This window comes from Melitaea cinxia, chromosome 16, assembly GCF_905220565.1.
Source record: "Melitaea cinxia chromosome 16, ilMelCinx1.1, whole genome shotgun sequence".
NCBI classification, from domain to species: domain Eukaryota; kingdom Metazoa; phylum Arthropoda; class Insecta; order Lepidoptera; family Nymphalidae; genus Melitaea; species Melitaea cinxia.
Window position 1 is genome coordinate 11,807,419 of NC_059409.1, and position 72,089 is coordinate 11,879,507.

General features: G+C 34.7%; 5 protein-coding genes across 5 annotated transcripts in view; 2 read left to right on the forward strand and 3 right to left on the reverse strand.

Moving 5' to 3' along the window:
- The window catches only part of LOC123660946, a 2,400-nt gene extending 1,641 nt beyond the window's left edge, over positions 1 to 759 (reverse strand). Inside the window, exons 1-2 of the mRNA XM_045595965.1 lie at positions 605 to 759; positions 142 to 300 (exon numbers count right to left, since the gene is read on the reverse strand). Coding sequence (XP_045451921.1) covers positions 142 to 300; positions 605 to 727 — 282 coding nt within the window. The 5' untranslated portion in view covers positions 728 to 759. The remainder of the gene's footprint in view (positions 1 to 141; positions 301 to 604) is intronic.
- A 985-nt stretch (positions 760 to 1,744) lies between these two features.
- On the reverse strand, positions 1,745 to 16,125 carry LOC123660871 (signal recognition particle receptor subunit alpha homolog). The gene is made up of 10 exons (XM_045595897.1): positions 15,946 to 16,125; positions 14,950 to 15,202; positions 14,284 to 14,400; positions 13,158 to 13,290; positions 12,485 to 12,635; positions 10,325 to 10,451; positions 8,883 to 9,025; positions 7,504 to 7,659; positions 6,513 to 6,699; positions 1,745 to 3,053 (listed from the first exon to the last, which is right to left on the reverse strand). Exons 1-10 carry the CDS (start codon positions 16,060 to 16,062, stop codon positions 2,623 to 2,625), a joined length of 1,815 nt encoding a protein of 604 aa, XP_045451853.1. The 5' UTR covers positions 16,063 to 16,125; the 3' UTR covers positions 1,745 to 2,622.
- Positions 16,126 to 23,627: 7,502 nt separating this feature from the next.
- On the forward strand, positions 23,628 to 27,911 carry LOC123661133 (26S proteasome non-ATPase regulatory subunit 1). Its single transcript, XM_045596128.1, has 2 exons — positions 23,628 to 24,263; positions 25,331 to 27,911. The coding sequence occupies exons 1-2, from the start codon at positions 23,744 to 23,746 to the stop codon at positions 27,814 to 27,816; spliced, it is 3,006 nt and encodes a 1,001-aa protein (XP_045452084.1). The 5' UTR covers positions 23,628 to 23,743; the 3' UTR covers positions 27,817 to 27,911.
- Positions 27,912 to 29,032: 1,121 nt separating this feature from the next.
- Positions 29,033 to 29,852, forward strand: LOC123661032 (nuclear nucleic acid-binding protein C1D-like). The gene has a single exon (XM_045596046.1). It carries the CDS (start codon positions 29,217 to 29,219, stop codon positions 29,649 to 29,651), a length of 435 nt encoding a protein of 144 aa, XP_045452002.1. The 5' UTR covers positions 29,033 to 29,216; the 3' UTR covers positions 29,652 to 29,852.
- A 2,737-nt stretch (positions 29,853 to 32,589) lies between these two features.
- Positions 32,590 to 35,499, reverse strand: LOC123660800 (ADP-dependent glucokinase). The gene is made up of 3 exons (XM_045595836.1): positions 35,012 to 35,499; positions 34,439 to 34,881; positions 32,590 to 33,508 (listed from the first exon to the last, which is right to left on the reverse strand). Exons 1-3 carry the CDS (start codon positions 35,344 to 35,346, stop codon positions 32,820 to 32,822), a joined length of 1,467 nt encoding a protein of 488 aa, XP_045451792.1. The 5' UTR covers positions 35,347 to 35,499; the 3' UTR covers positions 32,590 to 32,819.
- Between the last annotated feature and the right edge of the window lie 36,590 nt (positions 35,500 to 72,089).

Sequence of the window (72,089 nt, forward strand, 5' to 3'; positions counted from 1 at the left end):
AACGATCTATTTAAAATTTTGTATATATTTTTATGTAAAGATCTTATATGTTAAAAATCGTCTTGTGTGTGTACTTACTACTGTAGGTTTACCTGCCTATCAATTTTATTTAAAAATATTTCAAAATTAATTTTTACTCACACGGTACATTCCACAAAGCAACAATACACTGAATCCTAGCTCAACCGAATACGCAATGATTCCGATGGCCTTAGATGCATTGTCCTCTAAGAACACTTCTTGTACCTCCATCAAAGGGGGTGTTATGCCACCATCTGATGTGCCTACTAAAGATAAAATCTGAAAATATTAATTTTAATTCATGATGGATGTTGATAAAGTAGGAGGCATTTTTAAATAAATTATTTATTATTTAATGTTATATGAACAAACAAAAACTATTTATTTGATTAGAAAAATATATCTTAACTTTTGTTGAAACAATTAAGAATTCTACCTGTTTTCAAATACCTAATATTTCTTTAGCAATTTTACAACCTCAATTCTGCGTACACTTTACAAAAGCACTTAAAAAGTGTAAAGATTAAAAAAATATTTTAAGCCTGACAATAATTCTAAGTAAATGTAACGAAAAACTACTTACCGCTATAAAAACGTTTAAATATCCTATAACAAGAACGCCTACTTTTACAGGTGCTAAGCAACAACACCTGTCTAATTTAAAATTTATAATAGCGGATTTCGCGTATTCGTATGCCTTATCCATTATGACACAACGTTCGTCCACCGCTCTTACCGTAATGTGTCCGAAAATACACGCAAAAACATTCGCCATAATTAGGAAACGCTTATTGAAAAGGTCAATTATAAATTTATTGGGCGCCTGTAATAATAATTAAGGCACGTTGTCCAGTACTATTTCAAATTTACAAGGGTCTGAAAATCGTCTTTTTTATTTACTGGTTGTAGTATCTACAAGTTAAAAGAAATATTCTCGAAAAATATGAAGTCTTTAGGACTAAAACTTTCCTAGTTATAGACACTTGTATGTCTACAAAAATTATTATTTTAGCACTATTATGTACGTATGTATAATACAACCGTAGGTCGACGAAAAAATATTCAAGTAAACACATTATTAGATATAACATAAAAAGTACTAGTTAGATTTCAATTAAATTTAAATGGGACCATAAGACACACCATCCTTCGATTAAAAAAAATATTAAATCGGTCCACCCAGTCAAAAGTTACATACAAGTGTGTAAATAAAAAAAAAATCAAATTGAGAGAGGTTCTTTTTTGGAAGTTGATTAAAAATGTGTATCTAACATGATTTCGCCTAAGCTTTGCATACATTTACTCGTACGTACTGATTTTTCGTTTTCTGAATGAAGAACTCTCAATTACAAATTAGTTTTTCATTAAACATGAGCAAATTTTTGACTGAACCTTTGCCAAAATTGCTTTTTAATTGCACGTTAAGCAATTATGGTTTTCCCGACTACCGCATGTAAACTTATTCTAAAGTGAGTTTGTTTTAACCACTACCACTGGTTACCATTGATATCTCGGACTCTTGTCCCTCTTCAAAATATTTCGTAGTGGAGAAATTTCCCATTTTAATAAACGAAAAATAATATTTACTATTTCCTTGCAGATATACGATTAGGTTATTATTATTACTTTCAAATTACTCATTCATGAGTTGTAAACTCATAGTGTAAACAACTTATTTAAAATTTATTAATGATTGTATTTTGAGTAAAAATAAAACAAAAACTTGAATTTCAATACCTTATATTTCCTGGTTTACTGTTAACTGTTGTAGGATAAAATAACAAAAATACTAGAATATTGTAAACCAATTCATTTCATTGTAGTATTAATTTGAAAAAAAAAAATTTATATTAATCGACTTGTGATATCATAAAATATATACATTAAACAAATAATGGCGATTTACTTTAAAAAAAAAAAAACATTTTATTTATAAATATAATACAATAATACAACCGAACACCTCAATGTGCAATACAATAATTCACAAGACAAAATATGAAATTTCAAAGACAAAATATGAAGTAATATATTATTTTACCTATTAATTATATAAATGTGTTCTCCTTAAAACGAATAACAAGGCAGTGTCTTTTACAAAATTGCATTCGTTTTTTATTCGATATTGGGACAAGGCACTGAAAAATTAATCCTACGCATTTAAAATGTATATTTTTGCTAACCTTTGGGTCCGTTTAATATTTACCAGCACCTTTATAACGGAAGAGAAAACTAAACAGCTAATAAAAATGTAGACATAGACATATTTATTTTTAATTAAAGTAAGGTAACCACAGACAATAGTATTTTTAAGAAATATACAACAAGAGTTAAGGTATCTATTAACTAACATAGATGAAAAGGTAAGCGATTTTAAGATGTCACTTCTAAATTAAACTTTTTTTATTGTTTGACAAAATAAACGATATACACCTACTATTTTTTTTTCAATATTTGAAAATCATATTGGCAACATGATAAAGGTTTAATTTACAAGAAATATTTTTAATATTCTTTTCAATTGGCAATAACTTTGTGACTTCATAATTTGTAATAATTTTTGTAAATCTTGATTTTTAAGATATAAATAGAACTATGTGATCACTTCATAAGAGCATGAACAACAGCATTTGCGTTCAACGCTTTCAAATCTGTATATGTCTGTCCTGTACCGACAAATACTATGGGCTGTCCCGTTATATACGTCATGGAAATGGCCGCTCCCACTTTATCATCAATGGTATCAAACTTGGTCAGCACAATCCCATCAATCACATGAGGGTTGGAAGATGAACTGTGATCAGCTAGAGCTTGGTTGAACTTGACTAGCTGATCGACTGCTTCATTGCCAACTAATGCTTCACCAACAAATAGTACCAGATCAGGTTCGTTGACTTTAATAAGTTTAGCCAGAGCTCTCATGAGTGGTTCATTATCTTGCATCCGACCAGCCGTATCTATCAGAACGACATCTATCTTCGAATCCGCTGCGTATTTTATAGCTTCCATTGCTATGCCGGCTGCGTCTTTACCTGTTGATAAATAATATAAAGTATTAGAATTAATACTAATAATAAACAGCCAACCAGCTCCCAATTTATGCTCATTATCGCCTTCATATCTAGTAAAGCTAGGCATATGAAATGTAGCAAATGAAGCTTTTTTTGCAATTTAAATATGAGATTCATCCTTCTTGGAAATTTTAAGGACATATAGGATATATAAACTTTTTGATTAAAAACAAATAAATACAATAAACATTTTTGAAATTTTTTATTCCAAATCAACGGCAACCATTAATGAATAAACTCATTATTCTGTACGTTGGGTTTATTCTTTCACTTTATTGCAATTATTTAGTAATATTTGGTGTATAAATCTCTTGTCTTTTAAGGAAGTAGCTACTAAAATTAAAATACTAAAAAAGGATATTTTTGAAACTAAAACCACATTCAATGTAGTTTTCGTGTCGTAGACACTAGATCACGAGATTTTTTGTGTAAAGAAGGCCAAATCCTAACGCAGCGCGTCTATGTGCATGCGAACACACAACACATAATACGCTTGTACACGCTCGCGGTGAGCACTCACCGTATCCCTTCTCGTACAGGTGCACGGCGCCGGGGTGCAGCGCGTCCAGTCTCAACACACGACACACGGTCCGCTGTGCACGCTCGCGGTGAGCACTCACCGTATCCCTTCTCGTACAGGTGCACGGCGCCGGGGTGCAGCGCGTCCAGTCTCAACACCCGACACACGGTCCGCTGTGCACGCTCGCGGTGAGCACTCACCGTATCCCTTCTCGTACAGGTGCACGGCGCCGGGGTGCAGCGCGTCCAGTCTCAACACACGACACACAGTCCGCTGTGCACGCTCGCGGTGAGCACTCACCGTATCCCTTCTCGTACAGGTGCACGGCGCCGGGGTGCAGCGCGTCCAGTCTCAACACACGACACACGGTCCGCTGTGCACGCTCGCGGTGAGCACTCACCGTATCCCTTCTCGTACAGGTGCACGGCGCCGGGGTGCAGCGCGTCCAGTCTCAACACACGACACACGGTCCGCTGTGCACGCTCGCGGTGAGCACTCACCGTATCCCTTCTCGTACAGGTGCACGGCGCCGGGGTGCAGCGCGTCCAGTCTCAACACACGACACACGGTCCGCTGTGCACGCTCGCGGTGAGCACTCACCGTATCCCTTCTCGTACAGGTGCACGGCGCCGGGGTGCAGCGCGTCCAGTCTCAACACACGACACACGGTCCGCTGTGCACGCTCGCGGTGAGCACTCACCGTATCCCTTCTCGTACAGGTGCACGGCGCCGGGGTGCAGCGCGTCCAGTCTCAACACACGACACACGTCCGCTGTGCACGCTCGCGGTGAGCACTCACCGTATCCCTTCTCGTACAGGTGCACGGCGCCGGGGTGCAGCGCGTCCAGTCTCAACACACGACACACGGTCCGCTGTGCACGCTCGCGGTGAGCACTCACCGTATCCCTTCTCGTACAGGTGCACGGCGCCGGGGTGCAGCGCGTCCAGTCTCAACACACGACACACGGTCCGCTGTGCACGCTCGCGGTGAGCACTCACCGTATCCCTTCTCGTACAGGTGCACGGCGCCGGGGTGCAGCGCGTCCAGTCTCAACACACGACACACGGTCCGCTGTGCACGCTCGCGGTGAGCACTCACCGTATCCCTTCTCGTACAGGTGCACGGCGCCGGGGTGCAGCGCGTCCAGTCTCAACACACGACACACGGTCCGCTGTGCACGCTCGCGGTGAGCACTCACCGTATCCCTTCTCGTACAGGTGCACGGCGCCGGGGTGCAGCGCGTCCAGTCTCAACACACGACACACGGTCCGCTGTGCACGCTCGCGGTGAGCACTCACCGTATCCCTTCTCGTACAGGTGCACGGCGCCGGGGTGCAAGCGCGTCCAGTCTCAACACACGACACACGGTCCGCTGTGCACGCTCGCGGTGAGCACTCACCGTATCCCTTCTCGTACAGGTGCACGGCGCCGGGGTGCAGCGCGTCCAGTCTCAACACACGACACACGGTCCGCTGTGCACGCTCGCGGTGAGCACTCACCGTATCCCTTCTCGTACAGGTGCACGGCGCCGGGGTGCAGCGCGTCCAGTCTCAACACACGACACACGGTCCGCTGTGCACGCTCGCGGTGAGCACTCACCGTATCCCTTCTCGTACAGGTGCACGGCGCCGGGGTGCAGCGCGTCCAGTCTCAACACACGACACACGGTCCGCTGTGCACGCTCGCGGTGAGCACTCACCGTATCCCTTCTCGTACAGGTGCACGGCGCCGGGGTGCAGCGCGTCCAGTCTCAACACACGACACACGGTCCGCTGTGCACGCTCGCGGTGAGCACTCACCGTATCCCTTCTCGTACAGGTGCACGGCGCCGGGGTGCAGCGCGTCCAGTCTCAACACACGACACACGGTCCGCTGTGCACGCTCGCGGTGAGCACTCACCGTATCCCTTCTCGTACAAGTGCACGGCGCCGGGGTGCAGCGCGTCCAGTCTCAACACACGACACACGGTCCGCTGTGCACGCTCGCGGTGAGCACTCACCGTATCCCTTCTCGTACAGGTGCACGGCGCCGGGGTGCAGCGCGTCCAGTCTCAACACACGACACACGGTCCGCTGTGCACGCTCGCGGTGAGCACTCACCGTATCCCTTCTCGTACAGGTGCACGGCGCCGGGGTGCAGCGCGTCCAGTCTCAACACACGACACACGGTCCGCTGTGCACGCTCGCGGTGAGCACTCACCGTATCCCTTCTCGTACAGGTGCACGGCGCCGGGGTGCAGCGCGTCCAGTCTCAACACACGACACACGGTCCGCTGTGCACGCTCGCGGTGAGCACTCACCGTATCCCTTCTCGTACAGGTGCACGGCGCCGGGGTGCAGCGCGTCCAGTCTCAACACACGACACACGGTCCGCTGTGCACGCTCGCGGTGAGCACTCACCGTATCCCTTCTCGTACAGGTGCACGGCGCCGGGGTGCAGCGCGTCCAGTCTCAACACACGACACACGGTCCGCTGTGCACGCTCGCGGTGAGCACTCACCGTATCCCTTCTCGTACAGGTGCACGGCGCCGGGGTGCAGCGCGTCCAGTCTCAACACACGACACACGGTCCGCTGTGCACGCTCGCGGTGAGCACTCACCGTATCCCTTCTCGTACAGGTGCACGGCGCCGGGGTGCAGCGCGTCCAGTCTCAACACACGACACACGGTCCGCTGTGCACGCTCGCGGTGAGCACTCACCGTATCCCTTCTCGTACAGGTGCACGGCGCCGGGGTGCAGCGCGTCCAGTCTCAACACACGACACACGGTCCGCTGTGCACGCTCGCGGTGAGCACTCACCGTATCCCTTCTCGTACAGGTGCACGGCGCCGGGGTGCAGCGCGTCCAGTCTCAACACACGACACACGGTCCGCTGTGCACGCTCGCGGTGAGCACTCACCGTATCCCTTCTCGTACAGGTGCACGGCGCCGGGGTGCAGCGCGTCCAGCCTCCGCACGTGTGTACGCAGCTGCTCCACGGCGCCAGCACGGAACGTGTCGCACGCCGCGATCAGCACGGACAGGTTGTTCTCGATCAGCCAGAAGCAGATCTTGGCCAGGTTAGTCGATTTACCTACGCCGTTCACCTTAGGACAAAATTTGATGGTGAGACGAAGTTTAAATAGTTTGTATAGACCATAATTAATAGCATTGTCGTTTTAACTCAGCGGTTACAATGCCACGCTTTGTCGTGTTATAGATCTCTTAATTAGTTTAGCCGATAATGTGAAAACAAAATGTTGCTATAATTTTATGATTACAGTTGCAGAATATATCACTAAACCTTTTTTATTAAACTTTTATTTATATTATAATACCATTTATTTGGTTTGTACAAGTTGTAGTATGGTTGTAGTTCAAGTTCAAGGGCGCAAGCGCCGTTGCGGACCTCCCCCCCCCTCACATTCACACCCGCAAGTGGTAACTGTTTACTTAATCTTTGGGATGCGCGTAGAGTTTATAACATTCAAACGGAAAATTAATTAATATTTTTTTGTATGAAAGTAAAATCTAACAAACTATCAAAAGTCGTTACTTATGATGTTAGCTATCTTGTCCTGCAAGAATGCTGATGTTATACAAGTAACTCTGTATATACTCAAAATAATCTTAATAAACTTAGTGTTAGATCGACTTCATTGGGTTTGGTTTTACCTAATGAACTTCCCTTACATGTCATCTCTCGCTGAACCTTAGACTGTACCATACAGCTTTTTGGTCCTTCGAGCCAGATGAACCAGCGACCTATGGATACAGTCCACCAGTCCATCAGTCCAGTGTTAAATCGACTTTCATTGGGTTTGGTTTCCCTCATGACTTACGGTCACATGTCATCTCTCACTCAACCGTGGACTGTACCATACACGTACTATTAGTAAAACGGCACTCACCCCACAAAACGCCATCACATAGGGACGTCCCTGCTGTTTCGCATGCAGACAGTCACGCAAGATATCCACTCTACGCTTCGGGGATAATATCTGAACTAGAGCCTCTGTCAGGGTCGCCTTCACAGTTCGAGCTACACTGTCGAATGTTCCAAGCACCTAGGCCGATAGAAAATAATTGAATGGATATAATATACTTTATTATACATAAATAAATAAATGTCTTATAAAATACACTCGGTCGTCCCTTCCGATGGTAAGCTTGTGTTATAGGTAACAGCCAGCTGATATAGCTAAATAGTTTTTATTTATAAATATACACATATAAATAAATAACTACAAATATTACATCAAGACTTAGGCTGGAATCGAACCCGCAACCCGCGGCGCAGAAAGCAGGGCCTCTATAAACTGCGCCAACGGGCTAGATATATTTGCCAAGCCGCAGTAGAGCAGCGTGGTGGTATAAGCTCTAATCCTACTATTACACGGAGAAAGAGACATACCCAACAGTGGAATGTTAGAGGTTGAATCATTATAATATACTATATTGACACCAAAAGTTTATATAAACAATAAAAACACATCCACACACAAACAACACTTATTACAAAGCATCCATAAATTACGTCACACGTTAAGGGGGGTACGGGGCGAAGAAGTGTGACATTTTGTGACAAGGACAACGTTTCAAAATATAATATATCTAATTGTTAGTATTAAGCATGATATCTGAAGCACATAATATATAAAGGATTAACTTAAAAAATAAAAGCTTAAATTGTTTTGTTGGCAAATTCTAGTACACTCACTGTACCAGTTTATAGATCTTTGTTTGATAGATATTAATTTTATTTAAAAAATAAAAAAAATGGTAATAGAAATATCCTCAGCCTCTCACACTCAACGGCCTCCACTAGGATTAACTCCTATGTGTGGCAAACATCTAGCTATAGCATATAAGCATTGCACCCGCAACACCCAACGCAACAGTTAATAACCAGTGCTGTTAGTGGATCGAAACAAAAGCAGCAGTTGCAAAATATGTGATGTCACAATAGGTAGTGAGGGGGTGACGTAAATGTGACCAATTTAACCCAATACTATATTTAGCTTTATTTATTAATACAAGAATATAAGAAACATACGCTAAATAAGAATTAAATAAAAAAAGAAACAATATAATAGAAAGATTCAATTAAAATTTGAAATGCAAAAGTAATTAATTATTTTAACATTTCAATATATTTGGGCTCAATTTATCACTATTGAAAAAATAAAATAAAAAAATAGACAAGAAAAAATTACAAGGCAAAATACAAGCAAATTACAGGAAATCTATTGTCTTGTATAGACAATTATTAGATAAATATGTATGGTACCTTGCCATCAAGCTTGGTAGCAACGGAGTCACAGAGTTTATTAGCAATATCTGCAGCTACGTTTTTTCCAATCAGATGATCGCGCATTTTGTCCAATACTGGACGCATGGTTTCCTCGGATAACGCCTTAGAACCAACCAGACCTAAGAAAAAAAAGTAGATGTCAGATCAGACGCGCGACTGGAGTGTACTCCTTAAGAACGATGACAATGATATTAAACATTAAAATATGTTTATATTATTATGTGAAGCAAAAACTTTGTATCTCTTTTTACGAAAATTGCGACGACAGAGGAGTATGAAATTTCGCACACTTATAGTTTATATAGAAAAGGAGTGCAGAAAGCTAATATATATATTTTTTTAATTATCCATAAAAATACATTTAATCAAAAAAAAGAAAACATTACACACACTACCATGTATATGATACACACAAGCATATTTGCTCTTTTGTGTACTATTATAGAAGTATATATAGTCTTTGACATAGAACCTTAATAATGTCCAAACTTTTAATTATTGTCAAATTTCGACCAATGGGCGATCATTAGTTCTATTAATTAAATTATAATTAATTAACACAATAAAACTCTAAAATCAAAACATGAATTGACGCACGAATAGCAATATTCGTATCGGTACAGTAAATGCTGGTAGGTATACCATAAACAAATATGCGTATAACTTGCTACAGCTAAAACCAGTAGGTAACTCTCAGCGTCACTGCTGTTTCTTTGTTTCAAATTCAATATTTTTTTTCCACCATGCTACTTAAATAGGGAGTATACTCCAAGAAGATTTTTATGGATACCAGTATCTATACACATAAACATTATTGTAAACATGAGAAATATTTAGGAAAAACTAATTATAGGTCGAGTAGTCCGTAGTCAAAACGTTTTTTTTTTGTATAATTCCTTTTACGTTTTTCGGTCTGTCGATAATAGACCAAACTTTAAAATGAGATACTTTGTGTCCTTAATCAACATCACATTAAAAATTGATAATTTATATATAAAAAATGTAAAAGTAGCTCGAACAGAAAATCTTTTAAATTTCACTGTTCTTTGAATTGAATACCTGTGACATACTGGTTCGTTAAAAAATTAATATTTGTAATTGAACAAAAACATAATTGTGTTTGCTCACAAACGAAAAAAAAAAAAAATCGAATTCAATTACATAAACAATACAATGTATGTCCACGAAAAAGTCAAGTAAATTCGCGTTTTCAAAGGTTACTTAAAATCAACCAGATCAGATCTGGATCAAATTTAAATAACCTCCACCTCCACCTCCACCTCCTTTCGATTAAAAAAAGAATCATCGAAATCAGTCCACCCAGTAAAAAGTTCTGAGGTAACACACATAAAAAATATAGTTGAATTGATAATCTACTCCTTTTTTGAAGTCAGTTAAATACTAGATATGGTTCATACCTTTAAATATACTAAACATGCCAGCACTCTTCTTGGGACTGGTCTGTGTTTGCTCGATTTCTTCATCACTACTGCTCTCTGAATCCACTTCCAAATCGCGGATAGCGCCTGCCATTTGTCCCAGCAGCTAATGATAAAATTAGTCATCACCATCAATTAGGTACATAATTTATCTATTTACTGAGGTAGGGCACAGCAGTAAATTTCCTGCTTAAATATGGAGCAGCCCGACTGGGGTAGTACCTCGACCTTACAGAAGATCACAGCTAAATAATACTGCTTTCAAGCAGTGTTGTGTTCATACTGTTGAGTAAGGTGACCAGTAGTGATGTTCCGGATATCCGTATCTGGATCCGCGGATATCCGCTGAAAAAATTATATCCGTCGTCTTTTCTCGCGGATCTTTTACGGATCTTTTATTAATTTTTAAATTTATTTGACAGGATCAAATGCTGCATAAAAACTTAGATTACGTCATTAAGTGGTATAATTAAAAATATTTAAGAACTTTAATTGCAAACATATATTCTAGTAAGTTATTACCATACTAATAGTATGTAACTTAGACATACTAAATCAATTTTCTTGTGATATCACTATTACACATAGAAAGTGACATTACTTTTATCAATATAAGAAAATGAAAAACAAATAACTTTTCATTGAAGCAACTTTTTCCGATTTTATCGCGGTTTATTAAGTTTTTTAGATACCTGACGTTTCCTGGGCCTTGTTTCTTACAAAAGTAATACGCGCGCAATGCAAGTCAAAACCTGTCCTACCTAGGGTTGCCAGATGGACGGGATTTAGCGGGATTCTCCGGAATTTTTGTAGACCCACCCGACTCCCGACAAAGAAAAAAATCTCCCCAAAAAAACTAAAAAATTTCGTCAAGCGAAACGTAGCCGCTCGGCGCTCCGGCAGTATTGGCATGTTATTATGTAATTGAGGTAGAGCCAAGCAGGAAATATCCTGCTCAAAATCTGTAGCAGCCTGACTGGGGAAGTACCTCGACATTAATAATACCGATCAACGAACTGAGCTTTTCAAACGAGCTATTAAGTACTTAGAAGAACGATTTGATTTCGGTTAGAACTCCTTATATAAAAGACTCAAATTTTTTATTTAAAAGAGACTTTGTTCTTATGGAATGAGCTCTTGGATCAAAAATGATGAATTGTATAGTGATTATTGTTCTTTAAAAGAAATATTTAATTTAAATCACCTCTCAGAAGGAAAAATGAAAATGTCCAATGACAAAATATGGGCCTATTTTATTAGTAGGTAAAAAAAAATTGTGTCTAGTGCTAGTGCTAGTATCCAGTAAGCAATACTTATTTTGAAAGAGTGTTTAGTTTACTGAACAATCTATTGATTTAACAATAGCAGAGGTTATAATTTCACTCAACTATGAGGTAAATTATTTGAATTAAAAGTTAAATAGTGAAAAAGCACAGAAAATGGTAAAATCTATGAAAGGTAACACAAAACACATGTGGCAAGCTAAAAATAAATTACTTTATCAAATTTCATTGATTATTACTTATTAATAATATGATAATATAAGTAATGAGAGAACCATTTACTGCGTTTTTTTTTTTTTTTTTGTTAGTATTTATTCGGCAGGGGATGATGTTACAATAACGTTAAATGTTGTTGTTTTAAAAATATATTTATGAACTTTTATTTTATTTTATTTTTGTTTTTCCCGAGCAAAGTCCCAATACCCCAAAAAATTGTTTTTTTCTCCCGATAATAGAGTCATTCGATCTGGCAACCCTATTCCTGGTCGTCGTTGCGGCAGGCGTGACTACAACATCTATACAACTATCGTTTCAAGTTCACGCGCCAACAACGATTGATTGAGTAAATAAAGATCCGTATCCGTATCCGCGGATCTTGACACTAAATATCGGTATCCGGATCCGTATCCGCGGATATGCATTTTTGACGATCCGGCACATCACTAGTGACCAGAGCTCCTGAGGGGGAATCGGGGATAGGGTCGTAAACGCGCTTGCAATGCTTCTGGTCTTGCAGACGTCTATAAGTTACAGTAATCTCTTATCGACAGGTTAGTCACTTGCTTATTTGCCAACAAAATTATATACAAAAATAATAATAATAATAACAAGAAATGTTTATACAGATCGAAGTTACCTGGGTGTCAGTCGCTACCTCGACGTGTTCGTAGGCATCCTTGTCGCTGCTGAAGTCCAGCGAAGGCAGGTCCCGAGAGCCTCCCCCCAACTCCCACACCCGCGGTTTCTTCACACGCTCTTGACTCGCTTTAGGACTCTTCGGGGACTTCCTAGTACATCAATCACTTTATAATAAAATATATATATATATATATATATGATGTTGTTCTGCCAACCCACAGTAGAGTAGTGTTGTGGATTTAGCTCCAACCCTTTTCCTATGTGAAGAAAGAGGCCTATGCCCAGCTGTGGGAGTTGGGATGTTAGGCTGAATGTTGAATGTTTTTAATAACAGTTATGTTTAATAAAACACCTTTTTCGGATTTTATCGCGGTTTATTGTTAACTTTTGATTCCCGACGTTTCGGATACTTTACAGCAACCATGGTCACGGGAGGACTGTTTTATTAAATGAGTAAAATTCGCGTAAACATTATAAAACAACAGTTATGTTACTGGATATTTAATTTTATTTTGCGTCCGTAGTTGTCAGCGCATTGTTTGTATAAAATAAAATTTAAAAAAATTTAATAGAAGATTTGTAAAAAAATAAAAAAAAAATAATAAAGCTATGCAAAATATGCCATCAGCTAGTTTTATATATTTCATTAAATTTGTAAAATATTCACTTACTTAGTCTCCTTTTTACTCTTAGCAGCTAGTTTTTGAGCTAGTTTGGCTCTATTAGCAGCTATTACATCTTCATCCCCTTCTGGAGACTCCTCCGCTTTGCCGTTAGGAATACTCTTGTTTTCCACTATCTTCACTGTAATTAATATTATTAATTATATTAAAAAATTATTATTGTTTAATATATCGATGCCTAACAGCCAAAAAGGATAAAGCGACATTTTTTGAGAAACTGAGTTATATATATAGTTAGAATCGAATACAACTATATATATATAAACTACATATATAACTCAGTTTCTCAAAAAATGTCGCTTTATCCTTTTTGGGTGTTAGGCATCGATATGTATATTGAGTTAATATAATGTATTGCGTGACCACCCTGGTGTAGTGTTGCACAATACGCGCCTAAACCACCGATGTTTTGAGGTTTCGATTCCAGCTAAGGATTGTTATTTGTATTTCTACATATTTTCTTGCCAGATTGGTTGTCCGTCCTTGTACGTCTCTCCACTGTGGCTTGGAGAGCATGTTAAGCTGTCGGTCTTGGTTGTTATCATAAATACCTGATAGCGATCTTTATTTATAGTAGGGAATATATCCGCCAACTTACAGTGAAGCAGAGTGGTAAATTAAGTTCCAATAATTCTCCTATGTGGAAAAAGAGGCCTATGTATAGCTATGGGATGTTACAAACTGAATTGCAAATGAATTTTGTTTAACTTGAATCATAATTGCTCATGACCTGAATGAATCATTCAAATTCGAATCTAAAAACATTTTTTTTTTTATATATATATATATATACGACCCAGGCTTCAAAGATTTCAATTTATAATCATTATTAGTCTATTAAAAAAGATATTTCATAATCCATTTAACCAATTTACTTAGATTTGAGTTATATTTTGACTTTTTGTGTCAACTCATACACACATACATAATAAATGAAATTTTTGTATTGCATAACACAAATTTGTGTTTTGTAAAATGTTAAATAAATAAATAAGAAAATAAAAATTATAAATTAAAAAAATACTTTTGCATAATACGATGCAATATCAGTAACACAACAATTAGGGTTTTTTGTGTAAATTTTGTAGTAAAAGTTGTAATCTTGTATAAATACCTGATTTCTTGCTCTTTTCTTCTCCCTTACGCTCTATCATAGACGCAACAGTCTTTTTAGACTTCTGCGAGTCTTCAAAAGTCCGCATTTGCTTTGGAATCTTAGCTTGTGATTTAGCTGAAATATTTAAGTTTTCATGTTTATAAATTATTACTTATACTTATTAATTATTATTTATAGATATGAGAATAAGTAATTCTATAAGTTTACTAACTGTAATCTCACAAAATTGCACTAAATCAATTGGATTAGCTAACTTTTCGTTAAGTAGTAAGAGACAATTATAATCTTTACTCTAGAACCATTTACATTTAACAAAGTAACTTACGTAATGTATTAATCATATATAGATTTATAATTACTTAATTATAATTCATCCTTGGATGGATGGATGGATGGATGGATCCAGGGATCCAAAGAATGTGTCCCTGTGGAACTCTAGATTTCATACTAGAAGAAAGAGAGGAAGACAAAGGATGTGAAGGTCAGACGAGATTAGAAAAGCTGCAGGCCCATTATAGCAGAGGGCTGAATTGTCCCAGGAGAAGTGGAAGGAGTTAGAGAAGACCTTTGTGTCCCTAAGACACACGGATAAATATTAACACGTATCTTTTGTAATATTGTCGATCAGTAGTGTTTGTAATATTGTCGAAAAGTATTACAAACCCCAACTCTCACACTGCTTGAGGACTTTGTCAAAAGTTGTCTTAAAATCGAAGTCCATACTGTGCCTGCCAATTTGAAGTTCATTCTTGTATTTGTCCCTGAATTCTAGATGTATGTCGTTCAGAAACTTGTCAACATATGACAGTTGCAATATACGTTGATAGGCAACCACAAAAACCAGTTCAAACTCATTGTCGAGTTTATATTGTAAGCTGAGGGCATTATGGTTGAACGTATTATTCCCTGAGCGCTCCTGAAACATAACATTTTCATATAAAATGATGATACATTGGTCACACTAATTGTTTGAACCTAACAGATGGTAAATATTTCTATAGGCCATACAAATGTTGGCCAGAGTTATGTATTTCTTCATAAATTTTTACTGGATGCACTAATTTAGATGATTCTTCTTTTAATCAAAAGCTGTTGTTTGTCGTGTGGTCCCATTACAATTTGAGCAAGAAGTACCTTTTGAATTATTCCTAATAATGCATATTTAATTAACTGTTTTACAACTACCTACATCAATTACATATCAATGTAAATGAAGTTGGATTTTTTAGTTTGTGACCAAACACAAATATGAATTATGTGTTTTGAAGACCCCTGGTCTAAGATTCACACGCTAGTGTGGTATAATTTTAGGTATTGTTTTAATTAGCATATGAAAATGTGACATGTGATTTTAATTTCATTTCAAACAATAGTATAGTTTACTAATTTTATATTATTTGGTAATTACATAATCTTGTATCATTTGCATTTAACACATATTTTTATATAATTGTGATTTACTTGCTTAAATTTACGTTTTTTGCTTTTCGCAGTAGTTTTATATGAGCAGTTCTATATATTTGCTATTTTAAAACATTTATAATCTTATATCGAATTAATTGATTGTTTTTAAGGTTAGTTGATTATTTAATACAGAAACAAGACCTAGTTAGAAGTAAAATAGTTGTGAACAAGGCTTCTGACTGGCAGTGGACTTACTTGTAATATAACATTCCGAATAAGCGCGTTTACTGACGGTGAAAATATATCACTTGTACTTTGAAAACACCACAATACGATGCCTCCTTTACTGAAGATGCTAAATAAGTCCAACATTATGTATAATTGAGTTAAAATTGAATCAATGTTACGATACAAAGCAGCTGTTTCTTACTACGTGCTAACCAAAGAGTAATATAAGCATACAGGAAAAGAGAGCCCTCTCATGGTATAAAAGTGCAACCAAGTTTGAATGCTAGCGACAACTGTATTTTGGCCCCAGTACTAAGCTCTATATATATATATATACTTATATGTATAAGTATCTATAGATAGGAATGTATAGGTTTTTGACTTCAGGTTCATGAATGTAACAATTTAACCACAAGAATTTCATACAATTCTTGCGATTAAATTAGTTTAATCACTACTTAAATTTTAATTTATTTTCGTGCAACTCGGCGTTAAACAGTTACATTCATGAACCTGAAACGCAGGTTGGTGATGTGTTAATTAAAAAAAGATTCAAATTCCAACTTTAAGGTTTATTTATAACAGTCAGTCAGATACATTATAGAAACTACACACTAGAGAAATTAGATTTCGTCTCACTAAATGTATGGTAACTTATCAGTCTTACCAAAAATCATAGCGATTTGGATACTGTCAGAAGCAGAAGTTTTACATACATCTGGGCCCTGTCTAATAAACGTTACAAGTCAACAATTTTGTAAATAAGTGACAAATTTGTTAAGTTGTATGACAAGTGCTGTTGAATAAACCTTACAAATAACTAAGAATTTTACATATTTAATCTTACAAATATTTTAATTACAAGTGCTGTTTAATAAACGTTTATGTGTAGACAACGCCTGTAGATTTCGATGAATAATTGTATCTAAAATTTGTAGTTGTAAGTTACAAGTTATATAAAATGTAAATTAGGAGGCACTAAATTGTAAATTTCTGACACACAACGAGTCCGCCTGTCGGAATTGTACTACAATTTACAAAATATGTAAACTTGTAATTACAATTATGTGCTCAATAAAACAGTTTTCCGTACAAATTTGTAATTATCACCGGTAAAGAGAAAATGTTTATTAAACAGAAATATGTAAAATTGTTGGTACAATTTTGTAAGTTTTCCACCATGGTAACCTTGTAAGATTTATTCTTTATTAAACAGAAACTTGTAGACTTGTAGCCTGTAATCTAAAATTACAATTTGTAACATTTATTAAACAGGGCCCAAGATGTTAGTTCTTAGCTGTAGCTCGGCTACGTAATTGCACCTTTAGATTACCCCCATACAAATAAACGCTGAATAAACTTGTCATAGTTATAACACTATTATAATAGGTTTTCTCTCTTTCATTTTAGAGTGAAAAAGACAAAACACTATAAAGCGGTCAAAACTTGGTACATTTTTATTTACACACGGGTTATTGTTTGAAATGCCTAATATGTTTATTATAATATATTTGAGCATAGGTTTTTAACTCATCGTCACCCTCATATGTCAATTTACCATTTAAAATTCTGTTTATTGATCTGCACCAACTGTAAATCAATATTTTTATTGTTAAATTTTGAAAAAATTCTGTCAATTCTTTTTTGTGGGTGCTGCAATCAAATGGGAAATCTACCAAAACATCTGTGAACATTTTTATTTTGTTTTTTAAACCATTTGTTGGGACATTTTTTTTTAAAAATGATGTCACTATATTTTGTATTTCATGAAAGCACTTTTCTAGGTCTTTTGATGGGTATACTAACCATTGTTTCTCTTTTGCGTACTCCCTCGCGCGAGTAAATGTATCTTGCTTATTCTTAATTTCTATTAGTTTCGACCGACAGGTACGGCATGTTTTTACTATACTTTTTAAACATTTTTTCAAGACCCAACCACACACATAATTTCTCTGACCTGAGTCTCCTTCGCATTCTTCTACTAATGTGATCAATTCATTGTTGAACTCAATTGTTTCATTAGGAATATCAGGTACAGGCTCATTGATTTTGCTTTCGTTTAAAAAAAAATGTAAAGTTTCCAAACACTGGTTTTCGTCTTTCTCACAATTTGCCTGTAGGGAGTGGGGCGAGTTAAAGTTATTGAGTAACAAAGATTTATAGGCACCCTCAAACGCAACAGCATCGGGTGCCGTATTTCTCGCCCCATAACTCCTGATATTCCCAAAGAAGTTTTCGATTGGGTCCTGGTTAAAATGTCTGGTTAGCATAGCATCAAAACCATATTTCACATTTAATTTTTTCCAAAGTGCCTTCATGCCTTCAATTGTTTTAATAAAATTGTCCACTGACGGTACTGTAGTTTCCACTATTTGTATTTTGTCACCAACTTTCTTTTTTTTAATAAATTTAACAGTTTTTAAGGTTTTTATTGCTTTTTCCCACAGTTGATGGTGGGGTGACGATAGTTTAACACATCCTTTATACATTTTGCCATCTGGCACATGAAATGTGTTACTATTCAAGGAATCAAACAATTTATCGATAAGTAATGTGATTGGTATTAATTCTCTACACTCTTCAGGCAAAAGATTACGTGCTGTCAGATGTTCTGTCGCTACAGCAACACTATGGCTGAACACTTGTGCTGCCGTTTTTACACGCATCTTCTTTAGTTTGTCGTGGTTTATATGTTCCTCAGTGACCTTATGGAGGTAGCGCAATTCTCCGAAAGATTTATCGGCAGCGTAGAGCTGCTGCAAATAATGCCACTTAAAAACTTTCTCCTTTCCTTCATCATTAAAATCTCTATATATCATGTCCTTCGTTAGGAGGTTGTTCCGCAAACCTTTTAACAGATGAGGAACATCATAAATTGGAATAATTTCTTGGCCTTGCACAAAGAAAACATCCTTTCTGCATTCCATACCTCGCCTCTGATATCTGGCCTTCTCTTCACTTAGTAAGTCATTTATTGCGCCCACATTGACTGTGCTCTGGTCACACACTGTGCATAATATTTTGAGGCCAGTGTCTTGAATCAATCGTATGATGTCTTTTATGACAATTTTTAATTCCGTTTTGTTCATATTACTTGTGAAATAATATGCCACTGGTTGTTTATAATTCGCCCTTATCCCTTTTATCATGAACACTAGGGCGTGATTGGCAATTTTGCTTTTTCCAATTCCGGCAAAACCTTTGAGTTGGTCATTTTGGTCAATGAAGTGAATTTGAGGCGTGATAGACATTTCATCAAACATCAGTGTGCACAGGCGATCTTCAATATTCATTTCACTAACTGTGTTTTTAATTTTTTCGAGGATCAATTTATTTTCACCTGGTTGCAGCTTAATTTCGGCTAGCAGTCTTTTCAGGGATTTTGCAGAAGGCAAAGTAAAATAGTTAGCCAATAAAGCATAGCATTTGACACTCTTCTTATATAATGACAGAGACAGGACCTTCTCTTGAATAGTGAAACGCCTTCCTTTTGGTTTCTTTGTTGTCAAAAGGCACTGCATACCTGTGAATAGCTTTGCCGGATTTGTCATGTTTTTTGTAACTTTTTCAAATGCAACACTTCTGTTGAGTTTTGTTGCGTTTGTTAGTCTAGCTTTCAAACTTAAACCTCGCTTGCGCAATCGGAGGACTTCTCTATTCAATTGCGTTACTTGCCGCTGTGTGACTTTTATTTTGTTCAGCAGCAATGATGGCAACTTGGATTTTACACCTGTAAGAAAGTAACAGAAATATTAATTCACCATCTTCAAAAATATTTTAGAGATTGACTAAACCTAATTTTATGAATTAAGAAGTGAAAGTTACTTGTAAAGAAAGATATTAACGGTATTGAAAGTACTTTTATATGTGGGTTCAATTCCTTTTATATGAAAAAAAAAAGAGCCATCACAGGAAAATAATGACTTTTTATTACATAAATATTCATTTTTATTAAATACAAAATATAAAAATTTTAAATTTAATTTGCAATCGCGCCTGCGCGGCTTTGTCGAATCACGACATGAAATTAATTTTATTGTGCATTATTTTGATTTTGTTATATTTATATCTTTTGTCTATATCTATATAGAGAGACATATGCCATCGCGGACTTTTCTGTAGACCTATATAGGATACATAGTTCCACCATACACTATTTTCTTATATCTCAAAGGGCTTAAGGCAGCGTTTTCATTAAAAGGTCCCAGATGGCTTATTTTTTTCTGACAACTCCAACAAATATTTTTATATTTTAAGCCACAGTATACAAAAACTTATGTATTAAATGTATTTATAATTCTAACATGTTTTTAGTGTACTTACTTGATTTTGAGACATTTGTTTCAGACAAACGCCTGCAATAACTATGCTCGATAGATATTCTTTTTTCCAATTTCTTCTGAACTGTTCTAGCGAGATTGCCTGGAAAATATTAAAAACCTGAATAAATAAATGATAAATGTTTCTTGATAGCTGCTCTGTACTTGTCAATGACAACCATTGAGAATATGTTGTAAGAATTCTTTCTTAAAGTAATAATTGATATTTTAACTCTACTCGGACTATTTCAATAGTAATTAACAAAAGACAATGCACAAAGCAGTCGACTAAATGAAAACAAAGAATGCTTCAGCTTTATACCTTTTGTCAAGTGGATAATGCTCTGCTTCATAGGCAAATTAAGTAAATTTTAACATTTACATACAGGCACATAAAGTACTTGTAGCCGCACTCTAGGATACCTTATGTTGTGGGAACCAGAAAGACATGTCACATTTTTTGTTTGGTTATCACTGCTTCCAATTTTCACTCCCACATAGCATCAGAGTTTATGGCCAGTAGGTCAGTAATTTACACCCGCAAGTTTAAATAAAGAATCTGTAGTTACCTTTATCTATTGATTGGGATGTTGATGCTTCCGCTTCCATGGCAGGAGCTGCTGGAGTAAAGCCTATAAAATTAAAAGAATAACTAAATATTCTGTTCAGTTATCATAAAGCTGTAGGTAGCAAAAACTAAGATTCGATCTGAGGATTTATTAAAACTTAGTATTTGCTCAGCAACTTTAAATAAAGAATTCGTGTTACCTATATCCATTGATTGGGATGTTGATGCTTCTGCTTCCATGGCAGGAGCCGCTGGAGTAAAGCCTGTAAAATTAGAAGAATAACTTAATGTTCTGTGCAGTAGCTCATAGCCATATTAGTAACTGACAATCTTTGAGTCTTAGGCTTCATTTATCTATTTATTACTTTACTCTGAAGAATTTTCATTTTATATTTCTAATTATAATAATTAAGCGTCTAGGAAAACCACCTATATCAAGGAAACATATTTTCTAAATACAATTTTTCATAGTATGCAGTAAGAAAAATACTATACACAGTCCAGAGTAGAAAATACTTTCTATAAATTGGAATGTAATATGGTTTTTCCATTATTTTCTGTTGACTGCATGAGGTTACTGGCCACAACCGGCTTAAACAAACAAAATAAAAGCCAAACCTAAAAAAAAGCCTGAATAACATGATTAGATAACTTACCAGTAAGATGTAGTGATGGGACAGCTAGGGCATTCAATCGATTAAATCTGAGTCGATCTTTATCGGTGAAATGCCTGTCACACAGTCTCTGCTTTTGGAAGTATTCATAGTCTGAAACACTTTCTGGATTTCCACCAGCAATAGTGACCCAACTTTTAAATCTCTCCAGATACTTCTCAGGATTGGGGAATCGATGCATGGGAATACCTTGAAAAAATAAAAGTTATAGTTTCAATAAAGTGATCACTATGATTAAGAACTTTTCTATAGGGGGTAAGTAGGAATAAATGAGCCATAGGATTTTATGTACAATACAGGTAGATTTTTTTGGGAGGTTAAATTTTTGTTATTTCTGACTCTACCTTAATTCCGGTGCAGTAAGTGTACTCATGCTGCATAGTGTGACTATCACGCGTTATTTTCGAACAAATTTATGTAAAAACGATCTTTATTGCAAGATCAAAATACGATACGAACTGACCTTTAACGACTGACATATAGACACACATAACGAGTGACATACACACAAAATAACGTGTCAGACATAATATTCTAATAAAATTAGTAACATTGTGTGCTGGAATATAGGAATAGAAATTCGAAAAATACCCAAAACCGAATCGGAGCACCCCGCTGTCCACGTGGTCTTGGTCTGCCCTACCCCTAGTGTTTTTTTTTAAGCCGGAGCCAAGCGTTACTCTAACCTAAAAGGTGATAGGTTAATTTTAACCTCAAAACTTCAACCACGATATCTCTGTAAAAGCGGGGTTTACACGAAAATAGTTATCCGGCGGGATGAAAAATCCACACTCCCTCCCACCCCCTCTTTCCCCCCAACCCCATAAATTTCTCGCCGGGATTGTATATCATTACCGAGCCATATTTTATGTCACACAGAGTCTACGAGAAAATCCGTTCCTCATATAGGGGAACATGAGTTGTTTTTATTTGTAAGCATCTCGAAATGAGTAGAACATAACCTAATACCTATAGAGCATTGAGCCGGCTCTACACTGTATAAAACTATGTAAATATTAATATTTTTATTATCATATCAAAAAATGTAAATATTGTAAAGCATGGCTTACCCAAGGGTGGACATTTTAATGCACATAATCTCGGCATGTTATAATGTTGCAAAAACGAACACAAAAGCGTCTTTAGCACGATAACTGCACAATACAATAGCGTCTTTTCGCAAAGCGGAGAAGCCACCAGGCTCAACTCAACGTCAGAATCATCAGACAGAGAATTCATCCAAAGGCAGAACTCAACACCACGGAGGAGCGGGGGCTCGACTCAACGTAAGATGTGGAATTGGCACAAGGAAGATCACAATATCACAAAAACCAACGAAATGCGCATACGCAAACACACAACACCGAAACACAACAATTCGCCATTTTGTTAATGACCGATGTTGCCTGTGTTGCCACTATGGAAGTTGCAAGCCAAGAATTAAGTGCTCTTCGCATAAAAAAAAATTAGATACACCTTAATATTTAAAAAAAAATAATTATTTGTAATCTCTAAAATATTCACTTTTTGGATAAAATATCATAGTCATAAAATTGTGATTCAATAACTATAAATCATCTACTTTTCCCAAAATCCATGATTTCAATGCCATCTATTGACAATAAGAAAAAACTGAGAACAAAGTAACTTAGGGGCCAAAAAATAGAGGACTCTACTATCTATCTAAAATTCAATTACTATGGAAGTGTCACCCCCCTGGTGCTAACTACGTCGTCGACTTGCGTGTTTTTGATTTCTGATAGAAAAGTGACAACTCATTAGGTCATAACCATCAATGTCAAAACGTTAACGTTCAACAAAAAAATTAGGATGTAATATTTGCAAAATTTGTATAAATAAAAAATCGTAAAAAAAGTCAATTCCAGAAATAACATAATAAACGCAATTATATAATAATATATACTTCATAAAAATATTTAAGTACACACTCGTACCATAAATTTTTGTAAATTGTTCATTACATTTACACACATATTACATTGCTTAAATGCAAATGGAATCGGAACACAGTATTGGTTAAAAGGATTATGAACCTAATCGTATCTGTTTTGTCATTGGTTAAAATTTCTATGTTCCATTACATTTTCAATGAGAACAGACTGTTTTCTAGTGTTGACTCTGATTAAAACAAAATTGTCAATTCATGGTTGAGTCGTGAACTTGCATTGTGATTTGTTCTAATTTCGATCGAAAGGAAATTTATTAACAAAGATTGATTGTTGATTAGTATAAACTAAATTGAAATGAATATCACATCAGCCGCGGGGATCATATCCCTGCTCGACGAGCCTATGCACGAAGTAAAGGAATTCGCTTTGAAGAGATTGGACAACATCGTCGATGAATTCTGGCCAGAAATATCTGAATCTGTCGAAAAAATAGAGATATTACACGAGGATAAAGTATTTTCTCAGCATCAGCTAGCCGCTTTAGTGGCCAGTAAAGTTTATTATCATTTGGGCGCATTCGAAGACTCACTTACATATGCATTAGGTGCTGGTGATTTGTTCGACGTAAATGCAAGAAATGAATATGTCGATACTACAATCGCAAAAGCGATCGATTTTTATACACAAAAGCGGAAAGCTCTTTTCATTGATAGTTCCTCTGAGCCTATCGACCCTCGCTTGGAGGCTATCGTTAATCGGATGTTCCAGAGATGCTTGGACGATGGACAGTACAGACAAGCACTCGGGCTAGCTTTAGAAACGAGGAGGATGGACATCTTTGAGGAGTCCATCATGAAGTCTGATGATATAGCAGGTAATCCTTTGTTGTAATTTTGACTGTATACAATCTACTTCTATCAGAGTATATTTGTATTTATTATATATTAAAATGCTTTTGTTCAAATGTAATAACTTTCCCTCGGTGTTTGTGTGACGCCGTGTTGGCACAACAGTCACAGCCATGGATTGTGCCGGTTACGTTAGCGGTTGCGGGTTTGATCCCCGCACATGACAAACATTTGTATTGGCCATACAGGTGTTTGCCGTGGTCTAGGTGTTTGTGCAGTCCTTGTGGGTCTCCCCACCCTGCCTCGGAGAGCACGTTAAGCCGTCGGTCCTGGTTGTTATCATGTACCCCTGATAGCAATTGTTACTCATAGTAGGGAATATATCCGCCAACCCGCATTGGAGCAGCGTGGTGGATTAAGCTCTGATCCTTCTCCTACATGGGGAAAGAGGCCTATGGGCGGGATATTACAGGCTGAAGCAATGACAAATGAAAATAGTACTGTATTCTATCTTTCTTATGACTATAACAAAAGCTTATTAATATTATTTAATGTTATTTGTTGGTTTTTTTTACGAAATTTAGTTTATGAAAAGTTTGTTACTAATTGCTGTAATTTTCCAATAAATTGTAAAAATAAAAAAGTTAAGTGTGTGAATTAATTTAAAACACGTCTTCAGTGTAGTAGATTTTGAACATTCTATTGATAGTGAAATAATAGTTTATACTATCCTTGTAAGGCCTAAAGACCTAATTTAAAAATAAAAACACTTAGATGTTGTGACACAATATAATTCCCCAAATCACGAAGTCACAATTTAAAATTTGAGCCAAGAATGTTATTAGTTGAAGTAAGCAACTGAGGTTGTGCACAGTTTAAAACAAGAATTTAATTTTGACTTCAATTTCCAATAACTTTCAAAGGAGTGAATTTACCTAAATTTTTTTATAAAACTTAAATACTATCAAAATCATCATTAGCCTCTAATAATTGAGTTGAACTTGGTGAATGAAATATCTTATCTAGAACAAATTTAATAAAATGTAACCATAGATAAAAATTTAATAAATAGTTTTGTTTCTTTTCATTGCAGGAATGCTTCAGTATGCCTTTACAGTGGCCATGAGCCTCCTCCAGAACAGAGGGTTCCGCAGCACAGTTCTTCGTTCTTTGGTTGGACTATACAGAGGGTTGAACATACCAGACTATGTAAACATGTGTCAATGCCTCATCTTCCTTGAAGATCCTCTGTCTGTAGCAGAAATACTCGACAAATTAACTCATGGACCTCAAGAATCAGTACTCATGGCGTACCAAATTGCCTTTGACTTGTATGACTCAGCTACACAACAGTTCTTAGGTAGAGTTCTTCAGGCTCTGAGAATTACGGCACCAATACCTAGTGCTCTTGGTGGGAAACCACAACCCCAGGGAGGACCATTCCCAGAAACTTCTATGGAAGTAGACCAAACACCTGCAGAAGAATCTAAAAAACCTGAAAGGGACATAGAAAGCTTAAATGATGAAGAAAAAGAGCATCAAAAAAGAGTGGAAAAATTAATATCAATATTAGGTGGAGACGTATCTATAGGGTTACAATTACAATTCTTAATAAGATCCAATCATGCAGATATGCTCATCCTTAAAAGTACTAAAGATGCCATAAGAGTGTCGATTTGCCACACAGCTACAGTTATAGCCAATGCTTTTATGCATGCAGGAACAACGAGTGACCAGTTTTTGAGAGACAATTTGGAATGGTTAGCGAGAGCCACAAATTGGGCTAAGTTAACTGTAACAGCTTCATTGGGTGTTATTCATCGTGGCCATGAAAATGAATCCTTGGCCCTCATGCAGTCTTACTTGCCTAAAGAGGCCGGTCCATCTTCAGGATATTCTGAGGGGGGAGGTCTTTATGCCTTAGGTTTAATTCATGCTAATCATGGCGCCAATATCATTGATTATCTTTTAACTCAACTAAAAGATGCTCAGAATGAGATGGTGCGTCATGGAGGTTGCTTAGGCCTTGGTCTAGCCGCTATGGGAACACATAGGCAAGATGTTTATGAGCAGTTGAAATTCAACTTGTATCAAGATGATGCAGTTACAGGTGAAGCGGCAGGTATAGCAATGGGAATGGTGATGTTAGGATCACGGCATGCTGCCGCCATTGAAGATATGGTGGCTTATGCCCAAGAAACACAACATGAAAAAATTTTACGTGGTCTTGCCGTTGGTATTGCATTTACCATGTATGGCCGGCTTGAAGAAGCCGATGCACTTGTTCAACAATTATTGAGAGACAAGGATCCGTTGTTGCGGCGTGCTGGTTGTTACACTATCGCTACTGCGTATTGCGGTACAGGAAATAACGATTCTATTCGTACGTTGCTTCACGTCGCCGTATCTGACGTAAATGATGACGTACGGCGTGCTGCTGTTACAGCTCTTGGGTTCCTACTATTCAGAACCCCTGAACAATGTCCTTCAGTTGTTTCGCTCTTAGCTGAGTCTTACAACCCACATGTCCGTTACGGCGCTGCAATGGCGTTAGGTATCGCTTGTGCAGGCACAGGAAATCGAGAAGCAATCGGGCTGTTAGAGCCTATGGTCAAATTCGATCCTGTCAATTTTGTTAGACAAGGAGCACTGATTGCATCTGCTATGATCTTAATCCAGCAAACGGAAGCCCTTTGCCCTAAAGTTACATACTTCCGCCAACTTTACGCCCAAGTAATTTCTAACAAACACGAAGATGTAATGGCTAAATTCGGAGCTATTCTTGCTCAAGGTATCATTGATGCTGGTGGACGCAATGTAACAGTTTCACTTCAAAATAGAACTGGTCATATGAATATGTTGGCAGTAGTTGGAATGTTAGTGTTTACGCAGTATTGGTACTGGTTCCCACTTGCTCATTGTTTATCATTAGCTTTTACACCCACCTGTTTGATTGCTCTCAACTCTGATTTAAAGATGCCACTGCTTGAGTTTAAATCAAATTCAAAACCCTCACTCTATGCATACCCAGCACCATTAGAAGAAAAGAAACGAGAGGAAAGGGAGAGAGTTACTACTGCTGTATTGAGTATTGCAGCTGCTAGAGCCAGAAGGCGAGCGCATGGCACAGAAGGTTCATCCAGCAGCGTGACATCCTCTACTACTTCGAAAATGGATGTTGATGAAGAGGACAAAAAGCCATCCAAGTCACCAAATCCAAATATTACTGTTCACGGTAAATCCGAAAAGGATGAAAAAGCTGGAGCATCAAAAGAAGGTAAGAAAGACGAAAAAGAAAGTGAAGAAAAGGAAACAAAAGAAAAGAAAGAACCAGAACCAAACTTTGAAATCCTTAGCAATCCAGCTAGAATCATGCGTCAACAACTGAAAGGTATATCTGTTGTAGAGGGATCAGGGTACACGCCGTTAAAGGATGTGACGATTGGGGGCATTGTAATGTTAAATCATACTGGAAATGGTGAACAAGCCCTTGTTGAACCAGTGGCAGCATTTGGTCCTAAAACTGAAGAAGAAAAAGAACCCGAGCCCCCAGAACCTTTTGAATATTTAGATGATTGATACAGCCTTTTTGGTTAACACCTTTATGCTTAAAATAGTTTGTAGGACAATATGAATCACTTGTATTGGAAACTGTAATAAAATATTGAAGTACATACATCTGTTACTAACTAAAAATTATAATTAATAAAAATTATTATTGTTTTTCTGCTAAATAAATAAAATTACATAACTTGATCCTCTCATTGATAAATAATATGTATAACAAATAATTAAAAATATTATATTAAGATAAAAAGCGTCATCAAGTAATAGAATATAGGTTAACTTTGTTTTGTAATTTTTATAGAAGAATTTTTAATAGAAGTTTTTCTTCTAATTAAACTTTATTTGTGAAATTAATCTCAAAAGTTTAAAATCTGACTAATTTATTTATGTGATGAATGAAAATAAACAGTTGCAACCCAAAAAGAAAACTTTAAAAAAACCTGAACAAATGTTAATTTAAAAATGCACAAATATAGCGAACAATTTACTAAAGTTGTGGCATGGCGACTACATTTTGGCCTTATTTTTAACCCTTTCACCGCCTGAGTCGGATTTATTCGACAAACGATTTCGGGCTTATTCCGCCTGAGTCGGATTTATCCGATACAAAACCCTGTGTACTAAATATTTAATTTCTAAACGTATTATGATGCTTTAGCCTAAAATACATTTTTTTCTCGAAAGTTTATCTATTCAACTTTTTAATTAGTGTTACAATTCAGATTTACTATATCAAGAAACAAAATAAAATACTATTTCAATTAAGGTAAATTTACTAATATTAACCTGGAGAAAGTGTATTGACTTCCAACGCCTATGTCGTATTTATCCGACAGTAGTGATGAGACATAATGTTAGAATTTATAAGATATGGAATATTCATAAACAAAAATATATTAAATACCAAGTTATTTAATAAAAAAAGTACATTAAGTATTTAATTGTTATTTAATAACGTTAACGTGTTTTTTTTTGCTCTGTGTAAATCTATATTTTGTAAGAAATTAGCGATTTAGTTATTTTTCAACGGACAACTATAAATGCTAATTCACATCCCTAGACTGAGTCCTTTACGCCAGTTCAGCCAGTATATGTTGTCATCGATACAGAAGAAAAATGAAGCTACTTCAGACTTGGCTCCGGCCTTTTATTATATCGGAACAAAACACAAATTCAAACTAGGCTGTATGGATTATAGTCCTTTGCCTTTCCCTATTGGAGATAAATTTTAAAACAACAATATTGTCAATTTGTCATTTGTCAGTGTAAAATATTAATTTTGAAGGTTAAATGAAAAACGTGGTTGTTCCGGAAAATTGTAATTTCCTAATCAATTTGCAATCGTTTTAGTAATTCGTAAGGCTTTCTATTATTTGCTGCAATATTTACGTATTTCACGTAACATAGTCGAAATGGATTGGAATTTTGAATACGGCGAACTCGCCAAGGACAAAGAATTCGTAAATAAATATGAGAGCCTGAAGGAGAATTTAATTGAATTGCAAAAGGTCTTGGAGAAATTACTGCCATTGAAGGCACAATACGATAAGATGTGCCTTCCAGCGCAGATCGAGTTAGATCTATTTCTTGCGTTTACATTGAATTCCCTACATTGGGTGCAGCTGCGAGTTGAGGGAGTAGATCCTACAACGCATCCCATAAAGGACGAGCTGCAACGAATTAAAACTGTAATGACGAAATGGCAAGAAGTAAAAGACAAAGAAAAGAGGCCCACTGTTGATTTGGAAGCTGCGAAAAGGTTCGTCCGAAGCGGTCTCTATGACCCCTACAGGGCTATAGGTCAACCGGCGAATAAAAAAATTAAATTTAAAGAAGACGATGAATAAGGTTTTACATCATTATTATTTTTAAACACCCCAGTTAAGACTGAATTGACTAAATATCTTTTTCTTTACCCGTGGATCTGTGTAGTTGTCTTCAATCATGTTCATTGTTGGTTCCCGTTAATATAGATGTAAATTATGCATGATGTAATCGATGTCATTAGAATTTATAACTTATTGTAATTAAATAATCTCTGTAATTAATGACCTACAAATAATGGAATTATAGAATAAATATATATTTAGATTATTTGTTATTACAGAAGCAGTATTTTGTATGTTTTAATTATAATAACTCGTTTTTCTGGGTTTTTATTAAATATTCAAAAATTGTCTCTTTTTGAAACCAACGAAGTTGATGTTTCTGTAAGCAAAATTTTCTTAATATTGTTTTCAATATGGCTGTCATATTAGTTTTATAAAATTGTTTGTAAATATATTTTTAATAATATAAAGTGATAGGCTCATACAACTATATCACATAGTCATAATCATATTAAATGGTATATATAATCATTATAAAACCTAAATTTTTTATTCTCACAATGTATTTCACATATTAGCTAGTTAGGTGTTTTGAGAATTAACTTGTAAAATTAAAAACTAGTTTCACAGTTGTTGATAAATGTGCCTCATGTAAAACGGATCCAACAGATAAAAGTTCATTGTATATTTTTCTTTTACCATCAAATGACACTTTATCTGTTAGATATTTTTTGATCTGTCACCAGTGAATTCAAAACTTGTACTTTATTACTTGAAGTAAAACAGGCCCTAAAGTCCAGGTTTACTTCCTGCAGACAAAGTCTATCAGTAACTTATTTGTATCAGCAACTGTTGAAACAGGGTAAGCTACAAATATATTATATTCAATAGATAACAATTTACTCATAAATGTATTGTAATAAATCATAAGTATCTTTAAAAAAAGTATGGGGATTATTACTGTTTTACAAGAGAGCGGGTTGGGGCAGTGTTAATTTTGAGGACCTGTAAAGTTAATATATTATGTACTCACTAACCCACCTACAGGGTCTTTAGATAAATAAAGATTTTAATTGAAAACAATTTAAATCTTTCTAAAACTAAGCAAGATTATAATGAAGTATTAAACTATTTATTTATACACTGTATTAGTGTAAAGAAATAGTGACTTATTATCACACATAGCCAAGTCACTTGCCACTGCTGAATGCCATATTCATATTGATCAGTTAAAAATTCTTGGGACAAGCATTCTAATTGACTAAGATTTAATTGGTCAAGGGCCGTGGCTAAGATAACTAACAACAATAAGTTACTATTTTCTTAACGCTAAACACTAGTTTTATTTTATTTAAAACAAATGTTATGTTTTTGTGTAATCACCAAAATGATTGTATCTTTAAGTTGTTTTAAGTTTTGTTTTTGTCTTGATATGCAAATTTTGTTTATTGGGTTTTATTTAAATAAAAACTGATATTATAACCATTAATATAGTTTTATTTTTCATAAACATAGTCACAATTCACTTCACGTTTATTCAATGGAATGGGAATGTTCAGATTTTATTCAAGTCAACAAATTTTATTTATATAGTGGAAAAATACTAACAATTAAATATACATCCAAACCTTAACAGTAATGAAAAATAAACATAATTATCAATAAATAGTGGACTAAACATTGTACTTTCATAAGAAACTTTAACATTACAGGCTAGATACTATATTAACTAAAGTATAAGATTTGTCTTGTGTCGTCATTTAGTGGCCAAGTGACCTGATACACATTTTTAATAATCATGCTGTCTGAAGTGATGTTTGTTCTTAAACCATAGGAACCAAAAACCTAAATATAATTTATCAAAGGAATAATTTTAACATTTAATTATGGAATACTCATAATGTTGCTGTTTTAATAAGTGCGATTGTGTGCTCCTTTTCTTTTATTGGTGTAGCTTCATTAGTGACATATACTTAAAAAACATTAAATTAAAAACTTGAATCATATTTAAAGTTCAAATTATGTAAAACTAGCATGATCAAGCATTGTGCTCTAAAGCTTCCCCAGATAAGACCAATTGCCATTTATGACACCACATGATTGATAAATGCAATGGATTTAGTACACGTCCACTAGGGCAATTTAAACCAATGTCAATTGTGATATGGCTTATTTTACTCGAACGATTGATACTACAGGGGAAAACATACAAACCATATTAATTTTATATCAATCGCAATGCGTCAGAAGCGTTAAGCAAATTTTTTTTTTTCCTCTTGAAACAAACAATTTAGTCTCAAATATGACATCAGAATTAAAAAAAATAATTCACATTTTGTCATTATAGTAACTGGTGCTGATCTAGAGGTCTTGGCAACGGTGTGTTTCGCTATGCGTATTGAACAGGAATGGCAAAATGCACCACGCATTTTACTGATTTAGAAAATTGTTTTACTAAACTAAATATGAAAAAAAAATAGAAAATATAATAAAATAAATTAAGAATATGATACAAAATAGTTTTATAAGTATCTATCACATATATCAATAAGTTAACATTTGCTATCTGTAAATACTGATGGTAGACATTTCACCATGAGTATATTAAAAAATAGTGAACTTTTAAAGTTGTTGCATATTAATCCTTTTATTTATTTAAAAGCATACGACTGGCAGTTTTAGGTGTCATGCTACTAGCCAATCACCGTACAATAGGTTTACCAACCTCCTGTGCTTTACTTCATACCAATAAAAAGACCCACAATTTATTGCCTTTCAGGTTGACAATTCATGCTTAAGATCCGCGCCGACTAGTACCTATACATGTTTTAACACACACAAATGGCACTTTCCATAATTTAGAAATTACTACTTCAATGGAATTATTCATTGTATTACACTATAATACTAAGTTTGTTTTATACAAGATTCAATAGACGCAAAAACAAAGAAAATATAGTGACCAATTGAATATACTTTAACAATATTGCCTAAGAATTCAAGCATAAATATTAATTTTACATGAAAAGTGTAGTTTTATTATATTATTGAATACTTAAAGTAAAAAACTATTATTGGTAATTATAAGATATTTAACATAAAATTGATCAATAAATATCTTTATCTATAAAAACACCTAAAAAACAAATTGTTCAAACCTTGTTCCATACAAAATAAAGTTAAAATTCATTTTTCCACCTGCAATACTAATCCCGCAGCTGATATGTTATCACCAGCACCCGCTGTCAGTTGAGCTTCAGTGCAAATTAGAACGGGAGCCACACAAATATCTACTTCATAATTGTCTAATACCTCATCCCAACAAGCAACTGGTCTTGTTGCTTCAAAAAATACCCGACTATTATTGTTATCAGTTGTCGTTGAAAAGCTATCATCTAGCAAAAGTTTGCTTTTATCCAAAGCTATATTTTGAGAATTACAAACATATCTATGCGCTGTTAAAGAGGCTTTAGCAGCTGCTGCCTTTGTTCTTTTCCAATTTGAATCTTTCACTGTTAGTATAGCTTGATACGCCAGAGTGTGTACATGAATTCTCGTCAATTTTCTCTTGCTTCCAAATTGTATATTCTTCTGTCTGATTATTTCGAATGTTTTCCGCATTTGGTCTAAAGCTGTAGCTATTCTTGGATTTGAATCGGCAACAACCATTACTTTACCATATTCTAAGACACTATTGAGGTTAGATAATTCCTGTTCATTCATACCAATTGAGTCTACAAATGGTATTACTTTTGTTGTTAAGTGTAAAAGTAATTCTAAGTCTACATAGCTAGCCATTTCAAAGTGAGCCAAAGTATTAATAGGTTGTGTTAAAATTTGTTGTTTTACTAGGTCCAACCGTTCAGCTCTCAAATCTGAAAGTATAAAAAACATGGATTATCAAAAAAAATGATTACAAAATTATTTTAGTTTTTAATTTTTATTAGTATTTATGACAAGATAACATTGTTATAAATACAAAAAAAAAGGGCGTACAGAGCATGCAGCCCCAGACCCGTTACCACATTTCGATCAGTGAAAATTCTAATAAATTCTTTATATAATTCATTAATCTCTTCTAGAACTTTACATTAAAATTTAATCGTCTTTACTTCATAAGAATTTTTCGACTTAATTACGCTAAGAAGATTACATCTAATACAACTTTGCGTATTTATTCTAGAAATCCACGTATCTTATGAAAATATTTTAAGAGGGTTACTACTAGCCATATTGTTCTCTTTTGTTTCTAAATAAGTGGAAGCTAACAACAGTTTTCTTTTGTTATGCCAATAATTATTAGAACTTAATATATTTAGTTCATTTAAAAGATCTATTGTAAAATTGTTTGAGTAATTAAATTGTAGTTTTAAACAATGTTTTTTAGCCAAAAATTGCCTTCTAATAAATAATGGAGGAATACTTATAATATTCACTCTCCATAAGATATATGGGGGTACTTTTAATAAAGCCACCTATTATTATTCTGAGACATGTTAGAATTAGTATTGTAGAACTCATGTTAGATATTTGACACTATTTTATAATAAATTACTATATAACATTCGGGTATATATTTAGTTTCAAAAGGTCAAAACTAGTTTAAAAATTCATTAGTTGTAGAAAACATTATCATTGCCTTAATTTCATATTGGAAAGTTATATGTTAAAGTTATGGTTTACTAATAAATATTTTGCAGTGTCATGATAAATTACTAAAATACATTTATCATTATTTTTTACTGAATTTATGTTTACATTATATAAATTTGATAGTTTTGTAAATACAAAGTATATATCATTACCTCTTCCATTTTGCTTGAATGGAAAATTATCCATCATCTGTAAACCACTAATGACTAGCAAATTAGGACTAAACAAAGGTAAAGTTTTTCCTAATTTCTCCAATGACGTTAACAATGGATTATTTTCATCATTGTGCATAATGTATCTATTTGCTCTTGGTGATTTATATACACCAAATTCTTCATCAGCCCTATATTCTAATATCATGTGAACATCATCTTTTACTTCTTCGTCATTTTCATCACCTACTATTTCTATATCTTTTGGAATGTAACTTTTTAATTTTTTACTCATTTTTGCACCTAGCAACACCTTCCAGCCCTCCAAATGGAACCTTTTTGCCATGAGAGGAGCGTTTCCACCAATTGCCCATCTTGAATCAGGTAATTTTAGTGATTGTTCCACTAACTCATCATAAAGTTCCCCATTGGACATAAATCGTCTGAAATCAATGTTTCATGTAAATAATACATAAAATCCTAACCTAAAACTATAACATGTTGGCAAAAGTAATATAAGTTAAATTTTAAGTTATAAAATCACCGAAACTTGTTGAACAAAGTTTGACTTACTCTGCAGCTGCACCATGTTTAAAAAAATAAGCGAAGCTCTTTATAAACTCTTCTTTACTGGTTATCTCATTAAAATGTTCAGGCTTCCCTTTTAAATCTTTAGGGTTTAATAATGAGGTCGCGTTAACGAAAAGGTCATGACAGGCGCCATAGCCAAGCGCCACTTTAGGTTGATGAATTCCAGACCCTACTCTGTTCTCCTTCTCTAGGTGAAGTAAATGTACTTTCACTGATGATAGCCTTACATCTCCGAAGTTATCTCTTCTGTAAAACATCGCATAAAGCACAGCACAGAACGATAGTATCGAGCCCAATTTAACCGGCGTACCGGCCATTGTCACTTTCTAATTACTCTACGTTATATTGGAATGCATAAGTAAGGAGCTTTGTAATAGATCCACGTCACCTCATTATAATGATAGTGTGTAAATAATATATTATTATAGTTATAAAGATAATATAAGTAACTCGGCCATTCACCAAGTGAAATAATTGTCAAAGTCAGCTGTCAAAAATAGTAAAAGAGCATGGACTATAGAGAGAAGGAGAATGATCGCTATGTAAAAGAAGCTTATATAAAACAGGCTACGTATGTACTAAACAATAAACACGATAAAAGAGCTTAATCACAGCATTGCCATTTTATAAATCTTTCCGTTCATCCGTTGACTGTCGAAACATTTTTTGGAACGAAGTTCCTTACGGCAGGCTTGACATTTGGCTGGGCGACTGAACTGAAAAAAATGTGATACTAAAACCGTAAGAAAAATATATAACGGAAGTAACGTAATATCAGTCACACGACTGTATAATATGACGTTTGTAAAATTAAAATATTACTAGTAAAGTTTTGTTAAATTATTCATGTAATTTTATACTGTCGACAAAAATAAATAAAGACATATGTTTTTTTATATCACTTAATAGTTTGAATTATTATTATTATTTTCTTTGATTTATTTCATTTTACGGTATTTGTTATTTTCTAAAATACTAAATTTCCTAAATACTTTTATGTACTTAATTAAAAACCGATCAACAAAATTAAAAACAAAATCAAGAACTAGAAAATAAAATTCAACATTTTTTTTTTCAAATTGTGTTGCTTCTATACAATCCGAAGGAACTTCGTTCCCACTTGGTGCCCCATGACACCAATATATTTTTTGTAATTTTAAGTGCGTTCATCATCATCATCATTACAGCCTATACAGTCCACTGCTGGACATAGGCCTCCACAAGTTCACGCCAAAAGTAACGTGAACTCATGTGTTAAGTGCGTTGCAAGTTAATAAAGTATATAAATATAATATCAGTTATTTAATATATATATATATATATATATATATATATATATAGTACCTGGGTGACCGAGCCTAGCTCGGTATTTTTAGTAAATCGTGTTTTTTGGAATTCATATTTAAATTCGAATTACATATTTATAAAATATGAATAATATTTTTTTTAAATAACGAGTGCAATTAAAAAAAAGGAAAAAAATAATTGATCAGGGATCATTGGGATTTGAACCATGATCTCCTCGGTTGATCCCGACCGGCCGATTTCCCACCGAGCTATTACAACTTTAATGACAGTTGCGAAATTTACCTTCGTATTCTAACGATATTGTAGCTATTTTTTCACTCCCTAAAAACAGGGATAAAACGTCATTTTCTAAAAATGAATCCTAGTTAGATAGATTTATCTCCCCCGAAACCTCCTATATACTAAATTTTATGGAAATCGTTGGAGCCGTTTCCGAGATTCAGATTATATATATATATATATATATATATATATATATATATATATATACAAGAATTGCTCGTTTAATAGTATAAGAACTTTAATGACAGTTGCGAAATTTACCTTCGTATTCTAACGATATTGTAGCTATTTTTTCACTCCCTAAAAACAGGGATAAAACGTCATTTTCTAAAAATGAATCCTAGTTAGATAGATTTATCTCCCACGAAACCTCCTATATACTAAATTTTATGGAAATCGTTGGAGCCGTTTCCGAGATTCAGATTATATATATATATATATATATATATACAAGAATTGCTCGTTTAATAGTATAAGATATACTATACTCATTTCTAATCAAAATAGGATGTCAGGTATTCTAGCGACGATTTAAGTGGTCAAGGAGCGCGGCTAAGCTACTCTGTAACGGTCAGCGACGAGTATATATATTTTCTTATCGAATCGACTAATAAGTCAGTTAGATACATAAAAAGTTCAAAACTGTTGTTTAAAAAAAAGGCAATTAATTTTACGTAGAAGAAACATTTAATCAAACTAAAGATAGGTACACAACTTTATTTTGAAATAAGTTAAAAGTGAGATACATGTGATACAGTGATACAAGTGTTGTACAAGTTTTCATTTGTTAAATTTGAATTTTAAAATAAAGAGAATTAATGATAAAGAAGATCAATCTATTATTCTCTTATAAGCATTAAGCAAAATAACAAAATTTGATGAATCTAACTCTCTGGGAGTCGTTAGAATTTGCGGACCCAAGAATATAAGTGTTGAAAATGCACACAAAAGAACAATGAATATTTAGTAATATACAACTATTGCTATCATCTGATTATTATTTGGAGCACTAGATTGCCTTTCAGTAAACAACAAAAACAATAGACTGAATTCTAAACATGGAGGAGGAAACGGAGGAGGGTGTTCCGCCACCCGTCACAGAGGCTGAAATGGATGCGGCCCTGTCCCGCCTTCAGAGTAAAAAGAGGGCACCGAGTCCAGCCGGGGTGCACGGGAGAGTACTTAGGATCGCTCTCGGTCACCTCGGTGACAGCCTCCGGGAACTGTTTGACCACTGCCTGCGGTCTGGCCAGTTCCCAGGGGCCTGGAAAGAGGGTCAGCTTTGCCTACTTCCTAAGGCAGGGCGGACCCCAGACTCGGCTTCGTCGGTTCGACCGGTAGTGTTGCTGAACGAAGCTGGGAAGGCCTTGGAGAGAATAGTGGCCTCCCGGCTTGTTCAGCACCTGGAGGAGGGCGCGGGACCCGGACTCTCAGAATTCCAATTCGTGACGGATGAGGCGGAACCCGAAAAGGAGTGAGGTGGTTGCAGTGTCGCTGGACATCGCGAACGCCTTCAACAGCCTCCCGCATGCAGTGATTCGGGAGGCACTAACATTCTTCGGAGTGCCCGTGTATCTAAGGAGGCTGTTTGAGGCGTACCTCTCCGATCGGAAAGTAGGTCTCGAGAATCGGTCGGGGTCCGTGGAGTGGGTGCGAGTCAGCTGTGGTGTCCCGCAGGGAGGGGCAGGTGGACCCAGCGCCGCCTGCAGGCAGTTATATTTTGGATTCTGCTGGAGTATGGCGACTTACGGTGCCCCGGTTTCGGCGGATCACCTCACTGCGAGGAATAAGGCCACGCTGCGGTCTGCGCAGAGGATCATCGCGATGAAGGTAATCCGGGGGTACCGTACGGTATCGTGGGCTGCAGCTACTGCTCTAGCTGGCTATCCCCCGTGGGAGCTCGTGGCGGAGGTCCTTGCCGATACCTACTCATACGTCTCGGTGAGAACTCTACGTTGGACGGGATCCTACGGGTGCGCCGGATAGGTTAAGAAGCGCTAATGTGGAGGTGGGAGGAGGACCTGGCGGAGCAGCCGTGTGGCACACGCGTAACGGCTGCCTTGCGCCCGGTCCTTGAGCGGTGGATGTACCGTAAGCGCAAGCCCCTCACCTTCCGTCTGACGCAAGTTCTCACTGGGCACGGCTGCTTTGGGAATACTTGTGTCGGACGACCCAAAGGGAGCCGACGGCTGGATTGCTCTGCGCTGGCTCACGATTGTAGCGTGGCGGTGGACTGGCCCAGTACACCCTCGAGGTGTGCCCGAGATGGGTGACGCTGCGTCGCGATCTGACGACAGTCCTCGGAGGGGATTTGTCACTGCCGAGCGTCATTGACGTGCGACGACGAGTCCTGGAAGGCGATGGTCTCCTTCTGCGGGACAGTAATGTCCCAGAAGGAGAATGACGAGCGGAAGAGAGAGGAAGCCGCCGACGAGGCACCCCTCCGCAGGAGACGAACGAGGGTGCGTAGGAGGTGCTACTTAATGCGCCTCCAGTAATATCCCTGTGCCCGTGTCGGGTCGGGATGGGAACCCGGTCCTGCTAGACACGGCGTCGTCGGGATTGTTCAGAGGTGAGCTGGAAAGTCCCAATGGAGGAGAAGTCTGGCCTTTTTGCCGAGGCCAGCCTGTCGCTGGAGGGATCCTGTTGCCTTAAGATCCCTCCAATTAAAGCGGCTGAAGGCTCCAGCAGTGGTTTGGTCGGTATTAAACCCCCAAGTGCTGAAGCCCACATAGGGTCTAGGACTGCCTACCCGGGCGTCCTGGATATCACCCGGAAATGGGTTCCCCTGCGATACCAAAAAAAAGTCTCAAGTGATGATGGTGATGATGATGATGAAATGATACAAACGTTAATATTATTTTATTCGTACGGCAAATATAAATATTGTAAGATAGTAGTCCCCGTTTAAGCGCTACTATTACTAATTTATTCGTCTAAACTAAAACGTGTAAAGCTAATCGGTAGTGATAAATCTCTTGTCATTTTTCATGTAATCAGTATACCTACTTATTGTAGGTATACTGATAAGTTGACGACGCGTTAGCTTAGCGGTAATAGCACTGGCTGTTACGCTGGCGGTCGCGGGTTCGATTCCCGCTCACGACAGACATGTGTATCGACCATATAGATGTGAGTCGTGGTCTGGGCGTTGTGTTTGTGTATTGTATGTGTTTCTGGACCCCCAACAACCCCCAAAATCCTAATGGAGGATCCGTTGAGTGTGAAGCGTTTATTAATATTAAAAAAAAAGTAAAATAATATTGGTTTATTACCAATAGGATATTAAGATTACAAAGAGAAAAGGTATGTTTGTTTGTTCATAAACAATATTCTCTGAATCTGCTAGTCGTAGGTAATAAAGTAACTTTATGTGTATGTATGTACGCAGTACGACGCGTTGGCGCAACGGTCAGAGCACTGGTTTGTGGCTGTTGCGCTGGCGGTTGCGGTCGTTCCCTGTTGTTATCATATACACCTGATAGCGATCGTTATAGTAGAGAATATATCTTCCAAGCCGCATTGGAGCAGCGTGGAAATTAAGCTCTGATTCTTCTCCTACAGGGGGAAAGAGGCCTATGCCCAGCAGTGGAATATTACAGACTGAAGCGAACTTTATGACTGTTAGTATAAGGGTCAATTATTATTCAGTATGCCGACCTTTGTATTATATACACATATAATAAAAAACATGGAACTACAATAAGTAGGTTCCGAATAAGCGTGTCTTAATGCTTGCAAATGATTTCGAAAGCCAAAAAATCTTTCTTTAAAAGGTACATATAACCGGTCACCGTGTTCCTAAAATGGTAGGACACGCGATACTAAGAGATTTAGGCGCAATTTGGTCGTGTACTGTAATTAATTTCGACAAGATGTGCCGTAACTTATTAAATTTATCCCGATAAAGTATTTGCACTCTGACCATATTAATTTACTGGATATAAGAAATTTTTAATTAGCATATTTTCTTCATTCTTTATCTTTAACACAAATATTTTCGAAATGTATAAAGTTACAAGTTTATTATTCTATATTTTTAATTAATGTAAACAAAATTTTGTAAAACAGAGTTTATACTTGTTAATTTATTTCGATCTCAAGAATGTAATTATAGGATTAATCATGAACACGAAATTTCCTTTTTCTTCAATACAGTCATGTTGACGACTAAGATATAATTTATACTGTCGTTATGTTTATTACTCGCTATGTTTTAATTATAACACTATAGTGAATTTTTGCTCTTTTCATTGTAACTGACCATTTATTTTATTTTTTAACTCAAATTGGTAAATGGGTTTATAGGTAACTAATACATGCCAGTTAGCAAGTTTGCAATTAACATAATTTTGATCGGTGTAAGAATAGATTTACGCCGGATTTACGGTTTCCGAAAGGCTGATCAACGCAAAAATTAACAAATCATCTGTCGAATCTCTTTTTAAGCATGAAATGAGTTGACTACTTAATTTGATTATACTGTCATTTGACATAGCTGTCAAATTTGCCTCTAGAATCGAATGTTAACTGCCATTTTAGATTTCTGAAACGCGAATTAAGCTATAATCATTGATCAAACGTCTGTCAAATACTCGATCAAGTAATTGGTGTATATCGACGAATTAACTTAAGGAAAACAATTATTTTCTACGTGAAACTACATTTTGTTTCTTTAAAGGTATGTAAACATATTCATAACCAAGTGTTATAAATGTAATATATGTTTTTCACCGACTTCCAAAAAAGGAGGAGATTCTCAATTCGACTGTATTTTTTTTTATGTATGTTACTTCAGAACTTTTGACTGGGTGGAGCGATTTCGATAAATTTTCTTTTGATCGAGAGGTGGTGTGTCATTTAGTCCCATTTAAATTTATTTGAGATCTAACAACTACTTTTCGAGTTATATCTAATAATGCGTTTTTACTTGACGCTTTTTTCGTCGACCTACGTTCTATTATACCGCATAACTTTCTACTGGATGTACCGATTTTGATAATTCTTTTTTTGTTAGAAAGGAGATATCCCTAGTTTAGTACCATGATAAAGAAACCAGGATTTGATGATGGAACCCCAGAGAAATCGAGGGAAACTCTCGAAAATCCGCAATAACTTTTTACTGGGTATACCGATTTTGATAATTTTTATTAATCAATTTAATCAAAAGCTGATGTTTATCATGTGGCTACATATAAATTTTATCGAGATCTGGCCTTTTTTCGTTTGCGAGCAAACACATTTATTCTTATAAAAGTCTACATTTTGGTGATGTTGTAGGTTACACAGATGTCTATTATTATCACCAAGAAGATAGGGGTCAAAGTTCAATATGAAATGAACTTCTGTGCGGTCATCTCTATTATTGACACAAAGTTTTAGATTTTATTAGTAACAATATATAAATAATAGGGAATTTAAAAGAAAAGGTCATAAAAATAATTTATTTAATTTTCTGTCATAAATATATATTTATAGGAACTATTAAAAAAATACTTATAATTACTTTATAATATTTTCATATTACTATTTTCATACTACTTTTGTTTTATTTATTTTTCTAGATCTAATAACTAATGTTTTTTTTTTAAATTTAGTCTATATTCTGTTAGTTTAATGTTTTTTTCTGAAGATGCAATCTTCATCTTATTTTCATAATATTGTTTTTTTTTTTTTAATAATAAACAATAATAAATAAATAAATATCTTATAACATACACACACGATCGTCTGTTCCTATGGTAAGCAACTTAATGTTTGTGTTACAGGTAACAGCCGACTGTTATAACAATTTTTTTTTTGATAAATATACATAGAAATAATAGATATGTAAATATATAAATACAAATATTACACCCAGACACAGACGGGAACCGAACCCGCGGAACAGAAAGCAAAAACTGCGCCAACGAGCTAGTCAGTTTTTTGTTTTTAGGAACTTTTTTTTGTATCTTCCTTAGATGTTTATATAATGCTTTATTAGATGTATCAGTATTATCAGATGTGTTAAATAACATCACAACTAACAGTTTCTGTAGGTTTTAATGCATCACAAATATATAAAATAATATTTAATTATAATGTTACATGACCACATATTACAAACCGAATGTCAAATCAAACTAATCGAGGATTAGCTAATTTTGCTGTGAATGACGTTTCAGCAACTCAAATTGATTTGACTGGCGTGTTAAATGTAACAGCCGCTTAGTAGACCTTATACTATGACTAACGTTTCAGAAACCGGGCGTAGTGTTTAATTACATTCACCTTAAATAGAATGACTTTTATTTTAACAACTAATTATGGGAAATAAAAACCAGTAACTATAGCTTAATCAAACCAAATTTTAGATATTATTACAAGTATCCAAAGTCTTACGAGCTCTACCTACCTATAATTTTCGTGCGGTTCCGGATTAAAGGGAGTATTTTGAGTACCGGATATTTGTTTGTGTAGAATGGGATGGGTAATCAATAAAAAAGTCAGTCCCGTTCATAAGGAGAAATATTGTCAGCTTACCTATAGCTAAACAACAGATATTTTACATTATTGAAGGATATATAATTATATCAATACCAACTGGTTCAAATATATTTGTAGTTGATTTTAAACATTGATGACATCGATGTTTAGTCACGTTATTTAGCGCTGTTCCTATATTCAAAAACGGTTCGTTTTGCTTAAAAATATTTTAAATTTAGAACATATAGTTTTTGAAATTTAAATATTTAACTGCAGATAAAGACATAAAAGTTGCCATAACGTAATAATATATTTATCAACGAACATATCGATGTTTTAGTATTTTAATAAATGCGGGTCATTAGCTAGTGTTTAGTGAATTTTTCTTACCTATTTTAATTTATGTTTAGAAGTGTCCTGAACTTTTCTAACTCTTTCTAAACAAATTCTACTATTTTAGTCTCATTCCAATCAATGATCAATAGGCGCTTGGTCTATAAGATATAATAGGTTTTCCTAAAGATTTATAAAACATTAATAGTATTGTGAATGGAATTTTGGGTTTAATTGTGGTTAATTTGGCTAAAAGGGCACGTAATTTGTCGCAAATATTGTTTATATGTTACTTCCAATTGAGGTTAATATCTATAATAATACCAAGGTAACGCTGAGTTTTAACAAAGTCAATGGGGTTACAGTTGTAGGTACCAGTATAAGAATTATGAAAACATTGATAGCTATGTGCAGTGATTTCCAGAGAATCTATTTTGCGTTGAGCTTATATAGATAGCTTTTGTTTTTTCTCTCTTTTTTTGTATTTAACATAACGTAAGGTCATGGGACCATTTTAAAAGTTGGTCAAAATCATATTGAAGTTTTTTTTTATATTATGATGGGCCGACAGAAGACATGTATCATCTGCATATTGATACATTTCACAGGTTTTTACAACGTTTTTAAGATCGTTAACATATGTAAGGTAATGAGGGGGTCCTAAAGCTGAACCCTGTGCAGTTCCTTCTGTTATTGGTATTTCGTCACTGAGAGTGTCAGTAATTTTAACGCGATATGTTCTATTTGAAAGATAATTATAACACCAATTTAGAAGTCCCTGATTCCGTTATTTTCTAATTTTTCAAGAAGAATGTTATATTATAGAGTATCAAATGTTTTACTATAATCTATAAATATAACTAAAATGTGCTTTCTATCGTTCAAGTGTTTATTTAGAGAATTTGAAAATATTGATAAAAGTTGTGCAGTACTTTTTTTTTGGCTGAAAACCGAATTGATTAATTAAATAATTAAAATGACACATTTTATTTTGTTTAGTATTTTTTCATGTACCTATTATTTATTTATGAATAATTTATCTGTGTATATAAAAATGAATAGCAGAAATCTCTGTAAGTAGGTACTATAATTAGTTAGAGTATTTTGATAGGTAACTTTTGACCACCCGCACCAAATTGTATACCTAAGTATTTTTTGTGCTCGTTATTATCAGTTAGGATATGAATGAAAGAAAAATGATTGTGTTTGCTCGCAAACGAAAATAAAATCGACTTCGATTACATCGACAAGTAATACAACGAAAGTAGACGAAAATATTAACAAACGCACTAACTAGTGCCGTTCCTTATGCAAGTTTAATCTACAGACAAACTTTAGTTTAACGCGATTGAAAAACTATTATGATACCAGATATTACGACGCTATCGTGATAAAATTAATAAAGATACTTAAGTGGTACTTTACATTACTTATGATGTTATGAACCATTTTGTACTTGAGTATAAAAATAATGCGGATGAAACGAGGACGGGCTCTTCTATGTAGTTCATTATTAAGTTTAAGTATGGCTAAATGAAGTCATATGTTTTCATATTATAATATTTACTTCAAGATCAGGATTAAAATATACCTTTTAAATTTTTAATCACTTTAAAACGTAATATGAGAACTTTAGCAACAAATTTGGTTAAACAAAACACAATTAACGTTACTTCTGTATAAGATTAATATTTTTAAGGTGAAAATCAAATTCAAAAGGCATAAAGTTCGCCCAAATACGGTGGTCACGTATTGTTGCCGCTAAAATAACGCGCAGATGAAATCTCAGTGGTGTAACAGTCTGGCGCCGAACGTACACATGACTTATAATAGTATAGACTTAGGTCTTTGGCCACTTTAATCATTTTCTTTAGTTTTCAAGTTTTTTTACTCAGTAAGTAGTGTAGTAATGTAATATAGTGTCTCCTGTTACAAATAATACAAGTCAAAATCATCGTTTTATAATAGAGCAAAACCAGGTTTCAAAAAATTCTTGTTCGTGAGCTAAGTGGGCTAAGGTTCAACTAGAGTATATTCTTTTGTAGAGACTTTAGAGTAAAATTCCCTCTTTCAATATACATTTAAATTTTTTGGTAAATATTCTACTTTAAAGGTACCTAGTTTTCGAATAAAACTTTTGAGTTGTATCTTTTTTCACATTTATTAAGTGCTGACAATCTATAGTAAGTTGCTATAGTTGAATTACTTTACACTTACAATTTGTCTTTGTGTAAAATATAGAATATAAAGTATATAATATTTATACCAACGCAAGCCGTACGTACTACAATAGGTATAGGTAATTATACAATTATACCTACTCATGTTATAATGTTTGTTGTATCAATCGTTTTCCTTGTAGAATTTAATTTAACAAAGAATTAAGAAAGAATTAATAAGAGAGAATTAATTAATTAGAATTTAAGTTATTAAATATATGGCTTCATTAAGAATAGGTGATAAATAATTATGACAAGTAAACATGCTTAAGGAATGCACAATAAATAATAAAACAATTAAAAATAACGTGCGACAATAAAAGGTAAAATAACACAAGAAACAGCTTCTATCTTACTCAAAATATCCTTACTATTAAGTGTAAACCTCTACTGGAACATACTAAAATGAGCGTAGTCCCAAGTTACTACATTAGCAGAGGCTTGCATCGTGCCGTATGATTCACGCCAAAGGTCAGGACATCCAGTTGTGAAGTAAATGAATGAACCTACTTCCATTACGCGAAGACGTTGCCCTTTAAAGCTTATCAAAAGAGCTTTTTTAAGATCGAAAAATAAAAAAGAAATACTATTTTATCTTATAATTGGTAAAATTAATTACAAATATAGTATTTTGGCTATTTTTTTTACAATGCGAAAAAAGAAAAGCAATTTTTTTTCAAATTACTACCATCATTACTTCACCCGCACATCTGTTCAGTTAATATGTTATAAGTTTTGCAGTCAAATATGTCCTAAAGAATCCTAACGATAGGATTAAGTACACAACACAGTCCTATTTCAAACAACATTTTTCGTTGAATAATCAAGTGCGATGTATCGAAATTCAAGGCACCGTGTCTTTCTGTGGCTGACACCGCCATTCAGAAAATAAATGTCATGTGCTTAACGCCAATTATTTATTTCTTTCATTAGCTTCAAAGTCTTTCAATGCTGCCAAAATAGCATAAACGATTTCGCCAATGTCACATTATGTTTAGAAGACACGGAGGAGATTGACTAGTTATGAAATATACCTACTTCTATCATACAATTTGTATGTTATAGTTTGATTTTAGTTGTTTCGTAATGCAACGTCATCTATTATGACAATATTATATAAATTAAATATATTTTTGTTACGAAATTTTTAAATTCACAGTCTTAATAAATTTACTCTCTTCTTGTATGTACTTTTTACGTGTATGTATGTACCTATTATTAATGTAGTTTTGTAATATAGATTGAACGGAATTGCTTTCTGTCGAAGATAATAATAAAAATTCAGTTTATTGTACATAAACATTGTAAATAGTAAAAGATGCAAAGAGAAGTAGTACAATTGAGGAAGATGTACAAAGGCAGTCTTATCGCTAAAAGAGCGATTTCTTCATCATAATAAGTTTGCGCTTACCTATTGTACAATTTTAACATACATAGTTATAATTTTCTTATTTCCAGAGTACCTACGTTGAAATTGATTTTGCAGATAAATATCGGGCACTACTTTAGTGATGCCACCTACACAGTGTGTGTAGTTGAAAATAATATCTTACAAGTCTTATAGACAAGATGTCGTAATTACAATCACAAGTCACAATATTCCTGCTTAAATTCATATTCATATGTATATACAGGATTTTCGACTCCTAACTACGTTCCTTCAAATGGGAGGGGGAGGGGCCTGTAGGTTTTATAGATCACGTTCCATATGAAAAAACATTCCTAGTTCATTTTTTTTCTGTCAATTCTATAGAGATGCTTGCAGGGCAAAGATTAGGGTACAAGGCCGCGTGATAAATCATATATGTGATTGATAGGCCAAATAATGTTACTGTTGGTGCGTGAGGAAAGCAACCATCACAGAAGAGTGGCGACGTGCTCAAAAGCGACACATTATGATCACGAACGTTCTGACAAAATTGTACCGACTTAGAAAAGAATCTTTTTATTCTAGCAGCGGCAGTGTAGCTATAGCTATTGACATTTGATCATTTTCACACACCCTTACTTTATATTGTACACCTAATAAATACGGGTGAAACCACGACGGAGGTAAAGTCAGTTATACCTATTACTCCCAGTCATTTCCGTTAATTAATTCGTTACATAAAAAAAACATTAGAGCTTAGAGATAATGAAATTTAAAGTATTATAATTCTTTCAGAGTTTTTCACGATTTATTACGTAATTACAAAGCACTACTTCTTTTGTTAATTAATAAGACACAACAAAAATCACTAACATTGTTTTAATCCGTAAGTTTGGATAGATGTTTCTTAATTAAACACGCCAGAATGATTTTATAGATTTCAATGAAACTGGATATATATATATAGGTAAAGATAACTGACGATCCACAATAACACAACGGCTTCGTTTTATCTCGACAAAATAAATAGTTTTTGTTAAATATAGTTTTTTTTTAATATGTACGATTTTATTTTTGTGTTACCCACACATTAGGAATTCTAAACATTTTTGAATATCATATCAAAAATTGACCGCTCCAGCGGGATTCGAACCCGCGTCTCCGACTTACCGTGTCGGCGCTCTAGCCAATTAAGCTATGGAACGATGTACCCGCTAGAGCGAAATTTTTGATATGATGATTTTTACTTTCGGTTTAAGCGAACCGTGGCGCCGTCTATAGTGAGTTCTTTACAGAGACCCGTAACTATTCAAAGTTTCATATTACAATGAAAATCTTTGACAGGAGACGACACCATGCTATTTTTAATATGTACGATTTTATTTTTGTGTTACCCACACATTAGGAATTCTAAACATTTTTGAATATCATATCAAAAATTGACCGCTCCAGCGGGATTCGAACCCGCGTCTCCGACTTACCGTGTCAGCGCTCTAGCCAATTAAGCTATGGAACGATGTACCCGCTAGAGCGAAATTTTTGATATGATGATTTTTACTTTCGGTTTAAGCGAACCGTGGCGCCGTCTATAGTGAGTTCTTTACAGAGACCCGTAACTTAACATAATTAACGTTAACATAGCTTAATTGGCTAGAGCGCCGACACGGTAAGTCGGAGACGCGGGTTCGAATCCCGCTGGAGCGGTCAATTTTTGATATGATATTCAAAAATGTTTAGAATTCCTAATGTGTGGGTAACACAAAAATAAAATCGTACATATTAAAAATAGCATGGTGTCGTCTCCTGTCAAAGATTTTCATTGTAATATGAAACTTTGAATAGTTACGGGTCTCTGTAAAGAACTCACTATAGACGGCGCCACGGTTCGCTTAAACCGAAAGTAAAAATCATCATATCAAAAATTTCGCTCTAGCGGGTACATCGTTCCATAGCTTAATTGGCTAGAGCGCCGACACGGTAAGTCGGAGACGCGGGTTCGAATCCCGCTGGAGCGGTCAATTTTTGATATGATATTCAAAAATGTATAGTTTTTTTTTTAAACAGAATATGGATGTCTATGACCTTTTGTGTAGAGTTTGTCATCTAGCTGTTTTGCGGACCTCAGATCTACAATTTCATCTTAGGTTCCAGAGAACTGGAGTTCTCACATGCATCGAAATTTTCACGTGAACAAAGTTGTGGGCAACAGCTAGTAATATCTAAAGCTTAGACAAAATAGGACATTATACGATACAGTGGCTTATTTTACTGCGCATCTATCCGGTCTAGTGATTCACAAGTAATAAGTGAACGCACCGTGTCCATATAATAACGATTATGTATTTTTATTATTAACTGAATAGATTAGAAGATAAAACTTAAGAATTATTTGAACAGTCGTTGAACTTTTAAAATTTAAACTAGCGTAGTAAGTGTGATTTATTTTATTATAATACACATATTTATGATTTCAAAAGGGGAATAAATAATAATAATTAATAAAGTGTATTATTTTGTTAAATTTCAAAATTCATAAACAAGAATAGAATACTAGCTTTGACTTTATTTATTCTACTTAAGGTTATGTATCTCTGAATTTATGATAAATTTTAAGTGAAATCAAAAGTGAAATATATCAATAGAATTTTAAAAAAAAATGTTGATAAAATCGAATTTGAGATAGAGTACCTATAAACAAAGTTTGTTTTGTTTTTTAATGTCACAAGGGTGGTAAACAAATTACGGTCCACCTGTATAACAAGTTACTGTAAACTATTGACGTCTGCAACACTAGCAGCAGCAAGCAGTAGGTACCAGGAGCAACAGAAGCACGATGTCGACCCACAAACTCTGGTTAATTTACAAGCCACAGGAACAAAACACTGCTTGAGAGCAATGTTATTTGGCTGTAACCTTTTGTAGGTTGAGCTATTTATTTAGTCTGACTGCACCACAATTTAAGAAAGAAATCCCTTCTGTGCCTTAAACTACGCCAAGTACCCCAACCTCATACAAAATTATGTTTAGTTTTTTATCCTTACTTTAGTTTCCTATTTTAAAGTTTTCAGTTTTTTCGAGACATGTCAGTAAAGTTACAAAGGTAACAAAAATAAAATTACTATAATGTGGTAAATGACGCTTTGAAATTCGTTTGTTACTGTATCGTTAATATAGCAAGTTTTTTACTATATGTATTCTTTTAACTTTAATAATGACTTAACAAAAAGTAGTTTAAATATAAACGTAGAAACATTTTTCATTACTAACAATACAGCTTTTAGTTTATGATTTATTCCTTCATTCAATTCAAAACGAAACAGATTGATTGAAAAGCTTCAATACGAAGCGACGAAGGAATGTCCTTTCAAGCAAACTACTTCCTGCACTAATTGGGTATTAGGTACTATTAAGACCGTATTTTGTCTAGACCATTTTTGTTATGGAAAATATAACTTTATGTTTAAAAGTGCACGATATATTATTCCCTGATGAACCGTATCAAAATATTATATCAGTATTATAAAGAATGTCGTTGAGTTAGGTAAGTACCTACGTATAGAAAGAAAATGTTACAGATAATCCTTTTAAGTCTATTAAAGACTTAATAGAGGGGAGATCTGACAGCTATCGTTTGTTATGATTTCTAGTATGGATTGTTTATATTTATAAACCTGTATAACACCATGTCACTATATAATCGACGTTTATTCGACTTTTTTTTTATAGCGAATTGAAGTCAATACTCAGTTTGATATTGCACGCAGTATTGACACCGACAGTACGCGGGTTGTATAAATAATTCCAGCAAAAAAAACTAAATGAATAGCACTATGACTCGCTCCTCTCATAAATATATCATATTTTCTTGAGCCTAATGACGTGTTTAATTTACAAAATAGTTTTTAAAGCATTCCTTGGCTAGTCAAACGAATACTTGTATCTAATATACGTTTCGGTTAATTAGATTGGAACGGATTTAAGTTATGATCTCCTAAATAACTCTTGACAATAATTAATGCGATTTTAACACACGTGTCAATATTTGTGTATGCAGCAAATACACTAGACTGCAAAGAAAAAGGGTCGGTTAGAAAATCTTTAATATCTTCAAAAGTACCTTTTTGTTTTTTGTTTTTTACGTGGGAAATATTCATTATAGATACCCTCTGGCGCCTCCGCGCCGGAGCTGTCGGTCCTAGTTGTTATCATATACTCATTATAGCGAACGTTACTCATTACTATGAGTTCCACACTGGAATATATCTGCTAATCCGCAGTGGAACAGCGTGGTGGACGAAGCTCTGAATCTTCTCATATATAGAGAATGACACCTATGCCCAGCTGTGAGGCCTGTGAGATATTAAAAGCTGAATCAATCAATCGCAGTTTCATTCGTTTATGTCTTACAGTTTCTTGCTAAATTATTTTTTTCTTTCACCACCTATTATTTTTTTACGTGGGAAAAATCCATTATAGATAACCTCCGGCGCGAGGGCGCCAGAGGGTTATGTCAGACTCCTACTGACTAAAAAACCACCACGTATGAGCAGTCGTCCGCCTGGGTGGGGCGAGATGGGGTTGCACTAGTATTTGGCGCCTCACCCTGGCGGTAGGCCCGGATGAAACCTCCCCGGTACGGTCCCCGGCACAATGGTGGGGTGGCCTCGCCCACAACAAGGCCATCGCTCAGACATGTAGGATCGTATCGTTCGGCCGGCCGAAGTCCCCCGACTATCGGTCGGCGACCCCACTATTACGAAGGGGGAGGAGGGGCAAACTGTCTTCTTGCCTCCGTCGTCTGCGCCGGAGCGGGTCAGTGGAGACGTCGTTCTCCCTGGCCTGCTCCGCGGCCACCTTCTGCGTCACTACCTCTTCGCTGAAGGAGACCGCCGCCGCCTGCCACGATCTTCAAACGTGCTTGACTTCTAGGCTTAGCTTTATGAAATAAAGACTAAATTAAAAAATATTTAGTGCCACATAAAATAATATATAAAACCTTTTTATTTATTTTTGATAGTTGTATAAGACACGGTAAATGTAAAATAATGTTCGTTTTTAATTTAGTACCAAAAAATTCAAATCAATTGTTTCGAGTTTGTTTTAGTTTTACAATAAAAAAGTTATAAATATAATACTCTGCCTTAAAAATTTTATAATTCTGAAGTTATCATGTTGTTAACCCTTGAAGAACTAACCAGAATCCTGACAACGCTGGAAGATGGGCACAGTCAGCGAAATAGAGTGAGAACTGTTGGTGTGACTCTTTCTACAGTTCAGCGAGTACTCCAGCTTTTCCATGTAACTGATGCGTTGTGGAATATTCATTAATTTAGTCTTTATTTCATAAATCGAGGTCAGGTGCTTTTGAAGATATTAAAGATTTTCTAACAGACTTTTGCCATCTCGTTTATTTGTTGCTGAATTATATTTAAAAAAATCGTTATAATTCGAAATATTTTTTTTACATTGTCATTAAAAACGCTAAGTTTGGCTGGTAGAAAATACAGTAGTGTTAAATCTACCTTTTACAATAATACTTCGAGGTTATAGCACAAAAAAGTATTAAAATTGATTAAAATATAATTGGTAAGATCAAACAGCTAATTTGGTAAATTATTGTTTAACTAAAATACTGTCCCCCGCGCAGGATATTTAGTATGTACTCGTAGTTATGTACCTGCTTTAAAAACTCTATTCTACGTTGTTCAAACAAAGTCTTCAATCTTACATAGCGACGAAAAAAAAGCATAATCTAATGTGTAAGTTGTTTTTATTTTTATTATTTTATTTAAATATACATTTTTATAATGAAAAAAGAAAAAATGTAAGAAAACGATCTCTATCTGTGTTCATAATAAAAGTTGCTCTATTTCTCATGACAATTACCTACTCTTAAACATTGTTTGTTCATCTATGAATCTAATTGGATAATTGCAGTGTGATACTGACCAACTCTTTTATTGTATATACTATGTTTGTAAAGAGTAGACGTGTTTATAGTCCGGGAGTCAGGTACAAATTTGGTCAATTATTTCCTCCCAATCGAAACTTCGTAAAATCCTTTAGGGATTTATATTATGAATATTCGCGACCGTCGGCTGCGACTTAGTGGGTGGAGCGGGCAGTGGCAGCCTCCCACGTATGGAGAAAAAAAAGTTCTAAACATTTTTGAATATCATATCAAAAATTGACCGCTCCAGCGGGGTTCGAACCCGCGTCTCCGACTGACCGTGTCGGAGCTCTAGCCAATTAAGCTATGGAACGATGTACCCGCTATATAGTTTGTATTCATATTACAATGAAAATCTTTGACAGGAGACGACACCATGCTATTTTTAATATCGATTTTTTTTTCGCTTAAACCAAATATAAAAATCATCATATCAAAAATTTCGATCTAGCGGGTCCATCGTTCCATAGCTTAATTGGCTAGAGCGCCGACACGGTCAATCGCAGATGCGGGTTCGAACCCGCTGGAGCGGTCAATTTTTGATATGATATTCAAAAATGTTTAGAATTCCTAATGTGTGGGTAACACAAAAATAAAATCGTAGATATAGAAAAAAAGTTTTTTTAGTCATTTCCTCCCAAAATTTGTCGGATTATAGTTTACCTAATATTTTGAAGGAAAAACAAAGTCAGCTGACCATAACATGGTGGATTATACGTCAGCTGGCTGCTTAAATATGAAAAAAATATATATTTTCAATGATTTCCTCTCAACTAAAAATTTACCTGGTGATAAATGAATGAAAATTAATGTCAGCTGGCTGTATTTCGCTAGAAAGTTTGTCAGCTGGTACCTTAAAAGATGTAACAAATTTTTTTTAACCATTTCCCCCCACTTTAAATGTCTCGGATTAAAGTTTATCTTAAAGGAAAAATAAAGTCAGCTGGCCATAACATGGTGAATATCGAAAATTTTCAAGTTGTACCCCTTTATCAGTAGTCAATTACTCTAAGTACCTATTCAACACAATTTTTCGTGCTTTGTGACTTGAGTACGTTTCTATTGAAATTCACATTTAATTTTCAGTACATTTTTCGTGAATAATTTATCTAGAGTTATACCCTTTTGATGCTAAAACTCACGTAAACTGGTAAAATTTAGGTAAATTACACAAATAGGCAAGTAGAGAAGAATAAGTATAGAGAAACATTTCGATATGCTCATTATTCTAGAGTTTACACTAAGACAAGTTGTGGGTGTAAAGTAATTTAACTTATTATGTAAGTATCATTTATCATTTTAGCACTTGGTAATTGTGAAAAAAGATAGAGCTCAAAATTTTTGTCAAAAAAAACTGAAACTTATACTGAAACAGCGTGTTTACTCTAAAAGAAGATATTCCACTTGAACCTAGACAATTATTTCACGAACAAGATTTTTTGAAATCTTGTTTATGCTCTCCTGTAAAACGATAATTTTCGAATTGTATCTGTTGTCACATTTGGCACGGAATTTAAATGTTAAGTAGCAACATTTTAGATTTATTTTTAATCATAATATCAAATAAAATTGAGTAATATTTATTTACATAAATCCGTTAAAAGGCGCCAAGTTTATTACAAAAATATATTACAAAGGACGCATTACCTTTAAGTCAAAGACCATATTTTGAATCGACGCATTTAAAATCGCTATCAAATTGCTATTCAATAAGCAATAACAATCAATAATCACTTCTATACAAAACTATCAATGTTTAAAATCGCTTAAGCGATTTACTGCGCTCGTTAATTTTAATGTAAACACTGTCTTTGCTTAGACAGGGTCCTGTGGAGTTAAATAGTTTGTAATTTGGATTTAAAAATTTAATAGAAACTTATAACGAAGTGAATAAGATCGAAAATTGTATGTTATATTGAACTGCAAAATAGGTAAGTCAAACTAAAGTTGGCTAAATCTTTTAAGGTAATCTAACAAGATTCTTGAGGTCTAGAATGATGTGAGGTGCCTTGATATGTGTGATTAGTGATTGATGTGACTGATAAACCTTGTATTGTGGCAACGTTGTTACTTTGCATATGTAGTAAATCGAGAAAAGCCGCATAGCTTAAAAGTTAAGGAGGCCTTCAAATAGGTATTGTTTAAAGTAGTGATGGCTATTAATAGTGTTAGAGTTATTACAAGTACAAAGATTATCTGTTAACATATAACTAAATAGTAAATATCCGTGTTTTGTTAAAATATAATCAAATTAGTGCTTGGCAACAAATACTGCCAACAGAAGGTATCTCAGTATGAATTTCATATTGTTTACAATATTATCTATAACATACATAAGAATCAGCCATTAGACAATAGGTAAAGATAGTGAAAAAAAATCGCTCTTTTTGCAGCCTATTTCAAAGAATTGGTCGTCGGCAACAGCTAGCAGGTATGTGTACGTTTGCTGTACATACTATTACTGCTATACTGTATATATTTTACCATCAGAAAATATGAAAGGTCTGGTTCGCCTGAGATCATTATAAATTACAAAGCTTTCGGCACGTTTAACGCCATTGCTTAGCTAGCTGGTCCTCTGTTATGAACGGAAAAATTTGAATTTTTAATCGTTTGTACTGGATAAACTTAAAAGTTACTAGACAGATTAAAAAAAAATCTCTCAGAAGGATTATAGTTATCACTTATTGACATGGGCTATAATTTAATAGGAGAAAACGGAACAGCAATAATCGAACATTTCACGCGGGTGACGCTGCGTCGGAAAACTAGTTGATAATATTTAGATTTAAATTTGTATTTTATTTATCTGCCTGTAATTAAACCACACATTTAATGTTTTTTCTAAATTTTATTACAGTCCTTAATAATTGTTATATTTTCTTTAAAAATTGTTGTTTTAAAGTCGTCTTATGAAACCTTTCATCTTTTCCAATTATTATTTCAGCAAGGGTTATTGTATGTTTAAACAACACATTAATGTATATTTTAAAAGCCTTCAATGTAGTTTTTTTTTTTTTTTTTTAATTTAATACTAAAATTTTCAGTTCTTTTATATTAAAAATTTTGTCATTGCCATTTAGCAAAGGTAAACATTTACAAGCATGGCGGCTGATTCACTCAATATAAAGTTTCATTCAATGTAGAATTGTTGCTAACCTTCATCGTACGTACTCGAATGTGATGAATTACAAATAAAGATTAGATATTTAGCTTATTAAAAATAGTTTATGTGCAAATACGACACCACATCTTTATTTTTATAAATTATAATTGATTAATTATGTATGTGTTTGCTACTGGACTCGTAACTCCTTCATTTCAATTATTTATTGATTGGCTCAACCTATAACATCCAACTGCTGGGCATAGGCTTCTTTCATCATATAGAAGGAATAATTTGACTTAAATATTTTTCAAATTTATTGTACCTACTTAATACAAATTATGTCAATTAAGTATCAAAATGTAAGCAGAGAATGCTTTTTATATTTATTTATTTATTTTTATTTCGTTAACATTTTATAAATATCCCAGTATTACGAGTATAATGATTATCAAATTAATAAAATGTTGATATGTTTTCTGTTTACTATGAGTAACGATCGCTTTCAGGTATTTATTATAATAACCGGGACCGCCAGTTTAATGTGCTCTACGCCAGCCAAAATTCAATCCAGAAAAAAATACTTGTACAAATTGGTATTTGTTCCGTTCCGAAATACTTATTCTGAGCGGGAACCGAACTCGCAAGCCGTCGGTGTTTAGACGCCTACACGCACCAGAGTTGTTAATGGCTTAATGCATAATTATTATTATTACAATAGTGTACTGTACCTTGCGCGCGTTGCTACGGTTTTTTTTTTTTTTTTTGGTCGTACCGACTTCGAAATCTTTGTGGGCTCATAAACAACACTTTGCTGAAGACCATGACATGATCAAATGCGTGGTTTACGATCCTATAAAGGACACACAGACAAAAATTCATTTTTATATATATAGATGTAATTGATAGTAAATTATGTTCTGTTTATTAGTGCTTATCTCAAAAGCTAATTAAACTAAATCTACATAATGTATATGTCGCTAAAGTAAGACGACAATATTTCTTACACGACTAAAGATGGATTATGTTCTCAATTTTGCTGGTAATAAAGCCATAAATTCATTAATTGCTTACTGATTTGAATAATCGTTTTCCTTACTAGATGACCATCGCTATTTCACTTGTGCCAGATGCACATTTTTAATTTCCTATTCTGATATATGTTTTTTAGCTTTCATTGTCACTAATACTGTGCTTTATATGTACAGTGGGATATTACCCATGTTTCTCTCTCTTTCTCTTCAGCCTGTCGCAGTCCATTGCTAGACATTTTCGCGCCCTGCGACACAGATGACCAGCCCACTGCCACTTCAACATGCTAATTCTATTTGCGTTAGCTTCGTTTGAAAGATACCCCAAGCATGGCCCTTTCCATTGCACATTGAACGACTTTAAAGTTCTTGATGTTTACTTTACTTTTTTTTGTTTTTTATGAACATGTTTGATTCATGTTATAATTAAATACCATAAAAGAGCTCTTGCCACCATCGACGTTTCTGCTCTTATCGAGCCTACTGGAATTAGTCGCAATGATGGCAAGAGACTTGATGGATTGATGTTGGTTCCCTGGGAAAGGGGACGGGCGCTTTTATGGGACGCAACTTGCGTTGACACACTTGCTCCGTTTCATCTCAGGGAAACAGCCTTAAAAGCGGAAGCCGCAGCGGAAAAAGCTGAAACGACTAAACGGCACAAATATTCGTCACTAATTCCAAATTACATCTTTGTGCCGTTTGCAGTTGAAACTCTTGAACCTTGAAGTAGTGTTAAATTTTTTTTAAATGAGATTTAGATTAAATGAGAGACTCCTCGCCTTATTGCCTCCACCGGTGACAAGAGGGCTGGTGCATTTCTTGCCCAGAGAATCGGCATAGCGGTTCAACGGGCAATGCTGCCAGCATTCTTGGCACAATTCCACGCGGACATGATCTATCCAACCACCAATGACCACACCACCAGGACCAAAACTATTTGTAAATATTTAGTTCTTTAGTTGTGAATTGTAAATATGTATAATGTTTGATTTCAAAATATTATCTAAATAAAAATACGCTATAAATATATTCAGTAAATACTGTATATATATAAATACTGTATTTCGATATTTTTGTAGATTTTTATGAATTTAAGTACTACTCTCGTGCTACTATTGTGTTATTGTAGGTATTCTGTGGGTATATTCTCTTACAAAACAGGTTATCTAACGAAAAAGGCTCTACAAATTCATCTTGTAGCTTTAAAGATTAGGGCATTCAAACGAACTCCCTTTATCATATATGTTAACCCAATATTTCTTCCATTGAGTCCTTTATATATATGTCTTTACAAATCGTAGCCTATATTTCAACTTGACATCAAATTTAATGGTAGCATATTAAAATTAAAGCAAACTTGTCGAAAACGAGTCGATTCTGAGTAAGAAATCAATCAATCACGATTAGATATAAAATCATCAATATTTTTGCCGTCCGAGTACGGTCAAACGCCATATATGGTGGTCTGTGTCAAGTGGTCGAATCGTGTCGCCCGCTCTGACTGAGTCACGTCATTTAAAATTATATTATATCACTAAGTATAATTTATTTTTATATATATGTAGTTGTTGTGCTAAAAATAGATTTAGTTAGAATAGTAGCCCGTAGGCATAAAATGTTTTAACAGAACGAAACGCCTGAGATCAAGGGCAGATTATTTTTATGCTTTTCTGTATGGATCTTAAAATTTTATTTTCAAAGAATAAGTAGTATTAAAAATTTATCATAAAATTTACAATTAACCTGGTTTGGATTAGGTGAAATAATTAAGGTTATATTCATTTAATAATAAATTATATTTTTTTACACAAAAATTTGAGAGAAAATTTAATAGAACAAAAAGGAGGGACATAATTATACCATAGCTCGTTTGGCTTAAGTTGATATTTTTACCTTTAATGACTCTTAGGAATCATTTTGATTATTCACTCATAACAAGGCTAAGCGTTATTCAAATGACTTATTTAGAACACTTTTTTTGATCGAAGCCGATATAAATAGGTTACGCTAGGTTAGGATTAGGACTAATGATCCAGAAGGAGACCGCGGCGCTGAAGTAGTACGCTGACGTACGGGGCCAAGGAGGAGACGGTTTGCACACTTCCTCCCCTCTCGTAATAGTGGGGTCTGGATATTCCCCTTCGGGCCAACCGCCGGGGCGAGGTGGTACATGCTAACGCGCCCCATCTCACCACACTCAGGCGGAGGTCTGCTCACAGGAGGTGGTTTTTACTCAATAGGAGTCTGACACACAACTCCGGTGCCCTTGCGCCGGAAGGCGTCCATGAGGATTTTCCCCACATAAAAAAAGGGTTAAATTTGGAATTTAAAAAAATAAGATTTTTTCTTTGAACACGTAAAATTTTATTATTATTTTTAAATTCTCCTTATCTGGTAATTTAACTTGAATATCTACTAGTTATTATGAGGCGAAGGTACGGTACTTGCCAAGCAGCACTAAAGCAAAAGTGGTGAATTCAAGACTTAATATTTTTTTTTTTGAAATTCATTCTTGTATTCCTATAACCTGATCAATTATTTTAACCAATAAAAATTACTAAACTAAATCTTAAGTTTTAGAATAATGACAAAATCCAGGCACACAATTGAGTTGTGTAAAATAAGATTTAATTATTAACGCCCACAACATTGAATCATCGCTGGGACTAAGATTTCAAAATTATATTTAAGATTTTCTGAATCACACAATAATATATAATGTTTCTAAGAAAGATTGCTATAAAAAGCTTGTGACATGATTATTGAAATAGAATAATAAAAGTGACCCGTAGTTACGAATTGAGTAAATCTCGAGATGAAGTCGACTTGGATGAATAAAATGGTGTCACCGACATAAGAAGAAAATAATTTACGTAAGAATCAACGTTGTGTTTAAATATAATTATATTCTATCACATTATTCAAATTAGCTTAGAAACTAGACGTTAACGTGATGTTAAATACGATATTAGCTATGACGCTAATTTTGACGTTAACTTTGGCGCTAAAATTATATAAATTTTAGTCTAATTTTGCGTCAAAGCTTAAGCTTTTACGTAATATTCGACACTAGCTGTGACGGTAACTTTAATGCTCATAAAGTAAATATAAACAAATAACATTTCGCGTTAAATTTGATGCTAACTTAGGTTTTACCTTAAGTTTAAAAAGTTTAAGTTACGAAGATTATTTTAAACAAATGCGTACACAGGCGAGGCGCTGTGTGGTTACGGCATTAAAGAATATAGCCACCCCCTCTCTTCCCGTAGGTGTCCTAAGAGGCGACTAAGGGATAACACAGTTCCACTACCACCTAGGAACTTAAAAAGCCGATCGATGGCGGGATAACTATCCAACTACTGGCTTTGAAATACACAGGCTGAAGACGGGCAGCAGCGTCTTCGGTGCAACAAAGCCAGCCCTGCGGCCGCCAACCCGCCTGCCCAGTGTGGTGACTATGGGCAACACGCATAATTTCACGCTATTTTTGACTCGAAATTGTAGAGGCCTATGTCCAGTAGATGACTGCGATAGGCGGAGGTGATGATGTGATTGTGTACATAGTCACTCACATCGTAAAGAGGAATCTAGCGGTGTAAATTACTTCAAAATCGATTTATGGCTTTAAACTTTAAGTAACAAGGGAAGATAGGAACAGACATACTAAAAGTTTTTTTTGTGTATATTATATACAATAAATATTACATACACATTTATATACGAGAATAGAAAATTCAAAATTGCACACAATCAGTATACAGATCGAGCGACGATACACGAATATTATATACTTACACTAGCTGACCCAGCCACGCGTTTTGTGGCTCAGTAATTATATAAGTACTAAGTAATATATGTGCATTCTATATTCAAACGTGCTATCTATAATCTAGAAATAGAAATACGACGCCATCAAATACATATCTGTGCAACTTAGATGCCAAACCACCATCTTATAGAGAAATAGAAACACGGCGCCATCTACCGGATATCTGTGCAACTTAGATCTATTAGAGTTTTATAGAACTAACCGATAAATAATAAATATTTAATTTGCAATAACAAAAATTGAGATTAATAATTAAGATAGAAACTACCCTATCTTCCAAGTTGGACCAAATTACAGATGCTTATAAAATTTGATAAAAATTGGTTCAGTAGTTTCGGAGTTTATCGCTAACATACATCGTGATACGAAATTTTTATATATATAGATTTAGTTACATCGTACTTGGCTTACTTTTCCAATAAGTATAAATAAGAAACGTTATTCAAAGGAATCGCAATGCCATTGAACTGGCTATTCTTGTAAACGAATAGATTATGACAACCCATGATCTCACAGGTCTAAGCCTTTCCCAATCACACGTTCTACACTCCTAATACGTCCAAGTCAGGTGGACATACCCTGTTTACTACAACTTTGAAAAGGAATACTATAGTAAAAAATGTAAGCAATTCTAAACTTTATTCCACTGTCTTAAAGATTACTCTAAGTTTTGTTGCTAGCAAACTTTATTTGTTTCTGTCACTCGTGCGATCAAAGCTCACGATCAGAGAACGTATTGTATTTCTTAAGTGATTACAAAAATAAGCTCATGACCATAGTTATGTTTCGACAATTGTGTTACGTGATTGTCTGAAAAATTACACTGAAATAACAGCAAAAAGAAGTAATCCTATTAGTATTTACTTGTCGATTCTTGTTAATCATTTGATATCTTGTTATAATAAAAAAAAAAAAACACTTTATGTTAGTTTGATAATTCTTAATTTCTTAAATAATGCTAAGACATGCTTATCTATAGTAATAAATAAAACTATTGTCCGTTTGATATATTAAAATAGCCGCTTTTTACTGAAGGCATATGGATGTATACACGGTACATATACCAAAATAACATTTTTTTCAATTTTTGTCTGTCTGTCTGTTTGTTCCGGCTAACCTCTGAAATGGCTGGAACGATATCGACGGGGCTTGCACTGGCAGATACCTGATGTAATAAGGAGTAACTTAGGCTACTTTTATTTTAGAAATTTATTTTATAACTCTGCGAACTGATTAATTATCTTGTTTGTTAGATTCCACGCGGACGAAGTCGCGGGCACAGCTAGTAGTATACTTAAATATATTATTTTTTTACTACTGTCTAGACGTTTGATTCATACATTTAAGTAAATGAAAGGAATCGACGAAATTTTTGCCCGCACGACTACACTAAATTGCATAAATTTTCTTTTGTTATATTATATTAGGCAAGGTTTTAAACAACGACACTGTTGAAGAAAATAACGGAATGAAGTTTGCCGTACCACCTAGCTGATGATAAAAAAAATCGGTAAACAAAAGATTTTTAGATTTGATTGGATAATTGTAATTATGAAAGAAATTATATCTTATGTCTGACCTGTCGTCACCATACACGAAAATCTCCGCCATTTTATAGTGCTTAAAATAATAACTAATAAACCTACCTGTTCTTAATATAACAATATCGAAGATGCATTACAAAATATACCCTTAATTACTAAAGATTTGAGTAACCGATTTATCCTAAAGAAATTACTGTCTGTAGGCGGAGGCAGGTAATAATTAGTGAAATATTATTAGTTACAAGTAGAGTATTTGAAAGTAGTACGTTGGCGTATATGCCTTTATATTACGAGTCCCACGCAAGCCCCCAGGAAGCGCCGATACAGTAGGCGTGAGAACTTGCAACTTATCTTAGTACGTATAAGTCCATTTATAACGTATCGTGCATTTATACGTGGTTTGCCCGGGATTTTGTCCGAAATCATAAACTTTCCAGGATAAAGTTTGTGTAAGATAGACACTATATCCCATGTCTGTTCCAAATAACATATAGGTAGATCCGTTCAGAAATTCTAACGTGATTAAATAACAATCTTTCAATTATAATATATTATATCTAGCTAACTAGCCCGGGATATTCGCACCGAGTACCGCCATTTTTTTTTCATGAATCTGTCGATTTTTTTTGTAATTTTTTTGTATACAAATTTTAAGCTAAGTATAAATAATACAAAAAAGAAATACTAAAGTTATGCCCATACATACATTTCGGGAATACATTTTTATTTATAAAATTTATTTTATTTAACTGATATTCTCGCCTGGACATTATTATTTATTAACAAGAAAGATTTATCCAGAAACTTTTTTGTGACTTGAACACAACGACATCATCATTTCATTGTATCTAGATAAAATTTTCATCCCACAGGACCTTCCGTAAAACACATAATTCAATAAGCGTTAAAAATTAACAAAGTAGATAAAATGTTAGAAGGAAAACCTGACAAATCAAATAAAAAAACTCGTGTTTTAAATAAACTTATGATCATATAAGGCATGTAGACTTGTAAAAAAGCTCAGATTTTGTAGTAAATATCAACATTCGTATATTTATATGTGACCACGTTCTAGAAAAGTATAAAAGGAAAGTGAAAAATTGCAATATACATATGCATATACAATAATACATATGCTTACGGCAAATCTAGATAGGTATCATCTCTCGGAAAACTTATTTTCTCCATTTTCACCTGAGATTAACTGTTATATATAACTTTTGAGGTCTTAGGGACTGTTCCACTGATGACTAAGAAATTATGCCTTGTACATAAGTTACTGATTAGCTTAATATATTATTTTAATTAGTTTTTTTCTTTATTTAGACGTTTTTTTAGAGACGTTTATTTAGAGTTCCATTAAGTGTCTATAACCTTAAAATATTTACTTTTTTAATATGAATAAATATTTTCATTTTATTTCCTTTCATATCAGCAGGAAATAAAACGTGGAATAGAAATATTTGATATTTGGTAGTGAAGAAGGAAAACACACAAAACAATTTTAACCGTTGTCTGCACTCATAGGTACATCAGAAAGCCTTTCCAGCTACCGGTAAAACAGACTAACTTTAGTGACTTATTTTAGTGTGATTAATTCGATCTAATTTAATCTTATTATTAGTATATTAAACGATTATATATACGAAGTGAGTGTGTGCTTAAATACAAATGTATATGACTCTATCAATAACAGCTATTAAAATAGCTACTTCAAATACCAAACAAACACACATAAAAAATAAGTTGTGTTATTAAAATTTTCATTGTTAATCCGTTGTTAAAACCTGCATTTAAAAAATTGGGTTAATCTTTTGGCTCGGAATGCGGTTTACGCTCGTGCAATTAGAAGTCCAGTAAATCATACCAGTTGACACGCTGTACATATAGGGTCGCTCATACGAAGCGCTCGCTCGTATCTAGGTGAGGGCTAGGATATTTTTCTCACACTAGAATCGTTTAATCTAGGTACACTGCGCCCTGCTAGGCGCCTGCGTCACCCGCTGCGAACTTAGGGCGTGTACACATACTTTTGTTTACCAATAATTTTGTTTTTATTTTATTTTGTTGTTTGTTTTTTAATTTGCTATGTAATAAAATAGAAATAGGCAACAAATCTTTCAGTTTATAAATGTAATCTTTCTATAAGTAAGTAATATTTTTTATGAACGATAAATGTCTCCGTAAAATAAATAATATATGTTTGTTATAAGTTATAACGATAATACACTTCGTTTTACCATCACAAGAAAGTCATCTATAAGACAGACAGAGTATCGGTACTTGACATATAATATGTAGTCCTGTAAGTGCTTCAAAAGTAACTTTACTACAAACGTTAAACATCTAACACAGTATTATTTTAGACATACATTACCAGTAGTCAAAACAGTTAGTACTTAAAGGAGGCTTTTAGTATTAAACATAATATATCTATAAAAAAAAACTTTTTTTTTCGTTCGACGTGAATATAAATAGTCATTAGTCACCAAGTCACCTTTTAATTTAAAAAAATACTATTTTTTTATCCTCAGTGTCATGCAGTTACTTAGGTATTGTATGTGTACAGCCGTAGTTGACATAAAACAAACAAGTACAATTTCATGGTTATACTTCCAAACGTAAAGGTAATCAATCTCACTGTTTTGGATTCCAACAGGGCATGTTTCAAAGTGTTCGCGTATTAGGACCGTAACTAATTTGATGTATTCGAATGACATTGCTGTAATTAGACCAAATTTTTGTCCATTCACAACTAAATAGTACCCTGAGAAAATGTGAGTTCTTCGTGCTACAATTCGAAATACCATTTTTATGTAATAACTAGCAGCGCTTGCGACTTCGTCCACGTGGAATTTAACAACAAAGTTATTGTTCAGTTCGCAGAGTTCTAAAATAAATAAATATCTAAAATAAATGTGGCCTAAGTTCCTCCTTATTATTCACAGTGTCAATTTCTTTATTAATCTTTTTTAATAATCTAAATAAATTATATAAGGTTTAGTCTTAACCGCAATATCATCTTTTCCCAATCCATCAATTTATAATCTCTTCATTTGCATTGACAGCACTGCTTTACGGCCAGTACGTAACATTCAAATCAAAGAAAAGTTTATCTATTTCTTTACATATATATATATATATATATGTTACTTTTTTGGATTTTAGCTCGAGAGGGTGCCGGCCGAAATCTCATTATGACTCCACTGTCCATCTATCCATTACAGAATTATGTATCTTCGGAATAATAATTACCTTAATTTTTTTACAATAAATGTAGTATCTCCTTTATTAAAAGAGATAATAAAAACGCAATAAAGTTGATATTATATATAATGATGAGGATCCCGTACCAGTTTTAAGTACGATCTTGATAATGTTCAGAGTGTTGTGGAAGTATTTAACGGTGGAACACCGATTCGCATTTTGCTAAAAAAGAAACATTTTTTTTAGAATATTTATATTAAATGTTTTTGTGAATACATACCAACGTATACAGTTCTAATTTAAAATAAAATAAAAAATAAAATGTTTATTTCATCAATAACCAACACAATAATAACACAAAGGTTGACTTCTTCTTTTGAGTGCAATAAGCTCCCGTGCTAGATAAGGAGTCATTGTTTCTTAACACACTCATACTTAAAAGAAAGTTATAAGACGAAGCAAACTAAGCTTTACAGAGAATACAATTTAAAAAAAAAGAAAAAAGAAAATTGTTAGTAAATTTGTAAGTCAATAAATGTAAAGACTGTGTGTGCACCACTTGGCGTTATTGAAAACTATAAGTAATTGTGTTTGCTGTACATAAACACTTACATGACAAATAATTTATAACAAAAAAAAATTAAAAACTTAATATCAAGAACTCAGGTTACAATTTTTTAAAAGCAATTATTCCGATTTCCTCGTAACTTAACGGCATTTAACGACACCTCCAATATGTCTGGAAGGTCATCACATCATCACGTGTCCGATGTGCTTACAACGGACGATCGGTAAATTAACTTGAATCAAACATGACAAGGTATACGTTTTTAATAATAATAACAACATTTTGATATTAATAAATATTTTTTTAGTTAATTTACAAGTACCACAGTGGAATAAAATCCACATTATATATAAAGTCGTATATATATATATATATATATTTGATCGCAAGTGAATCCTCCGACATTCGTGTCTCATTTATTCCAAAATATTATTCAGGAGGCTTTTTTTAAACTTAAGACTTGAACAATACTCCCCGTGCCTTATATGTCGTAACAGATTTAAAAACAAAGGTCAATAAACTTCTTATTACATAAATACGATTCTTTTATTATAAGTACACTTGCATTTTATATTACTCAATTTTCATTAAGTTTTTGACGCTGACGGTCTCGGGCTTGATTGTTTTATTTTTAAAATTAGAAACACTTTTCGTGGATATTAATAATTTAATATGGCTGTCAAGCGTCAATTGCGACTGTCAACCTAGATCTGCAGAGAAGAAACTCCGCAGTCACGCTATAAGAAAACTACGTTTTATAAAGAATTGTGTCATATTATTTTGCATGAATTACTTACACCGCCACTCGAACACAAGTCACATCTTTATCATCAATAATACAAGGTCGAACCGAATATTATGTCTGATGTTAAACGACTACCGTCGCGTCGCCCACGGATATCTACGACGTTACGAGGCGTTGCGGTTGCATCGCCGGCCTTTTTTTGCATTTTTTCACTTGCAATAAATAATAGTTCAGTTAATTTCTTATTATTATTCTTGACTGAAGAAACACAACATTCAATGAGTATTGAGAGTTACCAGTAAAGTTACAAGTAAAGTGTTTGGTCATTAAATTTGTGTAAACTTATCATGTAATTTCGTGGAAGATACTTTATAGTTGACTTCAAATTAATTAAGTCATATAATTATGTTAATACTTTACGAAAATAAACCGTAGTGCTATGGTGCTGACAGCTGATGCACAGGTCTCCTAGTTCGGCTGTAGATGCTATGTAGCAGATTTATGTACAAATTTAAATTTGTTGAGTGTTTTTGAAAATATCTGACTGTACCTACTACTTTTTGAAAATAAATAATTTATTATTAAAGCGATAAATAATTCTGTCCATATATCGTTTGTGGATTAATGTACCACTATAAATACCAATGTGGAGAAGCTTTCAACTCGTTTTCTCACTTAAGGAATCGGTTTTAATCGTGTCTCGATAAGAAAATAATTACGTACATTAGATAAGTAAAACAATGCTTTTGTACATCGTAAAAGGTTTTTGGTAGTCTATACTTACTATTTTTATTTAGCTTGCTTATCTAGTTATCTTACTTTTATTATCAATGCGAAAATGTGATTGGCGGTAAATGGATATAATTTCAAATAAGAATAAGGGTGTCTAAAACCAGGAAAGTTTTTATCCTAGAAAAACGGAATCTCATCAATTCCTATTGTAACTAAGTACTAAACTGCTAATAAGAAAATATGCAGAACTAATAAAATATATAGTACAACTGATTTGTCATTTGTGACCAAATTAAAAAAAAAATGATAATTTACAATGTTTGCGTCAACTTAGGTGAACCTTAATATTAAAACATCTACGTACTAGTTTTGTAATAATGGTTCTGAAATCATATTTTCTCAACGGACATAACGGCATATCGTGTACCCGATCAAGAATTATATTTTAAATTTTACAAGTTTAAGATTAGTTCTTCGCGTATTCGATTACCACTTAACTTGCAATTAATCCTACATTAAGAGCAAATATATTTTTGTACAGCTTTAGAAAGAACATTGTTTAAGCTTATCCTTGTTATGGATTGATCATTTCAACTCCGAAAATCTGAAAATAAACAATGTACATTGTACAAACTTGACGCGCTTCGGTGACACCGTATATACACCTTTTTAAGCAAAAAAAGTATGAAATCAAGAGACAATTATCGTGATCTCTATCGAAATATTTGCATTCTTACAAGATGAAACCGGCACTTATGTAAAAGTACACGTGGGAGTTGACGACACTTTCTTCGACTGCCGTAAATTTAAGGGCATTCGATAACGATATTTTCGTTCGCACATACAGACGTTCAGAATCAAGCAAAGCATCAAAGAAAAATTATGGTTTTCCCTGAGTTCCCAAGTCCCTGCGTTAAAATTCCGACTATCGAAAGACTTGAGTCTAGAGCGATTGTAATAGTTAAATAATATTACCATGTTTACATTTAAAAAAAAAACAGTTTACATTATTTATAGTAGCCGTGTTTCGTATATCAACTAAGAGTCGAATTGCTCAAACCTCTTTTTTCTTTTTATCCCTTTTCTCTTTTTTATTGTTGCTAGGCGGTCATTATCATTCGCAATTCGATCCATAACAATACCTACTTATTAGTTATTATTAATTTATTAGTTAGTGTCATGGTTGTAATAAAAAACGGAAAAACTGACAACAGGGTATTAGAAAATGAACGTATTATTAATACTCAGCTTCGTTATCAGCTCATCAACGATTCCATAGGGATTCGAAAACCAACCTATTTGCTTAACAGTAAGCTTTAAAATTATTTCGAATTATTTTCTTTGTATTTAGCGTGAGCACGGCCTTTTTAGGAGTAATTTATTTGTGATCTGACAATGTTCTGTAATTTTTAAGGAGAGTGACCACTTTGATCTGATTTTTATCATGTTAAAAATAACCATTTTAGTAAGTTTTAATACATTATTATTTTGATTACACGCTGAGATTGATGTTGTAATAATTTTATATTTAAAAAAATTTTAATCCCTAGTTTGGTACCATGATAAGGAAACTAGGATATGATGATGGGATCCCAGAGAAATCGAGGGAAACTCTCGAAAATCCGCATAACTTTTTACTGGGTGTACCGATTTTAATGATTTTTAATTTAATCGAAACACACATCACAACTTTTGGAATAATCTTTGATAATGCGTATTTACTTGACTATTTTTTCGTCTACCTACGTTGTATTTACTTGTCGATATAATTGAAGTCGGTTTTTCCTCGTTTGCCTGCAAACACAATTATATTACAAGATTTACCATATTACGTAAATTCATATATCTTTTTGTTTCACGAAGATTCTTCTAAAAATTAATTTTGAAATTTAGGATTTGAGATAGCATTGTAAATTCAAAATTATCAAATTTTTTTGATGTTAGCCATATGTTTGAATCAAGTTAATGTTATTTTGAAGATACCACTAATACTATAGTGACGACAGGTATGTTAACTATATATTTCATAGGTCCTAGGTTAGCGTCCAGGCGCTACATTTGTTTTTAAAATTTACCCCATGCCGCAACACGTGAAAGAAAATCTGCATCTCTTGGGGTAATTGACATTACATGTACAAGATAAAAGCTTACGAGTGTGTTTCACCAGATGCTGATAAATTTATCTAACATATAACGGTATCTAATATAAAAAAAAAAAAATTAATAATATACATTTTTCTTTATCATCAACAAAATCAAAATCCACTTTATTGGCCAAATATTTCTATTTGCGGTCTGTGGATCTAAGGATTTAGATAAATAGGTCTGATGAAGCAGGCTTGAAGAAACTGTTTTAACTCCTAGTGATTAAAACTTATCAGAAATTTATGTAATTTGATGAAATAACCCTTCATCATTAGCAACCAGTGAAACAGGCACACAATTTAAATATATCTGTTTTTCAGCTGCAAAATGATAAGATAATTTACTTAAAAGCTTAAATTAACTACCCTAACCTATAATGTAGCGGATAAGCCTAACTTAGATTTAACAAATAAAGTAATGATAGAAATTTCGATATCACCACCGAATTTTTATTAAAGAATAATAAAATGTACAACAATGTACTCCTTGCAAAATATATAACAGAATCAATGAATTATAAAACAATGATTACAAAAGAAAAATACAAAATACCAATTCGTGGCATCTATTAAAAAATATTATTATAAAAATATAAAAACATAAAATGAGGTTTGATTAATATTTTGATATAAAAAGTTGCTTGCTATAGATATGTGTGGATTCGCCACAATAAAAATAAACACATTCATAAATGACCTCAATGTTATCCTGAAGTTATTTTAAGAGCGCTTTACTGCTAATTATTTATTTATTAATCATCAAACGTGTTTACATCTTAATTGAATAATATTCGTGTACTAGTTGTGATCATTATTTAAAATTTTCCTCTTTAAACGAACTAGCGTTTTCTTGCTGTTTTACTTGAGTTGAATTTCGACGTTTTTCATATCTGTTGGTATAAAATATAGAAGTGAACAATAAAATTAAAACACTTATTTTTCGTATTGTGATTAGGTGCTTCATGGTTTCAGCTTCATATACTTCATCATATTCACATATTCTAACAGTTTCGATGACGACGGATTCAATTCTTTTAATAAACAATAAGAATATAAAATTGTGAATTAATGAATTTAGAATCAACTACGACGAGTTGGCGCAACAGTCACAGCACTCACTGCATTGGTTTGCGCCCGTTGCGCTGGCGGTTGCGGGTTCGATCCCCGAACGCGACAAACATTTGTATTGGCCAAACAGATGTTCGCCGTAGTCTAGTCCTAGTGGGTCTCCCCACCGTGCCTCGGAGAGCACTTTAAGCCGTCGGTCCCGGTTGTTATCATGTACACCTGATAGCGATCGTTACTCATAGTAGGGAATATATCCGCCAACCCGCATTGGAGCAGCGTGGTGGATTAAACTCTGATCCTTCTCCTACATGGAGAAAGACGCCTATGCCCAACAAAGGGATATTACAGGCTGAAGTGAATTTAGAGTTAATTAAAACAAAATTGTGCTTTTGCTCGCAAACGAAAAAAAAACCGACTTCAATTACATTGACAAGTAATACGAAGTAGGTACCTAGTCGGTAAAACAGTAAATTAAATACAGATTATTAGTCAAAAGCATAACTCAAAAAGTACTCCTTAGATCTTGATCAAATTTAAATGCCACATGACAAGCGCCAGCTTTCGATTGAAAAATGAATCATCAAAATCGGTACACCCAGTAAAAAAATGTAAAAAAATCAATCTGATCAAATGGGTATAAAATAGAGTACATAGAAAGTGGCTGCAGCTACTGCTCTAGCCGGCGACCCCCCGTGTGAGCTCGTGGCGGAGGTCCTTGCCGAGACCTACTCATACGTCTCGGGTAGGTGGGCTCTCGGTGAGAACCCCACGTTGGATGGGATCCTACGGGTACGTCGGATGGGGCAAGAAGCGCTAATGCGGAGGTGGGGGGAGGACCTGGCGGAGCAGCTGTATGGCACACGCGTAACGGCTGCCTTGCACCCGGTCCTTGAGCGGTGGATGCGCCGTAAGCGCAAGCCCTTCACCTTCCGTCTGACGCAAGTTCTCACCGGGCACGGCTGCTTTGGTGAATACTTGTGTCAGGCGGCCCAAAGGGAGCCGACGACTGGATGTCACGATTGTGGCGCGGCGGTGCACTCTGCCCAGCACACCCTCGAGGTGTGCCCGAGATGGGCGGCGCTGCGTCGCGATCTGACGATAGTTCTCGGAGGGGACTTGTTACTGCCAAGCGTTATCACCGCGATGCTCGGCGACGA

What these genes read in the sequence shown, in the direction of transcription:
- LOC123660800 (XM_045595836.1), bottom strand. Translation starts at nt 35,346, where the DNA reads ATGGCCGGTACGCCGGTTAAATTGGGCTCGATACTATCGTTCTGTGCT. An exon ending in AAACATGGTGCAGCTGCAGA is followed by an intron (nt 34,882 to 35,011) that starts GTAAGTCAAACT and finishes CATTGATTTCAG; the next exon opens with ACGATTTATGTCCAATGGGG. An exon ending in ATTCAAGCAAAATGGAAGAG is followed by an intron (nt 33,509 to 34,438) that starts GTAATGATATAT and finishes TTATACTTTCAG; the next exon opens with ATTTGAGAGCTGAACGGTTG.
- LOC123661032 (XM_045596046.1), top strand. Translation starts at nt 29,217, where the DNA reads ATGGATTGGAATTTTGAATACGGCGAACTCGCCAAGGACAAAGAATTC.
- LOC123660871 (XM_045595897.1), bottom strand. Translation starts at nt 16,062, where the DNA reads ATGTTGGACTTATTTAGCATCTTCAGTAAAGGAGGCATCGTATTGTGG. An exon ending in AGGTAGCGACTGACACCCAG is followed by an intron (nt 10,452 to 12,484) that starts GTAACTTCGATC and finishes TTTTATCATTAG; the next exon opens with CTGCTGGGACAAATGGCAGG. An exon ending in CCTGTACGAGAAGGGATACG is followed by an intron (nt 3,054 to 6,512) that starts GTGAGTGCTCAC and finishes ATTTATCAACAG; the next exon opens with GTAAAGACGCAGCCGGCATA.
- LOC123661133 (XM_045596128.1), top strand. Translation starts at nt 23,744, where the DNA reads ATGAATATCACATCAGCCGCGGGGATCATATCCCTGCTCGACGAGCCT. An exon ending in GAAGTCTGATGATATAGCAG is followed by an intron (nt 24,264 to 25,330) that starts GTAATCCTTTGT and finishes TTTTCATTGCAG; the next exon opens with GAATGCTTCAGTATGCCTTT.